General features: G+C 35.8%; 2 protein-coding genes and 2 pseudogenes across 8 annotated transcripts; 2 read left to right on the top strand and 2 right to left on the bottom strand.

The window, feature by feature from the left end:
• Nucleotides 1-16,348: 16,348 nt before the first annotated feature.
• GABPA (GA binding protein transcription factor subunit alpha) lies at nt 16,349-47,225 on the bottom strand. 3 transcript variants are annotated; one of them, XM_037833098.1, is made up of 10 exons: nt 47,175-47,225; nt 40,568-40,669; nt 37,671-37,815; nt 34,581-34,665; nt 31,695-31,940; nt 29,018-29,212; nt 25,199-25,252; nt 24,315-24,455; nt 23,886-24,078; nt 16,349-19,609 (listed from the first exon to the last, which is right to left on the bottom strand). In XM_037833098.1, the coding sequence occupies exons 2-10, from the start codon at nt 40,642-40,644 to the stop codon at nt 19,381-19,383; spliced, it is 1,365 nt and encodes a 454-aa protein (XP_037689026.1). In that variant the 5' UTR covers nt 40,645-40,669; nt 47,175-47,225; the 3' UTR covers nt 16,349-19,380. The 3 variants fall into 3 exon arrangements, with proteins under 3 accessions (XP_037689026.1, XP_037689009.1, XP_037689018.1); XM_037833081.1 differs by lacking the exon at nt 47,175-47,225 and adding an exon at nt 46,646-46,781; XM_037833090.1 differs by lacking the exon at nt 47,175-47,225 and adding an exon at nt 46,175-46,414.
• ATP5PF (ATP synthase peripheral stalk subunit F6) lies at nt 46,573-55,730 on the top strand. Of its 5 annotated transcripts, XM_037833130.1 has the most exons (5): nt 46,573-46,737; nt 47,181-47,220; nt 50,531-50,709; nt 54,893-55,017; nt 55,549-55,730. In XM_037833130.1, the coding sequence occupies exons 3-5, from the start codon at nt 50,546-50,548 to the stop codon at nt 55,584-55,586; spliced, it is 327 nt and encodes a 108-aa protein (XP_037689058.1). In that variant the 5' UTR covers nt 46,573-46,737; nt 47,181-47,220; nt 50,531-50,545; the 3' UTR covers nt 55,587-55,730. The 5 variants fall into 5 exon arrangements, with proteins under 5 accessions (XP_037689058.1, XP_037689076.1, XP_037689039.1 ...); XM_037833148.1 differs by lacking the exon at nt 47,181-47,220; XM_037833111.1 differs by lacking the exon at nt 46,573-46,737 and having other exon boundaries at nt 47,206-47,345.
• Nucleotides 55,731-57,809: 2,079 nt separating this feature from the next.
• Nucleotides 57,810-58,430, top strand: LOC119527227 (annotated as a pseudogene).
• An 8,583-nt stretch (nt 58,431-67,013) lies between these two features.
• LOC119527176 overlaps nt 67,014-67,424 on the bottom strand; it is a 2,230-nt pseudogene continuing 1,819 nt past the window's right edge.

Genomic DNA, 67,424 nt, shown 5'->3' on the forward strand with positions numbered 1-67,424 from the left:
GAACTTCTAGAATGGTGTTGACTAGGAGTGGCGAGAGCACATCTTTACTTTCTTCCTGATCTTAGAGGGAAGTTATCCATTTTCTTGCCATGAAGTAAGATGTTAGCTGCAGGCTTTTCGTAGATGTTCTTCATAATGTTGAGGAAGTTCCCCTCTATTCCTAGTTTGAGGAGAGTTTTTTTTTTTTTTTAATCATTTTATTGAGATATATTCACATACCACGCAGTCATACAAAACAAATTGTACTTTCGATTGTTTACAGTACCATTACATAGTTGTACATTCATCACCTAAATCAATCCCTGACACCTTCATTAGCACACACACAAAAATAACAAGAATAATAATTAGAGTGAAAAAGAGCAATTGAAGTAAAAAAGAACACTGGGTACCTTTGTCTGTTTGTTTCCTTCCCCTACTTTTCTACACATCCATCCATAAACTAGACAAAGTGGAGTGTGGTCCTTATGGCTTTCCCAATCCCATTGTCACCCCTCATAAGCTACATTTTTATACAACTGTCTTCAAGATTCATGGGTTCTGGGTTGTAGTTTAATAGTTTCAGGTATCCACCACCAGCTACCCCAATTCTTTAGAACCTAAAAAAGGTTGTCTAAAGTGTGCGTAAGAGTGCCCACCAGAGTGATCTCTCGGCTCGTTTTGGAATCTCTCTGCCACTGAAGCTTATTTCATTTCCTTTCACATCCCCCTTTTGGTCAAGAAGATGTTCTCCATCCCACGATGCCGGGTCTACATTCCTCCCTGGGAGTCATATTCCACGTTGCCAGGGAGATTCACTTCCCTGGGTGTCTGATCCCACGTAGGGGGGAGAGCAGTGATTTCACCTTTCAAGTTGGCTTAGCCAGAGAGAGAGGGCCACATCTGAGCAACAAAGAGGCATTCAGGAGGAGACTCTTAGGCACAAATACAGGGAGGCCTAGCCTCTCCTTTGCAGCAACCGTCTTCCCAAGGGTAAAACTTATGGTAGAGGGCTCAACCCATCAAACCACCAGTCCCCTATGTCTGTGGTCATGTTAGCAACCATGGAGGTGGGGTAGGCGAATACCCCTGCATTCTCCACAGGCTTGAGGAGAGTTTTTAACATGATTGGATTTAATCAAGTGCTTTTGCTGGATTGATTGCAAAGACCATATGATTTTTCTTCTTTAGTCTGTTCATGTGGTGGATTACATTGTCGAATGTTGAACTAGCCTTCTTCTACACCTGTACTAAATCCCACATAATAGTGGTGTGTAATTCTTTTCATACATTGCTAGGTTTGATTTGCTAATATTTTGTTCAGGACTTTTCCATGTATGTTCATGAGAAATGTTGGTCTGTAGTTTTCCTTTCTTTTGATGTCTTTATCTGGTTTTAATATTAGGGAAAGGCTGGCCTCATAGAATGAGTTAGAAAAGTGTTTCCTCTGCTTCTATTTTCTGAAATAGATTGTGGAAAATTAGCACCATTTCTTTAAATATTTGATAGAATTCACCAGTGAAAACATCTGTGCCTGCTGCTTTCAGAAGGCTATTAATTACTGATTCAACTATTTAAGAGATTCTTCAGATTATCTGTATCTCCTTGTTTGAGCTTTTATAGCTTGTGTGTTTCAAGGAAAAGGTTTATTTCATTGAAGTTATCAAATCTATGGGCACAGATTTGTTTATAGTATTCCTTTATTATTGTTTCAAAGTCCTTGGGATCAGTAATAATGACTCATCTTTCATTTATTAATATTGATAATTTATGTGCTTTCTAATTATTTTTGGTAGCCTAAGCTTATCAATTTTATTGATCTTTTCAATGAATCAGTTTTGGTTTCATTCATTTTTCCCTATTTACTTTCTGTTATTAATTTCAATAATTTCTGCCTTAAATTTGTTACTTTATCTACTTGCTTTAGCCTTAAATCACTGTTTTCCCCCTAGTTTCCTAAAGTGAAAGCTTAGACTATTGATTTTAGATGTTTCTTCTTTTCTAATAAATATATTTACTGCTATAGATTTCTATCTAAGCATTTCTTTCACTACATCCCACAAATTCTATAAGTTGTATTTTCATTTTCATTTAAACATTTTTAATATCTGTTGAGACTTCATCTTTGATCCATGAGTTATTTAGAAGTGTGTTGTTTAATTTCTAAATATTTGGTTATTTTCCAGGTATTTTTCTGTTATCAATTTCTTGTTTAATTCCATTGTCTCTGAGAACATATTTTGTATCATTTCTATTTTCAAAATTTTTTTAAATGTGTTTTATGGACCAGAATATGGTATATCTTGATGAATGTTCCACACGAACTTGAGAATAATATGTATTCTGCTATTGTTGGATGGAGTATTCCATGTGTTGACTGGATTAAGTTGATTGATAGTGCTTTTCAGGTCAACTATATCCTAACTGATTTTCTGCCTTCTTCATCTATCAATTACTCAAAGAGAAGTGTTGAAGTCTCTAATTATAATAGGATTTGTCTATTTCTCCTTGCAGTTCTATCAGTTTTGCCACATATATTTTGACACTCTATTGTTAGGTGTATAAATGTCAAAGATTGTTTTGTATTCCTGGAGAATTGACCCTTTTATTATTTCTTTATCCCTGACAACTTTCATTGTTCTGAAGCTTTTCCTAAAATTAATATAGCTACTCTAGCTTTCCTTTGATGGATGTTAGCAAGATATATTTCTCCATCCCTGTACATTTTACTTATATATGAATCTTAATGTTTAAAATGGGTTTCTTGTAAACATATAATTTGGTCTTGTTTTTTATCAACTTTGACCTTGTCTGTCTTTTAATTGGTGTATTTAGACCAATTAAAGTGCTTTACATTTAAAGTGCTTATTGGTATAGTTGGATTAATATCTACCATGTTTGTAACTGTTTTCTATTTGCTGCATTTGTTCTCTTTTTTCTCCTCTTTTTCTGAATTCTCTGATTTTAGTTAAGTATTTTATATGATTCCATTTTTATCTCCCTTTTTAGCATATGTTGGGGATCAAATCATGTTCCCCACAAAAGACATGTTCAAGTCTTAATCCACATTCCTGTGGTTGTGAACCCATTTGTAAGTAGGACCTTTAAAGATGCTGTTATTAGTTAAGGTGTGCTCTCATTTGTGAACAGTGTCTTTGAAGATCCTATTTTAGATGAAGCCAAACTGAATCAAGGTGGACCTTAATCCAATGACTAGATACCTTATAAAGAGAGAAAATTTGGATGCAGTCAGCCAATAGAAGCCAGACATCAGAGAAGAGAGAGAGATTATCATGTCTCAGCTATCACCAGACTGCTGATCCTGGGAGAAAGCATGGCCTTGATGAGATTTTGGAGCTTTAGCCTTCAAAACTGAGACAATGAATGCTTAATCTTTAAGCAAACCCATTTGTGGTATTTGTCATAGCAGCTCTAGCAAACTAAGACAGCATAAAAATATATACATTTTTAACTAATCTTAGTCCACCTTCAAATAAAACTATACTGCTTCACATGTAGTGTAGTTACCATGTAATAGAGTATTCTGTGTTCCCTCTTTTCATCTCTTATGTCATTGCTGTCGTTCATTTCACTTTTCCACATAAACACCCAATACATCATTACTATTATTACTTTACACAAAATTTATCTTTTGGATCAATTAAGAATAAGAAAAAAATAAAACATTTTATTTTATCTTTATTTATTCCTTTTCTGACCCTCTTCCTCTCTTTGCGTAGATCTGAATTTCTGACCTATAAATTTTCTTTCTTCTGGGAGATTTTCTTTAAATATTCCTTGGAGGACAGGTCTGCTGGTAATGAATTCCCTTAGTTTGTATTTGTCTAAAAGTCTTTGTATTTTTCCCTCACTTTTGAAGGATTATTCAGCTGTATATAGAATTCCAGGTTGGTGAGTTTTATTTTTCCCAACACTTTAAGTATTCCACTCCATGCTCTTCTTGCTTGCACAGATTCTGTGATTCCTATCCTTGTTCCTCTGTGGGTAAGGTGTGCTTTTATCTTCAATCTGATTTCTCTCAAGATTTTCTTTTTCTCTTTGTCTCTGTTTCTCTGCAGTTTGCATATGATATGCAGTTTGTATACATTTAAAAAATATTTATGTAGCTGGTGTTCTCTAAGATTTCGGAATCTGTGGTTTGTTCTCTGCGATTGATTTTGGAAAATTTTCAGCTATAATTCCTTCAAATATTTGTTCTGCTTCACTCTCTCTTTCTTCTTCTGGTGTTCCACTTATGTGTATGTTATACCTTTTAAAGTTATTCTACAGTTGTTAGGTATTCTGTTCCATTTTATACATTCTTTTTTCTCTTTGCATTTCATTTGGGAAGTTTATATGGGATATATTCAAACTCATTGATTCTTTTCTCAATCATTTTCAGTCTAGATAAGCCTGTCAAAGGCATTCTGCATTTCTGTTACAGTGTTTTATTTCTAGCATTTCCTTTTAATTCTTTCTTAGTGTTTCCATCTCTCTGCTTACATTACCCATCTGTTATGGCATGTTGTCTACTTTTTCCATTACAGCCCTTAATATAACAATCATAGTTATTTTAAATTCCCTGTCTGATAATTCCTTATCTGTGTCATATCTGAGTCTGGTTTCAATGCTCATTTGTTTCTTCAGGCTTTGTTTTATCTTGTCTTTTTTCATGTCTTGAAATTTTTTGTTAAACCCTGACATGATGTGTCAGGTAATAGGACCTGAGATAAATAGGGCTTTAGAGGGAGTAGGTATGTTAATCTATGAATCAGGCTGTGTCTAATGTTTGCTGTAGCCATAGGTGCCAGAGGCTTCAAATTTCTCTAGTCCTTGTTTCTGTTTCCTTTGTTGACCTTGGGCTTCCCTAAGAACTCCTCCTCAGATGGAGTCTGTGGCTTGCAGCTCTTTCAGCAGCAACCCACTGTTACTATATTGGAGTCCTATTAGTGTGGTTGTAAACTGTGGGGGAAGGGAAGGATTTTATAAGCTTATGATTAAATCCAAGTCTTAGTGGGACTGGGTCCCTGGGCTATGACCTCACTAGTGTTTCTTACCCTGCACTCCTAGGTAAGAAGGCTCTAGAATGCTGACTGGGGTCAGAGAAATGCCATTCCACCAATTGAGATAAAGCTCTGGTAAAAACTTTTCCACTGGAGATTGGCCTTAGTTATGGAGAATGCTCTGGGCATGTTTCACAAGGGTTACTCTTTCTCTCTCCCTAGAAGAGCCAGGAAAGTATTTTTCTTGGCTCTTCACTGTGAAAACTTGGTAGGGTTCCTGGAGACAAAGGTTATGAACATGTGGCGGCCCCCTAGATGGGGCACCCAAGACTTTTTAACTCTCAAACTAGACCGTACTCACCCTCAGCACCTCATCAAAATAACCATTAAGTGTGCTCACTGGTTCATTTTTCCAGTAGCTTCTGCTCCAAAAAGCATATATCACCTGTGACTCTAGATTCACTTGTCTCTCCAGATTCCTGGTGGCAGTTCACCCTGTACGTCAGGTCTCTGATAGCTCCAAGAAGTCATTGGTTTTTCAGTTTTTTCATCTTTTTCTTGTTTTAAGGACAAGAGTGACAATTTCCATGCTCTTTACATGCCAGGGCTGAGACCATAATTCCCATGGATATTTCATTTTAATTTTTTTGATTTTTCCAATCTCAAGAAGAGACTGCTGCAAACGTGACAATATTCCCATCAGTGATGTTGTATCCTAAATGTTGGTAGAAATATTTTTCAACTTGCCTTGGTACCATATCCAGAAGTAAGCATAAATCTATAACATTAGAATGCAGGACTTTAGGTTAAGAATTTCATGCTGCTAGTGACTTTTGGTGTGATTGTCATATTTAGACCACCTTCCCCACCCCACAGTCTGCAGTTATTCCATTTCTCCTCTCTTCTTTCATCTGCGTCCTGTGCTTAATATCATTTACTGAGAAAGTTTTTATCATTATGCTGACAGCTTTTAGAGTCATAAAATAACTTCTGTGTGTTTTGTTGAGTGTTTTCCTACGTGATATAAAATCATACTGTTACATGTCTTGTTTTATTTTCCATGGAATTGGAGACTTAAAGCTCCTCATCTCACTGCAAAACAGAACCCTGGAATTTTAGAGATGAAAGAATAAGAGCTAGTAATAGGGCACAAAATTTAAGGGGTCACCAAAAAATTCAGTAATCAAAGTAAATAATACCTAAATGCAATATTTTTAAAATATAAAAGGAATGCAAAAATTTCCATGATGAACAAAGTATAAAAGTTTTAAATAAAGTCAGATTCAGGATAGCATTCTGTCCATAAATTGCACATCATTTATACATGGCTCAAACACAGACCCAACTCTTCCTTTAATGCTCATAGTACAGCTGAGACAGGTTGCAGCCTTTAATAAGACTTACTGGTTCAGGAGGTACAGAAAACAATGACAATGCAATAAACAGTTTTGTTTCAGCCATCAAGGAATGCTGCTGCTGTCAGAGCTCATCCACCAAAAGCCACCTTTACATATTGCCTTGGCCCATCCTGCACGATGGTAGGGGACATCTTACCCTCAACCCACAGTACCTTTGAGCTTGTCTCTGAACTTTAGTGCCCCATCCTACCAGCAAAAGATCTACACAGCAGAAAGAGACCCCACCCACCTCCATCTTGTTAAGCCAATTTAAGGACAGAATTATCAGCCCTAATTTCATCTTTTAGTATGTACTCTTCCCAGGATAATTGATGGTGAGAACATCCACTTCCATCAATAAAAAGCTTGCCTGTTACCTACGTGGTTTGGCCTTGCCCTTAGGGCCTCAGTAGGAAATTATATCAGCACAACATCAGGACATTTCTCCAAGTATAGATGATTTTAACAGCCCAACAAACAGGAAATCAACAGCATAGTCCGTGCCGAACTTCACCTTCTTGTGACTTGAACATTGGGCCACACATCATTTCCACCAACTTCTAACACCAGTTCCTGAATCACTTATGAACAACTTCTCAAACAGCAGCAATTTTCCCTTCCTCTCTCTCTCCATAAGAAAGAATAGCAGATTGTAGGCACAGTGTAGTTTAAATCCAGAGAAATATGATAAGCTCTCTATAGGGGCCACCTTCACTCCTTAGCTCCTCTCTCTCTCTCTCTCCTTCTCTCTCTCTCATTTCCAGTTTGAGGTATCTGTGCAATATATGCATAACCAAAGAATCCCTAGTGTGATTTTCCCAGAACTGAGGCCTCAGGATACATTTAGGTCTCCACTTCCTGCAAGTTTTCCACCAGTCTGATTAAGAAAATATTTCGAAAATGTTGGGACTGAGTTTTAGCCAGAGCACCATATTACAATAGTCTTGCCTTCGATTTCAGCAAATCAGCACCAGTCACGAATAAGATCTTAAGATTTCACTGGTCCATAAGAAAACTAAAAATGAGGACAATTTTGTGAGATGCTTATAAGTTCTTAGCATTTCTTTAGTTTAAAGGATGATCTTTATTCCTTGATTATATTCTTATTACTTCTTTTCCTGTTAATAAATGTTTTCTTTTACTAAATTATGGTGATATTATATGCTGTTTTTAAAATTTCTGATTTGGTAAAATAAATTGGAAACATTGTGTCTGTCCACCTAGGGTTGCTGGTTGGAGGTTTTTTTGTTTTTTGCATTGTTTTTGTAATTTTACACTTCTCTGAAATCCCAACATTTTGGGAACCCCATCTCAATTTACCACGAGTCAGTTTGTCTTGCAAATGGTTTTGCCTTGCAGGAGTCCCATGTGCTTCTTTTGTATCTTCCAGCACAAAGTAGATATTCAATCAATAGTTGCTGAAACTTTGGATTACAGAAAAAATTCTCAGAAATATGATTGAGGAAATTCTAGAGTAAGAAAAGGGCTTCAACACATCCCCAACAGACCAACTAGCAACTGTCTACTCTCAATTCTAAAACCAAAATTGAAAAAAAAAGATTCATTTTTACAGAATTTGCTGCACATGGACAATTTTCCTTTATAGTGTCTATTCCATGACCAGGAAACAACGTTCCCTCTCTCTTTTTTCCATTGTCTAGTTCACCTTTGTCTTTATCATTGGTCAGCTGACCCAGGGGATTTTTCTCTTTGCCTCCTCTGTGGGATACTGTCACCTGGCAGACACTTTCTAAGGACCCATTGTGTCTTCTGAGCCACCTAAAGTCAAGGAATCACATTCAAGGTCCATTTGTAATCATTTCATGGCTAACACCATGGAAAATTGGGTCCTCATTGTGCCTTATTAAAGCCTCATATCGTGGCCTCAGTGACTGCTTTAGAAGTATTGGGGAGGGCACTGAGTGACTCGTTTCCTCTCTTCTCATCTCCAGCTCAAGCCTGAGTGCCTTCCCCATAAAACCCCGACTCTGGGTACTCTAAACGCCCCAATATGGTCCTTCAGCATCCAAAGCTACTAATAGAGATGGAGAACTGCTTGCTCCTGGTTCTCTTCCCAGGAGTATTCCAAAAAAATTTTTTATCCACCATATGGATCGTTGTCTTTGGTTCATAGGTATAAAACAGAGAGAGCGCTTCTTAGTTGATGTGTTTAGTACAGACCTTATGAGCACTAGTAACATCTCATGGTTTTGTCTTGAATTTCCACCAACTTTACAAAAACATTTTCTTCACTGGGTCATTCAGTATCTTGAAATAGAAGGTTGAACTTTTCCACAGATGGAATTTTCCTTCTTTTCCACAGGGAGTATAAAAAGCACCAGAATGACCGTTCTTTAACACAAGGTAAAAGTGAAAATTATTATTAACTTAATTAGAAAAATCATCTTTCACATGAAGTGCAACAACAGGAAACGGTGTAAGATAAGATCCTCCTTGAAAATCACGGCCCCGTGGAGGCAGGTTTTATAACAGAAAACATTTGTGTAACCTCAGCTAGAGCATTTTTCACAATATGCTCTGTGGGGAATGTTAATGAATACATCTGTTTGCCTCCTTGCACAGCTGAATAATATCTGAAAACAAATCTGGTTTCCCATTTTAGAAATTTTCCAGCAAATTCTTGTTGAAGACCAATTTTCACTACATAAGTTCTTTTACCTTGTCATTTAAACTAATGCTAAACGATATAGGAGTCCCTAAACAGCTGCTAAAACTCAAGGACGTGTTATTTACTTTGAAGCCGTAAAATCTCCAGGCAGTCATTTTTACTTTTTTATTCCAACTTCTGTTAATTTTGCCTCTGAACCATTGCCACTCCTTCTAATGAACAATATTGTCATTGCTTTGGACTTCCTCTATTATAATCTGTCTTGACTTCCTGCAGGGAGAAAGGCAGTACACCAGCCCACTGCCAGAAATTTAGCTTAAAGGTTTCCATTTACCAGTTTCTGAAGGGCAAAAAAGCAAGACTAAAGACAGTAATCACTGCTACATTGACACATCACTGCAGTTCAGAGCACGGGAAGATTTATCTCCTATCTCACTGCAAAAAGCAACAGTTTCAGCACATCCCTAACTCATTATGTGTTTGTTTTGTTTTCCTTTATTTGGGTTTTGTTTTGTTTTTGCTGACTCATATAAGGTCAGATATATGCATTCACTTTACCACACTGATTCAAAGAATTGAACTTTGATGCTTTGCCCTACTCACCATTTTAGCCGCATCCACCAAAATATCTTTCTTCTAGATTTAGTCGCATTATTAGATTTCTATCTCCCTCCCCCTGCTGCTTTATGCCAGATGTTTGAGATACCATTGCCATAGTGACATCAACTGGAAAAATTTGGAACTGGAATCTCTAAGTCTCACAGAAATCCCCCAAATTTGTACCTTACTACATTACTTAAAAAGTTCCACTCAGCTCCTGTATAAATGCCACAAAAAAAAATCCCTAATTATATGCAAGCTACAGTTGAAAAAGGACTTTTCAAATTCCAGTATAAATAATGCAAATAATTTTTAAAATGTGTACTAATGGCAACAAGAACTGACTACTCCATATTTTTTGGCTCGTATGTTGAAAACACATTGGTAATAATGATATGAGAGTGAATCTTAAATTGGCCATCACATTTTTTTAAAAGTGGATTTCTAAATCAACCTATCATATATATGAATTGCAATTACTACTTAATAAATGGTTTTGGATATTCTGTTTTGGAATAGTCATTAATTTATTAAGCAAATACACATTTTGAAATCAGATTACATGTAAGTCCTCAGCAAAGCAAGAGAGCTGTGAATACACATTTATCCTAGCTGTTCCCTGTCTCATATGGAATCAAAGAGAAATTTCTTTACTTTTGAGTAATTGGGTAGATGGGGTGCTGTTTACTAAGAAGGGAAAACTGGGGAAATCAGGATTGGGTTAGAAAATAAAAAATACTGTTTCAGCCATATTTACCTGGAAACTTCCTGTTAGACATCCTTGTAGAGATGTTGACTAAGCAGTTGGCCAAGGCTGGTCATTAAGACTTACAAGTCACACATACAGTTTGTATGGTTCCAGTCATCTAATGTGAAATTGGAGGGAAGAAGGAATAAGGAAGTAAGGACGAGTGATCAGGTATGTGGAACATCAAAGAAATTTAAAAGAAAAAAAAAAGAGTATGGTTAATTCTGGGATAATAAAGGATAAGATTTTTGAAAGGCACAGAAGTAGGAGGATAAGGAAGAAAAAAGAGGAAAGCCATGTCAATTAGAAAGAACAAAATGAAAGAATACAGTCCCTATTCAGACTTGACCCAATAAAAACCACTGAATTGGTCTAGCCATTAACCTTTGAGAGATGAATAAAATATAGGAAGAGTTATTTCAGGGAGCCAGTATATCTTGTAATTCTTAATTCCCTGTGTCTGAAATAATGATCTCCAAAGCATAACATTCACTTATTTGGACTTTTCAGATACTGGTTAGTATGCTGAGATAATCATGGACCTGCAGAAAGCTTCTGCCAAGTAGCTAATTTACTCTCCATCAGTCCCACAGGATGATTCAACTATTTCTCATTTGAGAGACAGCACTTAGGATCATTTTGTTTCAAAGACATTGCCAACGAATTTGAAAACCAAATAGTCACAGGTAATTCTGGTATTTTCATAAAGCAAAAATGTAGAGAACTATCATACTTTGATTTATCTTCGCAAAGATAAGTGGCATTATTTTTTCTCTCAAAATGGACAAGTAGAGCTAATTTTTTTTACCCAAGAAATAGGGGGGAAAGCCTTTAGTACCCCAAATAAATGAGAAAGAATTTCTTCCAGGTATAAGAAACTTTAGTGGGTATATATCAAGGAACATTTCAGTCCTAAATCCACCCAAGTGAATCATTTCATCTCCGAAAGCTTTCTGACTCCTGTTTGCTAAAATTTTCTAAAGCCTACTTCTCTCCCGTATTTCACTGATTGCTTCAGTGCTGCGAATTTGACAAGAACTTGTCATAAGAATTCTGCTTGGCATCTGCTTTTCTCAGCTTGTGGAACAAGAAAGGTTAGTGTGAATTTTGAGTCCCTGATGGATAATATCTTAGCTGGAGTGTGGTAATCCTGGCAAAACTAGAACTCTGAAACAAAAATCTTTACTTAAAAAAATAAAATTCCACAGATTGTCTGATCCCCTTCACTTTTTCAGACCAAAACCATTGACATCAGTCAATACATTGTTATAATGAGATTTGGGATCAAAGAGTGCAGCAACCTAATTAGGATAAATTTTGTATGATTTCACTGATATGAAATAATTAAGTTAAGCAAAGTCATAGAGTCAGAAACCAGAAGACAAGTTACCATAGGCCAGGGTTGGAGAAGGGAATGGGGAGTTAATGCTTCATTGGAACAGTTTCTCTTTAGGGTGATGGAAAAATTTTGGCCATGGGTGGTGATGATGGTAGCACAACATTGTGAATGTAAATAACACCACCAAATTATATATTTGAGTGTGATTAAAGGGAAATTTTATGTTGTATATATGTTATTAGTATACAATTTTTAAAAATTACAGAACTGTACAAACCAACAGTGAACTGTAACATAAACTATTGACTATACTTATAGCTTATAATAATATTTGTTTCATCAATTGTAATAAAGCTATCATGCTAATGAAAAAAAGTGTTACTAATAGGGAATACTGTGCATTTTAGGGGGGTATATAGGAAATTTGTATTTTCTTGATGATTTTTTTGTAAACCTACAACTTCTACAATTAAAAAATAATAATAAATGAAAAAAAATCAACAAACGGACCTAATTTCCCTTCAAATTGATAAACATATGTGGCCAATAAGATGTTTCTGATATTTTCAATCAATTTATTTTTTATCCATTTCCCTATGCTGTATCAACACTGCCAATAATGTGTTTCAAATATCAAAATTTCAATGGAATTACCTCACAAATAACCTAAGGGGGAAATGAAAGTTCTCTAGTAAATAATTTTTCTTTGTCTGTAAAATAAATGATGTAAGATGCCAGTCTCTCCTAAGGAAGAACACCCATATAAAGCACTTCTCATACATAGAAGCAGTCTATGTTATATTTAACTTCTTTCTCATTTGTGCCTAAGCCTGTGCCTCAATTTTCCATTTATTGAAAGAAGATTCTTCCTTATATTATTGGCTATTATCTTCCATTCTTTTTCTCTCTACCAGCTCCTCCCTCCCCCCACACCTGCCCCAACATACCCATACTGTGGAAGAATTAAAACAAAGACCACTTACAGCAAAGGGAAATAGATCCAGATTAGGAGTGAAGAGATTAGTTCTAGCTCTAGCTCTGCCCTCTGCATTCTGTGCAACCTTCATCAAATCACTTAACATCATTTCTTCCCTTTTAAAGAAATGTCAATCAAAATAATGAAATATAATTTATGATAAGTTATGTGGCAAAGATTTAATGGTTTGATAATACATAGTGTGGGAGGGCATATGGAGAAACAGACCTCATTCCTTGTTTATGGGAATATAAACAAATTCACTCTTTAGGTGAATAGGGGAAGGAGGAGAAAGAGGCTGGAGAGGGAGATTCATGAATTAATTTTGTAGTGCTGTGTAACAAATTAGCACAAATTTAGCAGCTTAAAACAGTGCAAATTTATTATCTCCCAGTTTCCATGGGTCAGGATTCTAGAACATTTTAACTGGATCCTCTGCTCAGGGTCTCATGAGGCTGAAATTAAGGTCTTGACCAACTGTGTCTTTATCTGGAGGCTTACTGTTCTGGTTTGCTGAAGCTGCCATTATGCAAAATACCAGAAATGGATTGGCTTTTATAAAGGGGGTTTATTTGGTGACAAATTTTCAGTAATATGGCCATAAAAGTATCCAAACTAAGGCATCAACAAGAGGATACCTTCACTGAAGAAAGGCTGATGGAGTCCGGAACACCTCTCTCAGCTGAGAAGGCACATGGCCGGCATCTACTGGTCCTTTGTTCCTGCGTTGTTTGAAAACAGCTTTTTCCAAAATGTCTCTGGGCTTCTGACTCTCTTAGCTTCTCTCAGTTCTTTGCTTGGTTTTCCTGGGACGTTTCTCTCTAAGCATCTGGGAGTCCTCTCTTAGTGTCTCTGGGGCTAAATCTGGGCTTCATCTCTTAACTTAGCATCTCTAAACAACTTTTTTTAATCATTTTTTTTTTTATTGTAGAATATACCATATATACATAGAAGTGATAACTTTCCAAGTGCAGTTTAACAAGCAGTTAGAGAGCAAATTTGGGGTTGTTTAAAGACATGTTTCCCACAGATTAGCACCACAAATAAAGAAAGGTGCTTGCATGATATACTTCTAAGGTATGACACTAGCACAGAGAGTTGAAAACAGAAGGGTATATGGGGAAAAATCTATCTATTGCATACTAGGGACTATAATTAATAGGAATACCTTACTGGTATGACACAAATACTAGGGACAAATAATTAAGGGCTGACAAGAGCTATGACATGTTTTGGGATGTGAGAATTGTTTAAAATGTAGAGTGATGAGAATTGAACAACTAAGTGATGATAATGTGAGATATGGATGGATTATCATGGATGTAACATATGCTATGTTAACTTAGGAATCCCCTACTTTACAAGTCAAGCCCTAGATCTTGAGCTTGCTCAGGTGAAACTTCTAGTTGTAAGGGGAGGCTAAGCCCACCTATAATTATGCCTAGGAGTCACCTTGAGAGAAACTCTTCTGTTGCTCAAATGCCAACTTTCTCTTTCTAGGTCTAACTCTGCAAATTAATTCATCACCCTCCCCTTGATGTGGGGCAGGAACCCCCAGATGAATGAGTCTTCCTGGCAATGTGGGCAGATTCCAGGAATGAGCCTGACCCTGGCATCAAGGTACTGAGAATGCCTTTTTGACCAAACATGTCTACATCTCCAAGTGTCTCCAAGTGTCTGGGTCTCAGCTCTCTTAAGGACTACAGTGAACTAAGACCCACCCTGAATGGATGGGGTCACATCTACATGGAAATTACCTCATCGAAAGGTCTCACCCACAATTGGGAGGGTCACATCTCCATGGAAACAATCAAAAGGTCCCACTCACAAGATTGGATTAAAACATCATGGCTCTTCTGGGGTCTGTAACTGCTTCAAAGTGGCACACTTACCTAGGGAAGAAGCCACACCCAAGTTCCCTCAGGTTGTGAGCAGTACTCATTTCCTTCTAATTGTAGGTTTCAGTTAAGAGTTCCTCATGTATTTTTGAAACGAGTTGTCAGATGTGTGTCTTGAGAATATTTCCTCCCAGGCTAAGAATTTTTTCATTTTCTTAATTGTGTCTTTCAAAGAGCAGAGGTTTTTAAAATTTTTGAAGTCCAATTTACTGATTTTATGATTCTGCTTTGTGTCTAAGAATATTTTTCTACCTCTATGATCATGAAAATTTTCTCATTTTATATCTAGATATTTTATAGTTTCAGCTTTTGTGTTTAGGTATATGATCCATTTTGAACTCATTTTTATATGTTATACAGTAAGGGTTGAAGTTCATTTTGTCTCCAGACATATATCCAGTTGTTCTAACATTTGTTGAAAAGATTCTCCTTAACATATTGAATTACCTTGGCACTTTTTTTTTGAAAATCAATTGGCCACATGTGTGGGTTTATTTCAGGATTCTATTAACTTACCTTTATCTATGTCTACCCTCATTCCAATATTACACCTTCATTACTGTAGCTTTATATAATGTAGCTTTATATAGGTAGTGGAAGTCCTACAAATTTTTCTTTTTCAACATCATTTTGGCTATTCTGAGTCCTCTGCATTTCCAAATAAATTCTATAAACAGCTTGCCTACAAAAGACTGCCAGACTTTTGACTACAGTTGCTTTACATTATGCATCAATTTAGGGATAAATAACATTTAAAAAATTTACATTTTCATTAACAGAGGTTGAATTTTACTGTTGGCTTTCCTGCATCTATTGAGATATTGTATTCCCCCCTCCATGTATTCTGTTAACTTGGTGAATTATATTGATTGAATTTTGATTTAAATATTTCTAGCAAGTTTTTACTTTACAAACATTTCAGTCGACAAATTGGAAATAAAAAATTGGTGCTTCACCAAGTTTTAAAAGCAGTGCTCTCAAGCAGTCGTTTATCAGTATAAGCATTTTAAGCATATGCTTGGCTTGCAAATTAAACTTTTATTAAAGTCATACCAAAAAGTCTTGGGAAACATAACTCACCAGTTTCCTAAATGAAAACTAGATAAAATTAGACTGTGTATTATTAAAGCAATTTATTTCATTCAAACTACCACTTCTTATTTAAGTGCGAGTGTCAAAGTTTAACCATTACTTGACTATAAACAAAGGCACAAGTCACCTTTTCTCCAGTCTGTTTCCTCTTCACTCTGGTCCTGGCTGAAACATTCTGTTGCTACTCAGTCAATATGAAAAGGTAATTTTTTTTTAATGGGCAAAGATGGCTTTATTAAAAATTTATAGTTTAACAATCCGCAGCATGCCTTTTGACAAGTACTGTCTTACCACTTCATCTGTTGCTATTCCAAAAGTTTAGCTTTTTGGATGGAACTTCATTTTTTTTTTTTTTTTTTTTTCCTAAGATTTAACTCTACCACCTGACTTGAGTTCAGAATTTATTCTTCCCAAATTGATCATTTTGAAGTAAAAAATATATAGGAACAAAACATCAGATGTGGACTACCAGATTTTCACAAAATCAAATATTCCCAGGAATTTGAGACTATTTGTACCCAAGGAAAAAACCTCAAACATCACAGGTACATATTGTATAATAGTTTTATTTTTCTCATTTTACTATTTTGACATTTTATGCACAAATATTTTTCTGAATAAAAATAGAAAATAACTGTTTTATGTAAAATTATCCCCAAAATGTAAAAACCACAAAGAAATGCATAATTGTTATTATGACAGTATAAGCATCTTTATTTAAAGAGTAAAAATGTATGCAAAAATCCTCCTCCCTTTTACAAAAGATTAAGAATATTTTTTCCTGGCAGCAAGTGAAATGTCATTGAGCTATTAATCTTTTTACATATCTATATCTGAAAACATTAAGTTAGTCACAGGTTCGTTTTGAAAATTATGAATTTTAAAACTTTTTTTTTTGCTATTTAAAAGATACACTTGTTCTTTTTAAAAGGCAGTAGCATAAAATGATGAATATGAAAAATAGCAGGCCCCACCAAAAATATTTTTGGAGGCACAAAACATCTGCTTAATTTGCGTGATTTTATGTTTAGATGCCAATACAATTTTTCAGGCTTCAGGCTAGGAAGGTACTTATGAAAGCTGGCTCAATGAAAACCTCATAAGGAAAACAAGTTTTGAAACAAAAGTGAACATTTTATTATTCTTGTATATGTAACATACAAAAGGTGACTAATAATTTTCTTTGAATATTGTAAATTCTGCTATGAAAAATTTGTTCATAAAAACAGAACAAAGAATGAATAGCATGAATTATATATTCATTTACAAGATGAGTTATCTTTCAATAAAAGAAGACTACCTGGCTTTCCGATAACTGTAACCTCAGTAAGGACAAAGAAAAGACTTTAAAGTTGAGACTACAAAGTAATGAGAGATTTCTTAAATCAACTGGAAAGATTAGTCTCATTCCTTTACCCATGTTCTAGTACACAAAATGACAGTAAAAGAGACGTAAAGAAAAAAGAAACAGCGCCTGATCATGTATGAGGGCTACCTGTTCAAATTACAATGAATAAAACAAAAACTGCCAATGGAAAAAAAAACAGAATGCTGGTTTTAAAAAAAAGGGTCTGGGGAATGCTTAAAGCAAAAAAGGGAAACAATGGTTTGACTCTAGGGATCTAAAAGAAATGTGGGTGTTCCTTGCCTTAAAACACATACATGTATATAAAGAATGTCTGTTATCTTGGTTAGAACTTTAACACAATGTATTCCCAAATGCATACTAAAATCAATAATATACCAGAACAGTATACTTTATTATTATTTTTAAAACTATAAGTGATTTAACTCCCTAGACCAAGAGTATGGTGCAAAGCCGTAGTTTTAGTTGTTTATTTATCTGAAGCTAAAGCTTCTATATATTATTCATATTGTAATCCTACTTAGATATTCTTGCAATCATAGCACTCAAATAGTACTATTAATTTAAGATGTCAGTCTATTCTGTGTTTATAAAAAAATAAAAATGAAAGTTACAAATTTTATTCTTTTTACGTATCTACTGCAGAGTCAAGGACTCAATACAGTAATATAAACGTACTGAAATTAGACATTATGGTCCTATCACAGAGTCCTTATAATTAGAATTTAAGGTTTCCAGAAAAGGTGTTCCCTCCTCTCCTTGTTCTTAAGATCTCTGCCTCCTATGGTTCGTTCCAAACTACTCTTTAGTATTGATAGCAGCAACTGCTAACAATGCCACTGTGCCTGTGTTATCTTGGCCCTTTCCTCCCAATTGGTCAAAAGTATTAACTGAGCTCTTATAAAGTTGTTTTGGGGGACAAGTTTAAAGGAAATGATGACAGAGAAGGTACTCAAGAATCAACCTTCTGCTATAAGAGGATTAAAAGTCATCTAGCTGCCAGTCTCTCGTATTGTGATTTGTGCATAATACCATAAAACACACAGAAGAAAGAAAAAAAGAAAGACATTCTTAGAAGTGTTAGCTTATAATAGTCATGTATTAAAAATCATGTGATTTTATTAAGTTTTAGTTATTTATTATTCTTCCTTTTGAATACCTTATGCCTTCATATATATATGTATACATGTATATCTATATGCATATATATAATGGTCAATTATACATGTATTCAGGTATTTGTATACATGTACATATATAATATTCAAAAGGAAAACATTAAATAAATGGGAATTTTTGTATTAAGAGAGAAGACTGCCTATATAGAAAATCCAATTTTCCTCTTAAAAGTACTTGCAAGTAATATAATATTTTGAAAGAGAAAGTACTGCTTACTGATTTAAAGTCCTCATTTCATCAGAAACACAATGAATACATAAGATGCCTTGTATAATATATCGGCACTATAGGAATTAAAAAAAAAAAAAAAAAAAAAAAGCTGAACCAAACCAAACCAAATTTGTATTTTCTAGGTGAGGTATACCTTTTCAGTTTTTAAAATCTCTGACAGGAAAAACAGAGATCATTTCAGAATTTTTGTAACAGCTGCTTTATTAGAATTAAATTCCTCTCTCAAAATAATTTAAATTCTTGGCCTCACATTATGTATAATCTATACAGCAAATTCTTAAAATTGGCTCGAGTTAAGCCAGATTTAAACCTGGATCTCTTTCTTCAGCACTGCTCTTCTGCCAGATGACTTTTAACTCATCCATTGCTTGCAAATATCTGTTACTTAAATAACTTGATATTTAGTAATTTATTAATATCATTATAATTTTATTTGATATGAATGTTTTAGCTCTGCTTGATTAGATGAAACAAGAACACATGCTTTAGCTGTGAAAAATTCCATTTTCTGGTTCTATGTAAAGCAACATCCAAAGCAGCAGAGAGGCGTAAAAGTTATCTTTTCAAAAACAGTTAAGCCAGACTGTTTCCTGGAGATACTTCATTTATTTTTCATCTTCAGATACTCCTGGCTATTTTTGGTAGGGCTAGACATTAATACTGACCAGTTTAGCTTTCCTGACTGTTAACAAACTACTCCACAATGAACCTGCCTTAACGCTGAAGACATTGTGGTGATCCCTTAACATAACATATATTCTAAAATATATGCTCAAAGTAAAAAGATCCAAATTCACAAGAGTATGAAATATTTATAAAAAAATCATGCATCAGACTGTACAGTCTAGAAACAAAAGAAGATTCAAATTCAGTAATAAAGGTAAGAGCAATACTTGCTCTAAATATTAAAGAAAGACGTTGGACTCCCAGAAGGTCCTGGAGCTCAATTATCCTTCTCTGTTTGCAGAGAAGCAGTAGCCAGGGCAACTGCTGTGACTGGCTGGGCAATTCCATGGAGCTGCATCTTTGCAAGTTTCTTCTGTTCACATTCTGTAACCAAACGGTTCAACTCTGCTGCACTATATCCAATAAGAGTCTTCAAGTCACAGACAAACTTGTACACAAATCTCTTGCCTTGAACTTTACAAATCATGTCCCCATCATAATAATACCTTTAAAAAGAGAAAAACGCATTAGTACTATACAAAATTTAAGAATTCAGGCTTCTTACAATATTTCACAGACTACTCCATAAGCAAAAGTCTAGTAGTATACTGCATCTACCAAAACAGTAATTAATATTAAACTTACACAGAAATATTTAATGTTACTACCCAAAAAAACTTCAAAATATTTAATAAAATGTCAATGCATAGTACTCTAAAACACTAAGAACTTTCAAAGCATATTTTCCACAGTTATGATGAAATAAGTAAGTAAAATTATTAAACACACAAAACAAAACAAACACCTTCAGGAACAGTAGGAGAGCACAGTTCCTAATAAGAAGGGCTTTGGAGTCAAAGTACCAAGATTCAAAACCTAGCATCACAACTCATTAGCTTTGTAACCACAGAAAGTCCCTTTTCTCTAAGCTTTTATTCCTCATCTGTGGAATTAAAAACAGTACTTACCCTCGTAGAATAGTGGAGGATTAAATAAGGTAATCTTTGTAAGGTGCTCAGCACATAATGATGGGCACAGTTAGCTTTCTATAAAATGTAAGCTATGTTAACAGTTAAGAATCCATATAATGTGAAGAAATTATAAGTATATTCTATGCATTACTGGAATGTCCACTTCTTTTCAGTTTTGCATAAATCCCATATTATATGGCCATGCTTTCATGTTTATCTTTTTAATAATCTAAGGGCTTTCCTTTCAGAGAAATTCTCCAAACTCAATAATGAGCTACAAAAATATAAGAGGCATGAAAAAAGAGAGTAGACAGAAAAAGAGGAACAGGACATTATAGAGAAACAATCTTTTTAAACCCACATAGACATATTTGGGGAAATCACTACAAGTCTAGTTTACTACTGCCTTCTGTGGAGAGGCAATAGACAAGAGTTGGATTTATATTCACATGGGAAAAATACTTGTTTAATGAAAAAATTTGGTTAATGTATACAGTTAACAGTTGTGGCTAAACAATCACATGGCAGCATCTTCATACCAGATTCTAGCACATTCCTAACTACCATGCACTGCCATTTACAATAACAGGAAAAAACATGTCAAGGTCTTTCCTGTGATGGCACATTGTGAAACCTTTATTTTAAAATGGCACTGCCCATTTGCACCCATTTGACAAAGAACTGCTGTTTGCAAAAGTACCAGTCATGGAAACTACCACATTTAGCCGAATTTTATTCTAAAAGTCACTCAGCTTAATTAAGAGTCCAATAATGAGAAAACTGACCTGTATGCAGAAAATTACGTCATCTTTCCCTCATTCCAGGACAGCAAAAGTGTAATAGTTATATGTACTTTCCCATTAAGAGATATCATACATTGGACATAGTCTTGTGTTTCCTTTTATGTCAATTACATTAACATAGGATTTGCATCTCAGCCTACAAACCACCAACTGCTTGTCTTCCAGTTTAAAATGCTGTAAGTGTTTCCATTTCTTAAGAAAACTTCTATAACATGTAAGACTAACAAACGGACACTTGGGAAAAAGGGAACATGAAGGAAAATGTTTTTTTATTTCCAGGAGGAAACGGATCTGGTATAATCTTGTTTCTTGGTAAGAGGTGATAGGAAGAAAAATACACACATAAATTTTAATTTTACTTAACACTTCACTTCTTTCATTCTAGCAGATGCATCACAGAACCTGTATATAATAGCATTGTGTTTGCTTCCTTCCTAGAATAAAGGAGAAGGGCACACAATACCTATAATTTTCACGGGTATTTCTTTTTTTTTTTTTAAATCTAGATTATTTTTAACCTTTTATATTGTGCAATATATCACACAAACAGAAAAGGACACAAAAGTGAACAGCTCAAGTGATTTATTACAAAATGAACATTTACCCCTTAACTGTCAGGTCAAGAAACAGAACACTGCCAGCATCCTAGAAATACATCCCATGCCTTCCCCCAATCACCCCTCCTCCACTCTAAAAGGTAACCACAATTCTAGTTTATGACAGTAATTTCCTTGCGTTCTTTATGATCGCATCACCCAAATATGCATCCCTAAATGCCGTAATTTGTTCTTACTATTTTTTGAACTTTACTATATAAATATATTCATGAAGTTTATACTCTATTGACTCTGGATTCTTTAACTGAACATTATGAGATTCAAATTGTTGTTTGCAATAGTTATTCATTTTCATGGCTACACAGTATTCTCTTGTATGAACATACCGTGATTTTTTTTATCCTACTATCGACAGCAAACTGGGTGATTTCTGGTTATTGGCTGCGATAAATAATGCTGCTTTAGCATATGTGTGGACATATGAGTAAATTTTTATTTGGTATATACTTACAAGAAACTGCTAGGTTACAGGTTACAAGTTACACTATTATCAAAAGTGTAAAAACATCCTCATTACTCCTTGTATTTACCAAGACTTGGTATGCAATATGGGTAACCTAACTAAAGTGCCTATTCAAGTTTCTTGTCCATTTTTCCATTTTCCTTACTGATTTGTAAGAATTCTTATATATTCCAGATAACAGTCCTATGTTGGATATGTGCGGCTTGCCTTTTCCTCTCATAATGGTGGCAGTTTGACAACCAGAAGTTCTTAATTTGCATGTTGTCCAATTTTATTGAGCTTTTCCTCTATGGTTAGTACTTTTGGTTCTCTGTTTAATGTCTTTCCCAAACCCAGTCCTGGGGATATCTCTGGATGCTTTCCTATTTTACGTATTTCACTTTGCATTTAGAACTACAAGTTCTAAATGGTATGATATGAGGAAGGGGTCAAATTAACTTTTCCTCATATGGATAGTCAATTGTCCAGCATCACTAACTGAAAAGAAGCTCTTTCCCTTATCAACGACCTTCTCACTGCCGTATCTTTAAATCAAGTGCTCAAACATTCTTGGTTCTATTTGGGCTCTCTACTCTATTCAATGGTCTAATTGTCTATCTTTGAACAAATACCACACTGTCTTACTGTTGTAGCTTTATAGTAAGTCTCAATGTCCTGTAGAGCATGACTTTCCTTAATCTTCTTCAAGTGTCCTGGCTATAGTGGTACTTTACAATCCTATATAAATTTTACAACTATCTTGTCAAGTTCTACAAAAAAGACTTACTGAGATTTTCATGGTTACTGCATTGAAACTTACAGATCAATCTGAGGAGAAACAGCATCTTTATTAATTTGGTCATTTATCTATAATTTGGGGAGAATTTGTATGTATACAATCATAGCAACTGTTTTACTTAACAGTTTTAATTCTGATTATATGCAAAGGATCTTTAGAAAACTGGCAAAGTGTTTGAGACTGAGTAAGTGAAGTCTAACATTCACATATTGAAAGCTAAGCATTAGAGATACTTATGAACTCTAAGGAAAACAAAAGTTCATTGAGGAAAAGAAAATTAATCATGATAAACTATGTGATAGTATTTATATGGCCATAGTACTGTAACAATGAATACTTACATAACCAAAATTTCCACCTAATTATATTGGGAGGATAAGGAGGCTGGAAAAGTATGGGTTGTATGCGTGTGTGCATGCGTGTGTTGTGTGTGTGTGTGTGTGTGTGTGTGTGTGTGTGTGTGTGTGTAGTAGGTAGTGATAAAAAGAGAGCTAAACCATCACCTCTCACAATATGAAATCCACATACAAGGCCCAAAAGTGAACAATGAAATAGCAGTAAAAGCATGTTACTTAGAAATATAGCAGTAAATTACGAATTATTAATTTTAATCTCTTCCAAAAATTCAGACATAATTCCATGATATTCCTACATACTTCTTTCTCAGATACTTAAATGCACATGTTGAATTTTCATCACTGCATAATGGAAAAGCATAATTTCTGATCACAATTTATAGCAAGGATTTCATGTTACTTATGGGAAATAAGACTGTTAAGAATAAACTTATTCTATTTCAATTCTAATGGAAAGATGGGTATTTTGATCTAGGCAGATTTTAGAGAGGAAAAAACAGGGAAGTGGGTCAGTATTTTCATTCAACTGTAAAAACAGAAGGCAATATCTGTATAACTGCTAAAATTTATACTCATTTACATCACCCATGCAAATGACAGCATCGTATCTATTACACAAACGATAGAAACATCTAAGACTAAACATTTTGCTTTTAAGCAAAGAGTACATGGTTTTAAATCAGATAAAAACAATCTTACAATAATCTTAAAAAAAAAAACTGTATGTACCTCAAAATTACTAGTGAATTTTGAGAAAGCTTGTATTTAAAAACAAAAAATAATAACCTGCTTACCTTAATGCACGACTGAGTTTCTCGTAGTTCATTGTAGGTTTATTTTTACGTTGTCCCCATTTCTGTGCAACCAGTTCAGGCTGATTTAGCTTAAACTCGCCTTCATCACCAACCCAAGAAATGCAGTCTCGAGCATCCTTGTCAGTGAGAAGTTCTAGCAAAAACTGCCATAGTTGGATTTGGCCATTGTTTCCTAAATTGACAGGAGAGACAAGCATGGGACATAGTGCTATGGATTAACTCAGTGCAAAAAAGGCAATCAACACCTAAGTACTTGGATTCATACTCGTGTCATGCTAGCAATAAAAATTCTATTTATAAATGCTGTCTCAGTATTGTCAAAGAAATAGTCCATATTCACAATGAAAATATAACAAAATACACTTCATTTGAAAATTTTTATAAATACCAGATGATGATGGGAAATACCTGTCCTGTTCCCAGGTGAACTTCTATCTTCTCCTGAAATCCTTGGAGCTCTTTGTACTTTAGCTGCTTTTGCACTACTGTTTAGAACTTTAATGGTAGATGGTGTAGCAGACTGCACTGATGCTGGGATAATTTGTACAGCTGTAAGGAAAAACAAGAGAAAATCTATTTTTTCCCCCTCCAATATAAGCACTGAAAAAAAATTACTGAAATACACTAAATGCAATCAGTGTAACTAATGTTTATCAAATGTTGGAAAGAATGTGGACAAATGGGAACTCATGGTACATTTCTGATGAAAGAGTACAAACTTATATTACCATTTTGAGGAATGCTTTGGCAATATCTATTGGTTGAAAGGAAAAAACCCTATGATACCATGATAAGAGAATCTTATCCATATTCTTACAAATACTCAAACAATAATGTTCACAACTATTTTTTAATACTCTACAGCAGTGTAAATGAACTAGAGCTGTAAGAATAAACAAGTCTCATAAATGTTAAACAAAAAGCAAGTTATAACAGATATGTACAGTATATTACCATTTTATGCAAAATGTTTAAACATGTACAATGATGCCACAAAACATTTATGATTACATAGTTGGTAAAAATATAAAACATGCATGGACTAATAAACATCAAATTCAAAATAGTTGCCATTTTTCTGGAGGGAGAAAAGAAAACAGCATCCACAAGAGGTAAACTTGATAAAGTTTTATTTCCTGTGGTGTACATGTATTGGCTATAATTATTTCTTTGTATTTCTAAAATAGTTCATTTAAAAAAAAAAACTTGAAAGTTTTTTTTTTTTTTACTACCTTGCAGTACAAATAAAGAAAATGATAATTGGGTCATATATTATGGGTATGAATACTCACGTTGATCAATTGTAACTATCTCATTCATCTGTTGTTCTTGGCTTGCCAACACATCTGAAGAACAAAAGGAAACATTTTGTTTTCATTTAAAACCAGAAATGCAAACCCCAGTCCAGTAAAATTCAATTTAATAAACATGATTCCTTTAAAGAGAATTCCATAATTAAAAACAAAACGAAAAAAGCAAAACATTAAATAATTGAAACTTAATGGCATATTAACCTAAACAATATTTGAAACCTTCTTTCTTTATAAGGAAAAGATAACTTTAAGAGAAGTAACAAGAAAAACTCCAGTTTCAGTGAACTCAGAAAAGTTATTCAGAGAACCATGGATTTATAACCATATCTAAATCTATTTATCCACATAAAGTCATGTACAAATAAGGAAATCTCCAAAATCAGATCAAAGATGCGAATATGTGCCACTCTGAAATTATCTAGACAGATTTCTCCACCAACAGTGCTCCTTCAGGATTCTGAGAGAGCTTCATAATTTACTAACCTGCTATAACATTGACTTTTGAATAAAACTGCTTTAACATTTACAATGTTCCTATTTAAAGATAGCGAAATTAAAACACACACACACAAAATTGTAGCTATGCTAAATGAAATAATCGAAGAGGTTCACAAATACAGCTCTCAACACAAGAGCTACATTAAAAGATCCTAATTTAAATGCTTTACAGAATCATTCATTACTCACCTGTTGCTATTCCTACTCAAATGCTAGTATTTACCTCTCAAAGAGTTGAAGAGTTGCACTTTCCAGTCTCTATTACTTCCTCCTATTTAATCCCCATCATAGACTGCATGCTTCTTTCTTGAAACTGAATTCTATCCACCGTTACTCATTCTGCATACTGGGCCCCCTGGAAGGCTCTATTTGGGGTTTCATGCCAGGACCCAGTTCAAAATACAGAGCCGGAAAGGGCTGGGGAACTAAAAGCAGTCTGAATTTTTCCTGTTCAGACAGCTTGCTTTGGGGGTTCTGAGTTTGGGAATTTAAACAATTATCTGGGACTGGCCTCAGATATTTCTGGATTGGGTTCAAATCATAGCTGTCACTTACTGGCTGCGTGTCTTGGCTAAATTATTCAAAATATTTGAACATCGATTTCCTCATCTATGTTTAAATGTGATATCCCCAATTATCACCTCATGAGGTTGTTGAGGGGATGAAAGAAGTACAGTAGAAAAGTAACCGCTCAGTAAATATAAGATATTACTGTTTTAGCCAGACTACTAATTCTGAGCTTTCTACCTCAGAACTATTGTCTCCCTTGAAGAAAATTCCATACCTTATGTCTGTGGCAAATTTTCACCAGAATTGTACAAAAATACCTTGAAGAGAGAAAGTGCTATCGAAAATGAAATTGCTCCCTTTGTAGCTATAAATGAACAGAGGTGCCCTGGTCTCAAAAGAGACAGAGAGCGTGGGCATCACAACGCACAGGTGACCAAGCTTGTAAAATCAGCTTCCAAGTCCTGATTCCCAGACTAGAGTTTGTTCTGCTTCCTGGGAGCTCGCAGGATAGAAAGAGGGGGGATTTTGAAAGCCAGGCCCAGAACTTTATAGACACTCTAGGGAGCACCCAAATCCTGGTCAACTCATAAAGGAAACAGAGTGCTAAGAAGCAAAGCACCAGGGGTATACGGAGCAATTTTATGATGAAATATTAGACACTAAAGTTTTACGCAATTCTTTCTCCTAAAGAAACTCTTAGTGCCTGAAGTTTGCCTTTGGTGACACAGGCAGATATTTACACCAAGAAGCATACCACAGCTGGCAGTACTGGAGCATAGCCTGATTATCCGCCCTATTTATAGTAGGACCTGCATGAAGTTTCAACATGAGGGAAATCAAAGGAAGGTTTGTGGCTTTGGTGAGTTATCTAAACAAATATTTAAAGGAGCTCTACCTGTTCAATACTGCTTCTCCTTGAGAGATCATTGAGGAGGAAGAAGAAACAGATGCTGGATTAGTAACAGTTCTGTGCCAGGAATCAGTGACTTTCAGAGGTTATTTTGTAGGTGGGGAGAGGGTACTGGACTAGGTTTAAAGGACCTGTTCTGAGAAGTAAGTCTTGAGAATTATAGAAAGTCTGCAAGAAATTGCCTCACACATCTTGCATATCCCCATCTGAACAAAGCATTAGATTTCCGAACCATATGGCGATTTCCTGGCCAGGGCAGAGAGAAGAACTATGCCTGGACAAGCAAGGAATTCCCTGATACGCTTATCTAGGCTGTGAAGCTTTGCTGCTTTTAAAAAACAGCAAAAATTCCAGAGCAGAGCTTTTCTGAGGAAGATACATTCCATTGCACAAAAAATGGAAATATTCACAAGATTCCTTTGGCCTCTACACTAAAAAAAGCTGAAGAACAGTAGGAAAACCAGAAAGAGACCACCACAACTGCCAACTTGGGAGACACAGCGAAAACCATGAATTTGGAAAAACTAAACTGTAGTCTCAGAACTATCCTTGTTCAATTCTTGGGAGTTCCTACTAAAAAATGTTTCAATAAATATGACTCATATGTTAAGAAACTGAAACAACTCAGAATTTATGTTATTTATCTGAAAAGCTCTGTAGAAGAGAAAACTCGTGAAACCAAGGACAAACCTTCAACTAGAACATTCAATTTATTTACCTAATAAGAACCAAGACTGGAAACAAACTCTGTAAATGTAATGAGCATAATAAGTCTTTTGAACTAATACTTTAAAAAATATATATATATTTTATATATTATATATATATATATATATATATATATATATATATAAAAACCAGAATTCATACAAGAGAGAAACTACACATATATATAAACAATGGAGGAAAGGCTCTCACCAGAGCTCATTTCTTTTTCAGCGGCAGTGAGTACACTCTGGATGAAAACCCTAAGAATTAAATTACTATGTAAAATCCCTCCACCAGCTATCTCCCCTTATTAGGTACATAGTAGAATGAAATGCTACCAATTACATTTTCATTCATAACCATTACAAAAACAAGGGAAGAGTTTCCCCTTTACATATTCCTGAAAAATATTTGGGACTGGCTAGCATTTCTGACAGAAGACAGTGCTGGAGAATGGGTTACAGTTAAGATGTCTTAATAGCCACTTACTGTAAAACGGATTAAAATTCAAACAATTTACACTTACTTGAGCTTCTCTGTTAGACAGTTAAGTAGTTTCTAATTTATTTACACACTCAATCATAATAATGATGTCTACAGAGCAACATGGCTACCAGTTCAAGATGGTGGGTTGCACAGCTATACTTCCCTTTTCTGTCTTAAGAGCCCATTCAACTAATAGTAAAGAAATTTTAAAAGATTTAACCTCACTAATAATGAAGAGAATGGGAGGGAGGCCATCTGTGAACAAATGATTTTAAATTTCTAAAAGATGAGCAGTAAATCAAAGAGGTGACTGATGAAACAGATGTCAAAGACTAGAACATGAAGAGGGCTAAGTGTAGGGGATAGCGTCTCATTTAAGAACTTGAACTCCAGTGTTAGCCTGAGTCTAAATTCTGACTCTGCCACTCTCTAGGTATGTGACCTTGGGCAGTTATTTAAAACTCGCAAAGTCCCAGTTCCCTAGCTAAAAAATAAGGAAAGTAATGATTTGTGGCATTACTGTAGGTATTAAATGAGATAATGCAGATAAAGCTTTCAATATGGCCTTAACACAATTAATGTTGATTATTACTATTATCAATGAACAACTGAGAGGAAAACAAAGCTATAAAGAAATAAAATTAAGCTTAAGTTACAATGTAAATAGATAATAACTGATTTTATACATTTTCGAAGAAGTTCCAGATGACTCCAGAGAATTTCTCCCCGAGGGACCCGCTGAAAAAAATCTTCTTGGTTGAGACTACATAATTCTCTTCCCGAAATGTTGAGTGGGGTGAGGTCTATATCAGTCATGCTGAATTCCTTCATTACCCAAACTACCCAATGCAGGACTTGGTCTGTGGACCACTGTATAGGATCTAGGAGGAAAAATATTACCGTTAGTCTAGTTCCATTTTAGATATTACACAACTTTGTAGTTAACTTCTTAATACACACATATACACACTCACAGATAAAATCCAAGCAGAAGCCTTAGTTTTTCCAAGTAAGTGAGGTAAACGAATTACATGAAATAAGCAGATTTTTATGATATACTATCTTTTGGGCTCTTTTTCAATTTTTTAATTTAAATTTCTGATGGATTCATTTGGTTCTAGATCAGTCAACCAGGAATTTTATCAAGAAAACCAAGATGCAAAACCATTCTCCACTGGGCGAAATAGAAGAATAAAATATGTGATCACCCTGGAGAGAATGGAATACATTCTTTCAGGTTTTAAAAATACTTCATGGCAGTGTATGATTTTCTCCATTAAAAGAAAAATTATAAGGGGATTCTAGGGAGCTAGACTTATTCCACAAAATGTGAAGAATGTAGTTTCCTCCCTTTTCCTTCTTGTAAAAAGTTGATTGCTTCTGGATTTATCCTTATGGAGGCACTTACAAAGCAGCACGCTAATTATCTGTTTACTCAGTTGTCTCCCCCACAAGACATTAAGGTCTTGTAAACCATTCTATCTTCAGTGCCTCCCATAGTGCCTTGCTCACACATTTGCTGAATGTATAAATGGTGAACTGCATTTTCCCTTTTTTTACTAATTGATCTCACAAATAGCCAACATGTGCAAATACTTCACCACTGTATGCCTGGCACCTAATAGAGCATTCCAGCCATAGAAGATTAATAAATAATAGTTGAATTAATTTTGGTACTGGTATTTCTGCAAGGAAAAGATGATCCAGTCAAATAGTATTGGTTACATACCAATTACATGCATGACATTCAATAAGCAAACAAGTGGGAAAAATAATGTTTAAGTTATTAGAGTCAATTATAATATAAATGAACAAATGTAAGAATAGAGAATTTATAGCCACAGAATTAATTTTTTTATTTTTCCAAACAATTAATGAGAAATGGCAGAAAAGTTTTTTAAATTTCTCTGAATCCACACATAAAAACAGAAAAATCAACTAGGAGCAAAACCAAAAACTCTAGGACATTGACAATAAAATCCAATGACAAGATCTCCCAAAGCCTGAAAAGATACATGAGCGAACAGAAATCAATGACAGTCACAAGACCTCCATGGTCATCTCTGCAGGAGAAAGCTAAGAAATGTAAAAGACATCCGATCCATTCTGAGCACAGAAAAACCTTAAGGTAGAAAAGAAGTATTCACTGAAAGCACAACTAGACAAGGTGAGAACAGCAGCTAAAAGTAGTTTTGCCTAATTCACTAGTAGCTGAGTATAAGCATCACGGTGAGGTCCAAAAGTGCTAGAGCAGTGTAGCATCTATGAGCTTTTCAAACTGAGCCAAAGATCACATCCAGGAGAGTGACCACAATGAGAAACTGCTGGGAGGGGAATCAAAATTCAACAGCATAGGGACAACAAGGAAAAGGAAAGAGAAGGTCCAGATAAAAGTAAGGGAACAGATAGGAACTGAGAAAGCAAGGTGCCCTATATTTGAACACTTTTTTTGTGGACAGTGCAGGGCTGGACTGAAATGCTATTACATACCATAAATCTACAAAAAAAAAAAAAAAAAAAATCACACCGTCACTAAAATAACATTAAGACAGAAATCCTAAAATCTTTCAGAAGGAAAAAAAGGATGGACAAAGGAATTAAAACAGAATGGCACTGAACTTCTTACACTATAAAGACAATGGAACAGGGTCACCAAAATGTTGAAAACTGGCTTTTTAACTTAATATTCTATACCCAAGCTAACAATCAAAAGAGAGAATAAAATAAAGATATGTTCAGACATATAAAGCTCAAAACAAAAAAAACAAAAAAAAACAAAAAAAACAACATTTCCTAGGAGCCCTTTCTAAGTAATCCACTGGAGGAAGTAAATGAGAGAATAAAACTAAGAAAAAGGAAAATATGAGATCTGGAAAAATGGGGGATCCCAGTATTGGAGGTCTTAGGATGACAGGATTTTCTGTAATATCTTCACTTTTTATCTTGAACTGTAACAGAAATTTAAGCACATAAAATGAACAAGGCCATTATGATCCCTTTCCGATTCTAATAGCATGTTTTCTTTACAGGAGTTATCGACAGCTTTAAAGTATGTTACTTTTTACGGCAAATATATCTTTTCTTTTCATCTGTCCTCTTTTTCTTTAACTATACTATGATCCCCCTGAGAGCAGGAATGTTTTTATACTTCTTCGTATTCTCGGCCCCCCCGACAGTACTTCTCCATTGTATATGCTTAAATTTCTGTTACAGTTCAAGGCAAAAAGTTAGGATATTAAAGAAAATCAGTATTCTTCCTAAAAATTCGACATTTAAAACAGATTATAACTTACTCACCCTAGTGTCTTCTATGTCAACTTAATTCTTAATGTCTACTTAACATGTAATTATGTATTTTATTACCATAGGGTATCCCAAGACGTTCTTGCTCTTTTCTATAACCTTCCAGTGCAGCAGCCCATCTTGTCACTTGTTCTGACGTTTCATCTGAAATGGTTGTGATGTGTTTTGTGCCATCAAGGGTTATCACTTGAGCTTCCTCAACAAGATGTGCTTCAGCTTCAGCATGGTGGGCATCTGGATCAATAACTACTTCAACAGTTTCTGCAGGCTTAACAATTTCAAGGATGTTTAACTTCGGCTCAATTCCTTAATAGTGAATAAGAAAAACATTGTAAATCTAAATGGAAACACACAAGTCACTAAAAAAAAATGTATGGTTTGGTTTACATGTTCCCTAATGGTACAGAAAATACGCATTTTAAATATTTAGCAACATGTCTACAGAATTTAATAGATCCTATTAACAATAAACACAACAATCTAACAGAACTACTGTTGATAACAGTATTGTGTCAATATTAGTTTCCTGATTTTGATAACCATTCTGTGTTTTAAGGAAACACACACACTGATGTATTTTGGGATAGAGGGGCATCATGTCTGCAACCTATTCTTAAACAATTCAAAAAAGTAATGTGGGGGGGGGAAGAGAGAGAATAAAGAAATGTAATAAAAGTTAACATTTGGAGAATCTGGATGAAGGGTATCCAGGAATTCTTTTACTATTCTTGCAACATCTCTATAAGTCTAAAATAATTACACACACACCCCCCTACACACACAACCCTACCTACAAACATTACTAGGGGAGAAAAAAGTACCACTATTGAATAGGAAATAAAAACTAGACTAGGGAAAGTATAAATGAGTAGCTACACACACTCAGAATTTTAAAAAATCCTTCTAAGCACAAATGAAAATTATTTACCAATTCTGCTTTTTCTTTTTAAAAGACAAAGTACATGTTTTCAAAATGAGTAAAATGTTAAGTTTGTTAAATTAAATTCTGATTTTCATTTTTAATTGAAAACCCAAATCCTTAAGATATTCAAACCCTAGTACAAAAGGGTTAAGAACTATTAATTCCTACGGAAAAATATAAATGATGCATTAATAGACTCCTAAATGCATATTCACCCAAAACAAAAACATTTATACCTATGTGCTTCAGAAATTATGATTAAGCTAAAAAAGTATTCTGTAAAAGCAGTTATTTTATTTATGCATGTCTATACAACTCTTTGAAGATACACTATCATTTACTAGTCAAAACAGAATAAACTAGTCCTTTATGAAACACTCCCAGACATTTCTGTTAATTGCTTTAAGCTGTACATCAAAAATTAACACCTTTCTGTATGTATATTTTATAATAATGGAAACAGTTGAAGTTTGGAACTGTGACCCATGACATTCTTTGAAATTTGCTAACTACTTGTTGGATCATGCTTTGAAAGTTATCACTATTACGTATATATGTTGAAGTTCACAATAAAAAAATGCATTAAAAAATTACAGCTCTAAGAAACTATATTACTTAACAGCAACTGTTTGCTCATTTGAATGTTATAACCTATATCAAAATTTAATAGAATAAAGTGTATTTCAAAGAAAAAACAGATCATAACTATCACAAAAAAATGTACTGCTTTCATTCATTGGGTTGTGTAGAAAAGTCACTTTTATCAAATATACATAATAAAAATATTCAAAAAAAAAAAACCTTTCCTAAAATTTATTCTCCAATCCTTCATTCAAATTCCATCAAGGCAATTCTTCTTAAACACATTTGCATGGACATGTCATTAGGTTTTAAAGGAAAGCAACGAAATTCTTTCTTATTGTCAACAGCAGTTAATCATGGGGGAATTAAGGACCAGAAGTAGATAACATTATTTTCATAGCTTAAGGAAAACTTTGGTTCATGAAATTGTGAGCAATATAACAGAGATTAAAATTATTCTAAAATGCTCATTAGAAATCCCAACGAGCCACATTTTTGAAAACCGAAATTCAACCTATCGAAAACGGTTTCCTAATTTTCTTTCCAACTTGTGTACTTTCACGATTAATTTAATACTATGATGGACACTAAAGCTCTAGAAGCACTGGCATAAGCTTTCTATTTTGAAATGAGTTAAGAGGGGACAAACAGGCCCACAATATCCAATTTTTGTTCAGTGTGGATGACTGTAGAGGCAGCATGGTTCCATGTTGATAGTTGTAGTAGTGGCTACCAGATTTGGCATATTCCAGATCATGGCATGGAGCAGCTTCCTTGGCAGTTCAGTTCTGCAGAACTGCTGAAGCATTCTTGGAAAGTCAGCTTGGGCCTATTCCTCCAGTTTTCTTCCTGATTCTGCTACTTCATATCTCTCCAATATATCCTTTTCTGATTAAATTATCTAGAATATATTATACTATCTGCTTTACCCTGACAGATACAGTCACTAACCAAAACCATGAATATTTGGTTATAAGAACTCATTAAATAATTGAGACACCTAAAACTTGCCAAATCAAGTTACCACTATTTTTTTTATTCTTTATTAGAGAAGTTGTGGGTTTATAGATAATTGCGCATAAAATACAGGATTCCCATATACCACCCTACTATTAACACCTTGTATTGGTGTGGAATATTTGTTACAACTGATGGTAGCACACTTTAATAACTGTACTATTAACCATAGTCCATGGTTTAACTTAGGGTTCACTGTGGTATGCAGTTTCATGGATCTTCTTTTTATTCTGTTACCATATATACAACCTAACATTCCCCCATTTTAACATTCAGATAGATATTTCAGCATGGTTAATAACATTCAGTGTTGTGCTGCCATAGTCACCATCCATTAGCAAGACATTTCCATTGTTTCAAATAGGAACTTTTAAATATCACTATTAAATATTACTTTTAAATAGCCATCACTAAAAGTAACTTACCTTGGTAAGAAATTACCTGTACACTGAGTTGTACAGTTCCATCTGTCTTTACTCCTTGGTCAAACAAACTTCGTTCAGGATCCAGCTAAATAAGGGTAAAATGAATACGATTATTTTATCTCCATCATTAGTTTAAGACCTCTCCCTCTGGTTTATTATAAACGGATTTATCAAACAGGATTCAATTACTAAGGCATACTCATTAAACTGTAAGAACACATTTAATATCCAAATTGTCATATCATTTAATTCTTTGCCAAAATTGAAAACATTTAACTAAATCTATTAACATGTTCTTGCCGTATCTCCCTTATAACTAGTGCCCACACGTTTAAGATCAGAATTAACTAAATCTCTGACACAAAGTTAATAAAAGTTAAGGGACTTATTTTACTACCTGACCTACCTATGAATAGCTTTAATCATAATTCTAAATCCTTTCAGTATCAGTGTTTTTTTCCCTTTATATCTCCTTACAGTTAATGCATTTACCACAATAGCAAATTGATTACATAAAGAAAGTAATTCTCACTTCCTAATTCTCACTTTCAGACATTCTCTGTCACCAGCTTAAAAATAGGCTTCCATTAATTATCTTGAAAACTGTAGATGTGTGCACATCAGTGTATCATGCAACTGAAGATACAAAGCTCCTTCTACTCTCATTTCCAGGAATTCAATCAATACAGCAGACGTGGTACAAGCAAGTTTTCTAATATTAAAAATGTCATATACAGAAGAACTAAAATCATAAGTGACTATGTGCCTAACCTGAACAGAGGGACAAACAGGTCAAACATAGTAGTTTCGTTTCTTAATATCAGTCTCTGCCTGACACTTTGTTAAAATTCTCTTGATATTAAATTTTGCCCCACCTAACATTAGATACTGGCATTATGCATTAGAAGCTATGGCATGTATAACTCTGAAAATGAGTGCTCAGGCACTGAATATACTAGCTAGTTCACTAAGAGCTGGTACAAGGACAAAATCTCAAGTATGATCTTCTGTTATAATCTGCAAAGAAGTGCAACTCAGCTGCCTTTGCATCAGCTTTCAAGACAGCATACATCTGAAAATACAAAAGCATTATCATCAGCAAGCATCCTGGCTACAAATGTTTATTTGGATTAACTGACATGAAGAGAGCCCAAGTTGCCATCCTCATGTTCTTTTTTGTGGGGGACAAGAAGGATGCAGAGTGGGAAGGGGAGAGCGGACACAGAGGAATGCAAAATGCCCTTAGACCCAAGGTTAGTTGTGAATTCTATGACTAGAATTGATGCATATATCCTTTTATTCAACCAGTATTTATTGAGAACCTATGATAGCTTGAGTACTTGGAAGGCCATATTTTCATTTCGGTTAGGTCAGTATTAAAAAAGAAGCAACAAATGTTAAAGCTGAAAGACAATCAAGGGATCAAATACAGACTACCCTTTATTTTATATATGAGGAAAAAATAGGTAAAGTTCAGTGACATTAGGCAAGTTATTCAGTACAAACCCTCATAAAATCTGCCTCAAACAAGTAAAAGAGGGTTTCTGAGTCACAAAGGCCTAAGTTCAAATTCTAATATACCCCTTTTCTAAAAAAGGTACACAAAGGGCAAATTATTTAACCTCTTTAAGTTTCAGTTCCTACAGTCACAGAATGTGTTTAAGAGTATGTTGACTGATTTTAAAGGACTGATGTGAAGATGAAAGGAGGTAATTTAGGAATGCAATTTTGTTCACTCCAGGTAACCTGTCCATACAGATCTAGTTCACCAATTTTAAACAGCTGCCTTGAATTCAAATTTCTGGAATTCATTTATCTAATCCCATTTAAAGTACATTTGAGTTGTTTTCAGTTTTTTCACAATTATACAGTGAACCTCAAAGATACACACACACACACACACACACACACACACACACACTTTGCCCACCCAGGTGAGCATTTCTATCGGAACAATTTGTTGAAGTGGAATTGCTAGGTATTTTACATTCAACATTAATAGACAATGAATGCCAGGTTGCCTTCCAAAAAGATTTTGCTAATTTATTGTCTGAGAAGGAAAGTCTTAAATCCTATAATTATACCATTATTAGACCACGTATATTCCCTAGTTTTAAAAGAGCAAACTATGCGTCCCACCCCCAACATTTACTAGACTTATACTGAAAGGAAAAGATAACAGTATGGTTAAAGAGCAACTAAAATATACAATTTTCATTCAAACATTTCAACTTATTCTACATCAAAATCTTAGAACAGCAATAAATGGTGATACTTAATTTTTTAAAAACTAAGGCCAAAGAGTTCTAGAAGAAATGAAATAGCCATGTCACAAGGCAGGGGAGGGAGAGGAGTAAAGAATATAACAAACCAAACAATTCAAAAGAAGATACAATATCCGTTAGTACAAGTTAGTATTAAAGAAAAAAGTATAAAAATGCTAGCCCTTATTTTTATGTTTAAGGAAGGTCATAGAGAAATCATTTGAGCAATCCTATTTACACTAATACCTTGCATACATAAAAATATCTTTCTTGAAATAATTTCATAAATATGACCATGACTATGCCAAACATAATATGTTGTTATACTACTACCACAGGTAAAATCTTATCACAATAAATTCCTAGACAGATCAAAATTTACTGCCAAAGCTAATAAAGAGGGAAGAGAATATAAAAATTATTTAGTCAAATTACCTCTTTTTAAAGATGAGGAAACTGAAGCACAAAAGAGATTAAAAGTTAGCTAGAAATAGGGTATGAGTAGGATACAATTTTCAGCTTCCAAGGTTAACGTGTTTCTCACTACTCTATGCTTGAGCTTTGATTCAAATTTATTTAGTTCTCATTTTGCAATTGCAAAAGAAAGTAAAATATGAACGTTTAATTTGGTACTCAATCTTTTAGATATAATTTTAAATGGAGAAAATTTTGATGAAAGAATTCTTTTTATTTCTAAATGTTTAAATTTTATAATATAGATCAAGTGTAGTTATGAGATAAAGGCTATAGCTATAGAGATAAAAGGCTAACAAAAAATATTTCCATGAAGATTTAACTACTAAAATACAAACCTCAAAAAAATTACCTGGATGTCTTGCAGGCAAATTTCATGAGCATCCAATGAACACTGTAGTCTTGGTTCTAGTAGTTTCTTTAAATTGCCTATTGGCTCATTGATATCTATGGCTTGGCTTACACATTCAGCTGGGGTGTAGGTCTGTTCTACAATGCTAAAGGTAAAAAAATATAATGGTTAACAATTATATTTTTCCCTGGATATTAACAACATGCTTGAAACAAAACTCAAGACCAAACACATTTCTGGACTTTTAAAACTCATTTCTATTTAGACTGTTTACAGTGGTAGGTTCATCACCTACTGATTTTGCCAAACTCAATACTGAATTGCACAAAGAAATGCTAGCTCGAAATTGAAAGCATCATCGAAAAGATGCCTCATTATATATATACACATATATGTATACACACATATACAATATTTAAGGAGAAATAGATGCATTTATATTATTTTCAAGTTATTGTGAAGAATTTTAGGCCCAGAAAGGAGGATAAAATGTGTCCTCAAAATCTGTAAGTCATCTCCACTAATTTCCTTTTCCAACATAAATAAATGCAAGTTGCTATAACATGAAAATGTAAGTTATATAAAAACTTTCCATTTAACATAATTTGAAAATTATTGGTTACAATTAGCATAGCTTCACATTAAAAACAAAAACAAATTTACCTCCTTCCTTTAAAACTCTCTTAGAACTTTTTTGTGTTGTTATTTCATACCCTGATGCCTACAGAACCATAAATTCCTTGAGGGTAAATCTATGTTGAATGATTCCACATATCTCTTACGAATCCTCACACAGGGCCAAAAAGAAGATAGGCACCAATAAGTATTTGCTGAATCAGTGAACTTGGAATTCAATTAAGATTAATAATGTGTTTAATTTAAATACAGTTTAAATTTCATTTGCAGTTGTCAAACACAATACAGACTCAAAAGTTCGCCAAGTTCCATTTTCAGGTAAATTCCAAGTACTTATCCAATAAATAAATATATTCAATGAATGCATATAGCTTTATGCATGATATTCAATGAATGTTCACAGCTATGATTTCTTCTCAAGTTTTAAAAATTTATAAAATAAACTACTTCATGAATAAAAACATAAGATTATTTTAAAAGACTATAACCTATTATTATTTGTTAAGGTATAAAAACTAGGTATTTTGATTAAGCAAGCATAATTACCAAGCTGTGGCACAGTAGGCATACTATTTTATTTTCTAATAATGATTTTTAAAGTATTCAGATGTCACTTTAAGACAGATTTTTAAAAAGATATTTTATACAGGCTTAACATTTTAAACATTTTAAAGTTTTTTGCTGCCACCATTTAAATCCTGGGAGATTTCATACAAAAATCTGAATCTCCAACTTCTTCTGAAAAAATGTGGACGATGTCACATCACTGGGCCTAAATTTCACACAGCAACTATCTTCTGTGCTAGACAGGAATCACCTGCTTCCTTTACACAGCTACTCTCCAGGTCAACATAGTAACTACCCATCTCTTATACCAGGGATCTGCAAAAGTTTTCTGTATAGGATCAAATAGTAAATAGTTTAGGATTTGTGGGTCATTTGTGTGTGTGTGTGTGTAAAAATAAATTATGCATGTCAGGTTCCGAGATGGCCCCCAGTGATCCCCACCTCCTAATCACTTCTGAGATTAGGTAAAAACACTGTAACTTCTTCTGTCTTGGTCAGCCTCTCACTCAGACTACTTGCTTTGGAGGAAGCCAGTTGCTATGTCATGAGCAGCCCTACAGAGAGACTCATGCGGTGAGGAACTAAGGCTGTTCTTGCTAACAGCATCATGAGTGATCCTGGAAAAAGGCAATCTCACCCAATCAAGTAGTTAGATGACTGCAGCCCAGACAACAGCTAAACTGCAATCTCATGAAATACTGAGGAAGACCCATCCAGCTAAGCTGCTTCCAGGTTCCTAAGACTAAGAAAATAAGTGTGATAATAAATGATTGCTGTTTAAGCTAATAATTTTGGGGATAATTTACTATACTACAATATATATCTCCAAAAATCAAGAGAAGCATAAATTCTCTCTTCTTTCTTTTTTCTGCTGGAGAAAACTAATAAAATTGAACATATTGAAAAGGTCTATTAAAAATTTAAAGTTTTTAATCTTAGCTGCACTCTCAGTACTCAGCATCCTACTGAGTGGATGTAATCTCCTTGTCCATTCCCACTGTAGTTGTTCTAAAACTTATTATTCTCTGAAATACTCTATCACTCTTTAATCCCTTTTACTTTCAAGCATATTGATTCAGCTCCTGCTTTACAGAATAAACTAAAGACCATTAGCTATTATCTTCCTCAATAGTCTTCTTGACTCCCAAATCTCTATTTCCTTGGATTTCACCACTGCCCTCGTTCCTAAATGGAATAGGTACCAGCAGAACTAACATCTTTCACTTTACTATATGCTTAGCACTGTGTACATAATTACCCATGTACCTGTATGTCTCCTAAAATACAATGTGGCTGCTACAAGGGCAGGTATTATCTCATTTATTCGTATATTCTTGGAAATTACTAGCTCATGGCAGCCACTTATAGATATTTGTTAAATTAATTCAGCATTAAACTCTTTAAAAGAATCATATAGTGCCCTAGGGGAAAACACTATTCAATCAAATGCTGGATCATTATCAGCTATACTTATTAGTATTATCTTTAAAAACTAAAAAAAAAAAAAAAAAATTCCCAGCTAAAAATCCATTAAGTCAGAGAAAAATAAATAAATAAATAACATTAACATTATCCCCTAAAATGGTGCAGTAGATTTAAAAAACAAACACAACTATGGCTTGGTTGATACCTGACAGTAAATAGGTATATTAATAACAGAAAGTGATAAATCAAAAAAATAACAAAACACCAACCTTTCTTCTGTACATTCTTGTTTCTCTGTTCCATCAATCTCAATTTCTATCAGCTCTTCTGCTTCTCTTTTAGTCATGGTCGACGTATTTCAAAGATCAATTCTGCAAGGATTAAATTTTAAGACATTCTTCAATTTTCTGCATCAACAGAAATGCTACATAAGAAGTAGAGACCCAATTCAAATAAAAGCAGATGGTAAATGGGAATAAAAGGGAATCCACAGATGACATCTATAAACTAGCTTTTGTTTAACTGTTGTTTATTAGCCTGACATGACTTCATCATGGATGTTTTTAGGCCCAATCTCAATCAACAAGTTAATCGAAATTATTTCAAAATCAAATGAAAGGATATGTTAACTATAAAAAAGCAACTCATAGTCTTAATAATGGATTCAAATCTGCAGCTCAAAAATCAACAGAGATGAACAATGTTCAGCTAAAATTTGTACCATATTAGCAGAATTTATTGCAAAAAATTGCACTGATAGAGTGATATAAATTTAAGGTTAATCGTGGTTAGGATTTGGGTTACAAGTTGCGTATCTTATAAATTCAAGTCCACTATTTTACAACAGCAATCTAGAGTAACAAAATAAGCATAGAGATGCATATCATTGTTCTTCTTATACACTAGAATTTTTTTAAGATTTATTTTTTCAGATGTGGTTTTATAAATTTTAAACTACACAGTTTTTAATTATCTCATGTAAAATTATTACCTACTGCTGTGACCATTGATATAAAAACAAATGTTGTAATTTTAAAATGCTCAATAATGCATAAAATTGTTACATATATTGTTATTTCTTTGTGGCCACTTCTGAGGAGTTATTGCTGTAAGTTCCAGGTTCTGTTAGTAACCACCTCGCTGTGAGTAAATCAATTTGTCTTTGGACTCCACATAACACTCCTCAGTCCATAGCACCTTTAGAGCAGATTTTTCTAACATCACTACAACATCTAAAAGACCATATCTTTGACATGTCCCCGGTATTTGCTATTCCAACATTTGGCAAAGGAGTTTGTTTCTACTTTCAAGATTCAACAAAATGAAGAATCAAATATTCATTCATTCATTATTTATTGAGTGCCACCAATGCATCGAAAGCTTTACACATAACTATCTAATTTTGAGCCCACCCTTATATGAAAACTATCTACAGGATAGTGAGGCTAAACTGTATATGGCTTCATAATGTCACTCTAGGTCTACGAACCTAAGTACACATTGTTCCAGGTGGAGCTGAACCATGATTTGTTCAAAGATAGGTTCCATATTATATACAGCAGTACAAGAGCCACCACCCTTCTCCTACCCAGAACACTCCAATAGCCTCATAACAGGTTTACCTATGTCCATCCTTGCCCATGAAGTAGGCTGTGAATTATGTACCCCAGAAAAAAACATTTTAATCCCATTCCTGCGGGTTTGAACCCATTGTAAATAGGACCCTTGGAAGATGTTATTTTATTCAAGGTATGTGCAACGGAATCAGGATGGGTCTTAGTGCTCTTACTAGAGACTATACAAAAAGGGAAAGCCACAGGGAGAAATTGGAAGAAAATCTGGAAGAGAAAGGGGAGGGCATCGCCATGTGATGCCAAGGATTGCCGGACAGCCAGAATGCTACAGACCCCAAAAGGAAGCAAGCCTTCTAGCCTCTCAAAACATGAGCCAGTAAATTCCTGTTGTTAAGCCATCCCATTGGGTGGTATATGTCATAACAGCTGGGAAACTAAGGCATCCCCCTACAGTCTATCCTCAGCCAATGCAACTGCCAGAGTATGATTCTTTTTAAAACTGAATCAGATCATAGCACTCAGTTAATCAAAACCAGTCACAGATCATAAAATCCAAAGACTTCACAACAGCCAACAAGGCCCTACAAGAAGTACGCCTCAACCCGCTCCTGCTCTGATGCCCTCTCCTACAATTCTCAGTCTCCCATTTCAGCCTCCTAGCTTGATCTCTCATCTTCCTGCCCTAAGGCTTTTGCTTTCTGAGTCCACCTGGAATGTACTTTCCTAGACGTCCTTTTGGCTAAATCCCTCACCCTTTTCATATCTCTCAACAAATCACATCTTCTCAGTGAGTTATACTCCTGACAATCCCCATTTAATTCTACAGTCTGCTCCTCTTACTCCTTTAATTTTTCTACTTCTCAGTACCATGTTTCCTAACATACTAAATTATTAATTTATTATATTTATTGTCATTCTTCTCCTGTTGGCTCACCATCAAAAAGACCAAAATTTTCCAAAAGTGACCCCAGGCTTAACTTAAATTGGTTTGTCTGGACCAGGGACTTTCCCTCACTTCTTGAAGTGGGAGGGGCTTCACCAGGTCTCAATTTCTCATGGGACCAAAGTCTCTGTGGTAGGCAGAATGACCCAGAACCTGTGAATATATTAGGTTACAGGGCAGATGGATTTAAGGCTAGAATTAAGATGGAATCCGCTGACCTTAAAATAGGGATATTATCCTGGATTAACTGGATGCGCCCAATGACATTATAAGAGCCTTTAAAAGTAGAAGAGGGAACTGGAGAGCCAGAATGATTCATTGTGAGAAGGATTCAACTGGCCAGCTATGACTGGCTTTGGAGACCGAGAACTGTGCCATGAGTCAAGGAATGGGGGGCAGTCTCCAACAAGTGGAAAAGGCAAGGAAATGGACAGTCCAATGAGACCCATTTCAGACTTCTGACTTCCAAAACTGTAAGATAATAAATTGGTAGTGTTTTTAAGCCTCTAAATTTGTGGTGATTTACTACAGTAGCACTAGGAAACGAATATAGAGTCTTTCCTCACTTTAGAGGGGGTTGCAACTTCCCTCAGATTTCAACATCTCCAACTGCTGGGTAGCTGATTTTCTGACAACTTAGTCTATGAACAGTTAGCACCCAAATCCAGACAGTCTATTAGCTGGTACAGAATGGTCTGATTTTTCCCACATTAAGGTTGCTCTCATACTTGCCCTATAATAAGGTAGAAAAACAGGGGGTGGGGTTCTCCACTAGAATAGACACACACAGTGCATGTCTAGCAGACTGCCTAGGCCCCAGCAGGCTTCTCTTTGGGATGATGAAAGGATGAGTAACTTCTGTCTTCTTTTCTTGCTGATCTTGGCCTCATAAGTATTTCCTTTCTCCAACAAATCTTACTCATTAACTTATGTTATGTGTAAATTTGTGGAATTCATCCTGAGCATTATCCTGAGATGGTAACCCAGAAGGGACCTACATTGAAAGGCAAAACATAAACTCCACAGAGAAGGCATACTTGTTTGTTCACTAATGTGTATCAAGGACCTTGAACAGCAGCTCGTCCTTAGTGGCCACACTGTTAATATGTGTTGAATAAATGAATATTACAAGGACTTTTTCACACAATATAAAAGTGACACCAAGTACCTTAAAGACCTAAATGTCAAAGGTAAAACTATAAAGCCAGAAGAAGAAAATAGCAGATTTTTTGTGGTCTAATGGTAGAAAAGGATTTCTTACATAAAATCCTAAGAAGCAAAAACCATAAGAACTGCCAGATATGATTACGGAAAAATTTAAATTTCTGTTCAATAGACAGGCTAGCGTGGGAAATCTAAATCTCCCAAAAATCAATCTTCCAATATCTAAAAGTGACAAGGGACTAATAATTAAAATCTTGCTCCTAGAAAAGCACTACAGAAAATTCTCATACTGATCTCACATTGATAACAGGATGGTCAGGACAGCTTTATTAGTGATACCTGGAACCAGGAGGCAACCTGTAAGAAAAAAATCCACAAAAAAAAAATGTGGAAGAACACACACTATGGGATTCCAGTAGCAGTAAAACAACAAAATAATGTACATGCAAAAAAAAATAAACCAAAAAACTGTTCTGTATGTTAAAAACTTAAGAAACAGACCAAGGCTTAGAGCGGAATAGCACTTAAAAAGAACATTTACGCTTTATTTTTTGGACTTACCACTTTCATTCCCATAAGCAATTTTTTAAAAAGAATAGAAAACAATTAGATTTTCTGGGAACTTTGGAAAAATAGAAAAGTATATGAGGAAGTAACTAGAGGATAACAAATATCCCTAATGATTTATCAGCAGGGCTTCCTTCATCATAAGCACTGTGAACACAGGGAGTTGCTGGAAATGAATTTATCCTATGGTCTGCCAAAAAGTTATGTATCAGTCCCTAGAAGGTGCCAAATAGAGAAAAATGAACCCCAACTCTTGGAAAAATAGAGATTTGGGAAACTGACTAAATCATTGATAACAGAGCTTGAGAGGGTCTTAGTTCTTTTCCAGTTCCCCAGGATTCCATGTTAATACTTCAGAAAATGGAGACCAGAGTATTACTTGGGGCTCTTCACCTCAAGGCTACACCTTGTGATAACTCCACAGAAACACCTCATATACTTTCACTGACACCCTGGTCTCCTATATTAAATTTACCTCGGATTCAGAACATTTCACAAAATGAATACAAACTACATGTGAATCTAACTAGAAATTCCAGGAAAGATTAATATCTTATAAAATACAGATGATTAACATTCCCTTTTGGAACCACAGATAAATTCGTCGTTCTTCAGTGGAAAGCACTAGTAGCTCATGAAGCTAAGGACAAATTTTATCAATGTAGAATAACAATATAAATAAATGTAAGTGCCGTTTCAGAGAACCAACATGATCAATAGCACATTTCCCAAGCTAACAAATTCTTTTAAATGCCTGAGGAAAGAGTTTTTATTTTCAAAAATAAAACGAACGGTTGAGCAAAAGTAAAGACATATATCTATGTGGGAGAGAGTGTTTATGTATGCATGTACATGCAAAGAAAGAGAAAGCAGATATAACAAAAAGTTAACAATTGGTGACTCCAGGAGAAACGTATTTGGGTGCTCATTGTATTACTTTTTTTCTTCTCTTCAATTTTTTTGTAGGCTTGAAGAGTTATAAAATAAAAAACTGAGGAGTGTGTGTGAAAGTAAACCGTTTTCATTAAGTAACCAGACTCCTTGGACTCTTACGATTCGTCTGCATTTAAACATCTAGCTCATTATTTGTTAATTCATGACTACATACTCCTCATGATATGTTCTTGCATATATAATCCAAGAAAAGTAACTCAAGTTCATTCAGTGTCAGGTATGTTTAAAAATAAAAGAAAACTGGAGAGCCTGGATCAAACCAAAGAGTTAGAGAGAGTAGTCGCTAAAGAGTTGACCAATTTTTTTTCTGAAGTTTAAGACGACCCACTATCCGTCTCTGAATTTCATCACTGCCCCATGCTCTACTTGGCTCAAGTGTATTCTTCTGAATCTTGGTCCTGCCCATACGTCAGACCTATGCCTGTTATTTACGGAACCTACTTATAATGTGTACTTTATTTATAAATTACTACTCATCATCTCACAATGCAGTATTAGTTTGGCACAGTTCAGCCCTTAGCCTAAGCAATCTAGGATTTCTAAACACAAACATGTACATACGGGTGACTTTCTAGAACAAATAACCCACAAGGCTGGCAAACTGCATTAACCCATTGTTATCCCATTATCTAACTTCCTTGTTTTTAAAAGGAAAGTCAAAGGACACTACATACATTAATCAGTGGCTTTGGCACAACTAGAAGACAATTAAAAAGTGAGGGTGAATCCCTGAGCCTGGCGATGAGACTTTTTCACACATTCCTCCGGAAGCCCCGGGGTGTCAGAACCAGCCAGATCGCTAGGACTGCAAACTACCAAGAGCAGCAAGGAGAGGACAGGGAGCGGTGAAATCGAACAGCCGAGGTCCTCAGGGCGCGGCGATGAGGCTCCCGGGAGCGCGGCCTCCCAGGTTCCCGCGCCGCGCGCCCCCCGCCCCTCCCCTCCGCTCCCGGCTCAACCTCTCCTGCCCCTCCCCACCCTGCTCCCTCAAGTCTCTACGAACGGAAATGGGAGTCACGGTGCCGGGGACCAGCGGAAACAAAACACAGAGTTGGCCGCGGGGGGGCCGCTGTGGGGGAGAAGGCCCCGGAACGAGGCCGGTCCGCGCGGGCCTGCGCGCCTTCTTCCCTCGCGGCCGTACTCACCCGCTCCAGAATCGGCCCTGTCGCCCTCGCCCGTATTTCTCAGCCGGCTGAGACCGGTAGCAGCCCCGGCTCCACGTGCAGCGTCTCTCTGGGTAAGACTTGCAGGTCCCGCGACTCGAGCGTGAGGCCCCGGGCCCTTCCCGCGGAATGGGCGCTGAGGAATCCCAACCCCGCCTCCCAGGCGCCCCCGGGTAGAGGACTACAATTCCCAGCAGGTTGCGCGACACAAACGCCCGAGGCAACGGGGGCTCACGAGGCACAACGCCCCAAATCCGTTTAGTATTACACTCTCTTGCTTTTCCAGTATTCATACACCTCAATAACCCCAAAGAACAGGACACTGACTCGCACGGGGGTGTTCCGCTGGTGGGGGGGGGGGAGGCCAAAGTGCGCATGCGTACAGAATGAGGTTTCCAGGAGGAAAAAGAGAGCGGGTCAACTTAGGCGAAGGAAAGATGGCGGAGGCTTCGCCAGTAGACCCGGAAGCACTTGTCCTCCACTTCCTCCTCCTGTTTGGCTTCTGTCTCACCTGCAGCCGACCGGTCGTAGACAGTCTCCGAGACGCTTCCTGTCCGGTGAGCGTCGACCGACTTAAAGCGGTATCCCATAATGCATTGCGGTGGCGTGGGGGCGGAGCTAGAGCCGGAAGTAGAACGGTGGCGACGGCGGAGGCTCTGGCAGCTCAGCACTGAAGTGCAAGGTGACTGGGAGGATAGCTAGGACAGATTGGCGTCTTGGGACTTGGATTGTGGGTTTCTTCCCCGGGCCTGGACTGCCTATCATCTTTTCCTTGCAAGAGGAGAGAGCAGTTGTAAGTCCCGGGCAGCTTCACGGCCTGGCCCGGGGTCACTGCTGACCTCAGCGCTTGTAGGCCCTGAAGCTCCCCTAGACTCAAGAAATAATCCTGGTAATACTCGCTTGTGGGGAAAATGGAGGGGGTTTTGCGAGAAGCAGGTGTTCGAGGGGTCATGGGCTTGCAGTCCGTCTGGGGCAGCCCAAGGTCAGTCACTCGGGGCAGGTCTGCGGCAAGGCCTGCTCAACTGTGGCGCTCGGGAGACGCCTCTTCCAAACTGTGTAAGCAGGACTTGCATCCCATCCCAATTAAAAATGTTGATGGGACTTAAACTTTGTTAGGCAGCTTAAAGTATGCAGTGAACAGACCAACTGACCTTTGGTTGGTCATTCATTGCTGTAAGTGGTAGCCATGGTGCCTCCCACCAGGAGACCTCTCCGCATGCTGTTCCCTATTCTTGCAGTTCTCTCCCCTAGACTGTTACCTTCCCATCCTTAGGAAGAATTCAGTCTTCCTCACCGTGTCTAATCCCTATCATAGATTCATTACAGTTGATACTTTACAGTTATTTGTGTAAAACGTGTCTTCTGAGTGGACAGCACACTCAATATGTATTTGTTCGACGAAAAAAATGAAAAGGAATAAAGGAAAAGGAACAGGTTTTGATACTGAAAGATGCATTAATTTGTTGGAGAAGTTGAGTTTGGGGTGCCTGCAGGACATGTGAGAGGATGAGACCTTTTAAATATATAGGTTTGGAGATCAAGAAAAAGACCAAAATTATAGATGCAATTTGAGAATCATTAGTCCTTAGTTAATGGATGATCAAACAATGAAAATAGATTTCATCCATGTTATGGAAATAGCATGATCTTTGCAATCAGCTTTAGAACAAATTAACTGTGGGGATATGAACAATTTAATGATCTTTATTATACATAGTTTTATTATATGTAAAGGAGGGATAAAAACACTTTCCTCTATTATCAATATTACTGCAAGAGTACAAGTAGGGAATATACATATATGGAAGTACTTTGCAAAATATCTAGGGTTGAACAAATACTAGGTGACCTTATTGCTGAGTGTTAAGCCTTTCTTTAGGCTGCAATAAGGGAAAATGCGCATTGAGTTAAACATTTTTTTTTTTTAATTTACATTTGTCCTATTCTACCACAGTGTAATCTTGGACCAGGTACTTAATCTATAAGCCTAGGTTTCTGTATATGTGAAATGAAAATGATAATCAATGACACCTTACAGGACCATTTGTTGTTTGCTTGGAGTCTTCTCAAGTATTTTCTTCTTTAGTTAATAAGAGTTTCTTCAAATAGTTTGCTTTCAATGTGGGTAAAGGATATCTTGTTGATTGTAGGATTTCTTTTGGTAGGTTTTTATATGTTATTCCAGGGTTTCTCAGCCTTGATACTGTTGACGTTTTGTGCATTGTAGAATGTTTTGCAGCATTGCTGGCTCCTGCATCCTACATGCCAGTCACAAAAACCAAAACTGCCTACACATATTGCCAAATATTCCCTTGAATGTAAAGTTTTCCCTTCTTCTAACTGCCCACCCCTGCCCCCATTTATGAATCATTATGCTGTTCTACTGCCTTCTAGATTAGTGTGTCCTAAACTCTCAGTGGAGAAGGGCCGGTTTTTTGTTTTTTTTTTTTTCCCAAACATTATGGAAGGATGCTTATGAAGAATACAGTAAAAATGAATTACTAGAAAAACAAAATTAAAAAAACAAAACAATAAAAAGTTTCTTAAGTGCTTATTCCCAATTTCTGTATTACCATAGATCAGTAACACTGTTTGTATACTACCACTGATCCATGGACCACACTTTGAGCAGCACTGTTATGACTTAACAGAAGTACTATGTCAGTATGATGATGATTGTCATTGTTATTATTAGATAATTTTGAGGGGTAGGACCAAGGGAAGCATGTTAACATGTCTGGCTTTCACTCTGTCTTTGAGATTCAGAAATTTTCTCAGGCTATATTGAGATGTGACTTTTATATCACCATTCCAACATAAGATTTGGCAAACCCTTTCAGTTTATAGACTGACTTTCATCATTTGAGGGAAATTTTCTTCTAATTATTTTTCGCTCGTAACCAATCATTTTTTTTTTTTCCTGAAATTCCTGTTTGCGTATGTTTGTTATAATTTGAAGTTATTTTTGCATTTGCTCTTTTAGGCCATTAAATGAGATATCACTAGAGATAGTCCTCCTTTATCCACTGAATTGTTTTAATTAGAAAATCATGTTCTTTAGTTTCAGGAAGTCTAAAGACTTGGAAGCTTTTGAGTCCTTGTTTTTAAGATTCAGTCTTCCGTATTTTCCTTCGCTGGGTGTTCTCCTTAGGTTGTACTGCTTGATCCTCTCCTCCATTATTGCTGGGCTCTCTTGAGCTGGTTGCTGTTTTTCTTTGGTAGTTCTTCTGACTTAGGTTTTGTTGTTACAGTATCCTTGAATGGCTGTAATCCTGCAGTTGTAGGATGCAGATGGAGCATCCTCTCCCCTTGTGGATCTTCGAAGTAGGTACTGCCAGTCTGTCCTTTCTGGCTGAGGTACCTGTCTCCAGTCTTCCTGCCTAGCTCCCTTTTGGCATTTTGAGGAAGTCAGAGAAACCAGGCACATGAATGTGGGAGTCAGTGTTCTTTTCCTGCTGGAGTGGGCAGTATACCTAACAGCCTAGCTCTACTATCACTACTAGCTGTTGTCCAAAACCAACTTTATAGAAGAAGAAACACCCTATACCAGATCCTGTGCTTTCTTTTGTTCCTTTATTCCTAACCCCAGTGAAGCCGTAAGCTGAGTTTTTCCCCTTGCTCCTAGGTCCTCATGGGTTTTTGGTTAAGAAGAAGTAAAAGACTTCTATGAGGAGTAAAGAAAGGAAGGGAGCTATGGTCAGATGACTATGTTACCAATATTCTACTTTTCTCTAGACTGAATTCTGGTATAGTTCATTCTGTAGACTTAGAATTAGAATCCTACTTTATGATATATGTAGAGTTATTTTACAATTATATATATATGTATGTATTAAAGAATATTAACATTGTGGTTCTTGTTTTCAGTAACACAGAATCACCATGATTCTTCAAACGCTGTTCAAGTTTTCCTCTGTCATTCGGTCAGCAGTCTCAGTCCATTTACGGAGGAACATTGGTGTTACAGCAGTGGCATTTAACAAGGAACTCGATCCTGTACAGAAACTCTTTGTGGACAAGATTAGAGAATACAGATCTAAGCGACAGTAAGTGGGTAGATAGTCAACCATGGTATAAATATAAATATTCAAAGTATATAAATTTCAAGATGGTAATAAAAAAGTTGCTTGGTGTTTGAAAGTGTCTAAGACTTTCACTGAGCTGATCTGTGGCTAGACGATCATTAGATACCCCCAAAAGAAGAATTTGTTTTAAATCCTACACTTTATCTTTCTTATATGAGTTCTTAGGGAAAGAACTATAAAATCTATTGTCACTTTAGATACATCCTTGTAATGTAATTTATCATAAACTATAGTAAATTCATATAAGCACATAGGATCTTGGAAATCATCTAGCAACATATCTGAGAAAACTAAACCTCTTAGACATTGATTAGCCTAAGGTCATAAAACTAATTGGGGAAAAGCATATAATTGTAGTATTCCAATTCCCAGTTTAGTACCCTTTCTCTGACATCATGATTTTGGAGAAGTGTATAAATGCATTAGTTTTCAGTTTTTCTTTAAAGCTGTTTCTATAGTTGTAGGTCTCTGGGAATGTCAAAGGACATAAGACTGAATTGGTATGAAGCAAGTCCAGGAAAAACATCATTACATAACCAGACAATTTTGCTGTTGGATGGCAACCTTACCCATTAAGTCCAGTCCCCTCATCTTAGGAAAAGTGGTATATACATTCATCCAGACCATCCATAGTTCCATTTTCTTGGCACTATCCACTGTCTACTGTGTACAAAGTACTGGCTTATTAACTGGTGGGCCACAAAGGAGGAGGCCACAACTGCATTTCCGCAATATTCCTAAATTCTGATCAGTGTAGAAAGCTTGTGAGCAGGTAACTATAATATAAGGAAAAATGGGTTTGGGGTTAAGGTAGTGATACATTCATTCAGTGTTTGGGAAATTCATAGGAAGGAATGCTCCTTTCTAGTCAGAGGCATTTTATAAGGCTTTTTGAACTAGTTAAAATTTTATCTCAGCTTTGAAGGCAGTGTTTGGGGTCATTCATCCCTCTTGAGAATCTCGTAGACAGCTATAGATCCTCTTCCCAGTTTTAAAAAAAAAAAAAAAGTGATGAATTTACCCATACAGTTTTGCTTATAGCTTGAAAGAATTCTTAACCTCCCCTGTCCCCCCACCCCCACCCCAGAAGGCCATCAGTAGACATCTACCCCCAGGGGTCTACCCAGTGGTACCCTCTACCATTGGTATAGAGGTTGGACAGAAAAATGATGGTGAGAGGAGGTTATCTTTTAGGAGGAAAGAATTGTGTAAGCAAAGGTATGAAAACTAGAAAGCACAAAATGTATTTGGGAAATTGTGTGGTTCTGTTTCCCTAGAGTGTAGGGTATATGAGGAGTCTAATAAGCAGTTAGAGTGAAGGATTATGGAAGGCCTTGATTGTAGATAGACCAAGTAAGATATTATGTGATAGACATTTGTGAGAAATTAAAGATTTCTGAGCAGGAAGATGGGATATTAGAATAAAATTACTCTGTATTGGAAAGATAATTTTAATCACAGTGAATAGGAAGAATTGGAATGAGAAGAGAACATAGACAGACATATTAGAGAAATGTAATAATCTGAGCATTAGTTAAGAAGAGCCCGGACTTGACAATGGTGGGAATATAGAAGTGAAAGAGAGTCAAAATATTGAAAGACTGAGAACTATCTTGGTGACCTGTCTTTGTAGAAAGGCAGAGAAGAGGGAGGAATCAGAGAAAGCAGAGACTTGAGACTGGGTAACTAATAAAAAGGTGATGCCATTACCAAAAATAAAAAGAGAGTGAAGGGATGTATTAAAATGTTTTAAGGTACATTGATAGATGTTGTTTTGAAACTTAGAAAAACTTTATAGATATCTCTTTTATATATGACTAAACCAAGGATGAAAGTTAGAATTTGCTTAAAATCACTAAAAATACTAGTATTGTAAGCCAGATCTGTTTTAATTCCAGACCAAATTCTTTGACCACAAGCCACTTTACAGAAAAAGGTAATACACTCAGTTTTAAACAAGTTGAAAACTGTAATATCCTTAGGACTTTGAGAGTCTTGTTATGTGTTTGTTACTAGAAATTTAATGGATTTGCTGCCTGGAAACTGCCAAAGATGTGGGAGATTAAGCAGGTGTGCATGACTAGTCAGGGAATTTGATTGTGGCATCTTAGCATTGATGCTGTTTGCACTTTTAAGTGACCTAAAAGTCTGTCCAACAGAAGTCAATTCTTAGTTGTATCATGAATTAAAGAAGTCTTTGGTTCATTCATTCATATGTGCAATAAGCAACATGGAGAAGTATTCTCAGCATGGACTCTGGGCTAGAATCCAGTTCTACCACTTACTAGCTCTGTAACCTCAGGCCTCACTTTCCTCATGTATAAAATGGGGATGATAGCAGCAGTACCTGCTTTATTGGGCGTTAGAAAAATTAAATGATCCAGTAAATTAGCCCTAGTGTTTAAGTAAGGTAGACATCTCTTTTGAGTGTTTGCTTTGTCCCAGTTGCCATGCTGGAGCCTGGGATATAGAAGTAAACCAGATGGATAGAGAGACTTACTGAGTTGAGGAGACAGATGATTTCTTGCCCCTTTTTATCATGACAGTGTACATTAAAGGTATAATAGCCATCATCTATCAGTAACCAATATATCAATGAGACTGGTTAGATCTTAAAGGAGTTTCTAAAGCTTCCAGGCTGGAAGACAATCATCAGAGTATCTGGTTGAAGGGTCTGTGTAAAACTGTACTGTCCATTTTGGTGACCATTATCCACATGTAACTATTTAAATTTAAATTAATTACAGTTAAATAAAAATTAAATTCTTTAGTCACCTTAACCACCCTTTCATGTGCTCAAAAGCCAGATACAGCTAGTGGATTGGGTGGCACAGGTATAGAGCATTTCTAGCGAAACAAAAGGTTCTAATGAACATTGCTGATCTAGAATAAAATTTGAGTCCATGAAAAGGAACGTATTTAGCAAGTTCTTTAGTTGGAGCTGTCTGTTTCTGTATTTTTTTGTGAAAATTCTTTAACGTAAGTAAGACCCTGTGCTTTTATCGTAGGACTTAATGGAATTCTCACTTGTGAATTTTTTTAACATTTAAAATATTGTTCATCGTTAGGCAGTAAAATTTACAACAGAATAATTTGTGCAAAAAATTAATTAGATCTAATTAATTGCTCCTCGTCCATGATGCTATGTTTATGTTCCCAAGGTGCAACTATAATTTTGTATTTTGTTGCTTACAAATAAAACAACAGACTCCCAGTTTAGCATTTTAGGCCTTCTATGATCTGGGTCCTGCTATCTTTTCCTCGTAGACTACTCAGTATTCCCCACATGCAGCCAATACGTGACCACCTACCTCCATGTCTTGGCTTTTTCAGTCTTAGAATGCCTCAAATTAAAATTTGACCCCCAAAATTCCACCTTTTTAAAAAGAAGTGTTCACTGATTAGCTCAGCAAAAAGTGATCTCTTCACAACTTGAATAGCTTTTTTTAAAAATCAGGTCTTCAAAGGCTATCACATAATTACCCTCCATCACAAGTGTTTTTAAATATGCTGTTCTGTCTTCTAAATTGCAAAGTCTCTGAGGGTAACAGAAAATTATGCATCTTTAGTAAGCCCCTGTGGTTGAGATTTACATTTATTTGAATCTCTTAAAAGACTTATAACGCATTTAGTGATGACTGATAAAAGTGGATAGTAACAGGCAACAGTTACTGAGTGCTCACTGCATGCCAGTACTGTGCTAAGTGGTAAATGCACATTGCCTCTTTAATTGTCTCAACATCCCATTACGTAGGGCCTTCATGTTTAGACGTGGGAACTAAAGTTTAGAGTGTTTCGTGACTTGCTCCAGTTTATGCAATTACAAAATCATACTGTTGTCGTTCAGCCAGAGGTAGTCTGACTCCAGAGCCCACAGACTTAACCATTATACCTTATTGCAGCTTAGACTCTGAGAGATTCTTACTTAATAAGTATCCTTGACACTAAACAAACCTTGAATTTCAGTTATTTGAAGTTGGCTCATTTATGTCAAACCGCATCATATTAAAATAGCTAGATTTGAAATCCAAGTGTAAATATTTATTTTCTTTCTGAAAAGCCTATTTTCCCTACATGAATACCTTTAAAAGATCTTTTGAAACCCGTGCATAAAATGAGTTTTATTTGCTCATTTACATAACAGGGCTACTGGAGGACCTGTTGATGTTGGCCCAGAGTATCAGCAAGATCTAGATAGAGAGCTTTTTAAGCTTAAGCAAATGTATGGTAAAGCAGATATGAATACGTTCCCCAATTTCACATTTGAAGGTAAGTCTCTTTAATCACAGATTAATTCTTGTAGGAAATGAGTTTAAGTGGAGAATATTTATTCTCAGTGATTTGTTCGAATTGTTTAGAAAAGTAAATGACAAACGTGTGCACTTATTAGGACAGTGAGGTATGCATGCATAGGAAGCTCTCAGATAAATGTTTTCTGTAGTGTAGACCACATAACATAGAGGCTAAATGGTGGGGATTTGGACTCAAACTCCCTGATTGTGAATCCTGACAATATCACTTAGGAACTGTGTGATCTTAGTAAGTAAACTGGTGTCAGTTTTTTCATCTGACATTTGGGGAGAATTACAGCATCTTCCTCACATAGTTGTAGTTTAATTAATAGAGAACCTGGCTCACAGTAAGTACGGAATAAATGTTTAGCAATTGTTGTATTTCTACGTAGATGTTTAAAAACAATAGATATTTACTAAAATAAAATTAGAAGATTGATGATAATGCATTTTATTTCAGTATGGCCAAGCTTAAACCTGTTTTTTTTTTTCTTTTTTTTCTCCTTAGATCCCAAATTTGAGACATTTGAAAAACCCCAGTCCTGAAGACATAATGTAAAATCACTTTGGTAATTTGTCATAGATTAGTTCTACAATTATGTCAATTAGTATCAAAATAAACTTTTATTCCACAATTGTTGAACATTCTTTTGTTAATTCTGATTCCAAATAAATTATTTGGTAATGTTGGGTGCATGCCTGAGTGAACTGAAATCTGTGCTTTACGATTGTTTTAAATCCTTTAGGTTATAATGAAGGAGATAGAAACCTTGGATAAATTGGGCAGAACTTGCCCATAACCCTACCAGATTGCTCATTTAGGGGGAATATCCATTTAGAAGGTACCCACTACCAGGGGAGACTTAGTGCGCCACCCTTAACCAAGGGAGGGTTTTCTCAGGAGGGGTGGTACACATTCTCCCAGAACATAAAAAAGCAGTTTACAAATCTTTGTCATACCTTTTTTTTAGGAAACTCAACTAATTTTGAATATGTATAGGGACATCTATTAGATTTTATCTTCCATCCCCTCAAATGCTAAATGCAAATACTTTTCTCCCAATAATGCAGGTCCCTATTCTTCCCTTGTAGTGTATGATCACAGAGTTTATTACAGTTCTGTACAGACAAAGGGAAAGCGGGAGTGGGAGGTGGGGATGGGGGACTTCTTCAAAGGAACTGCCTTTAAAAGATTAAGCTGCAAGCTTCAAGATCAAGGCCTTGACTTATAAAGTAGGGGGTTCCTAAATTCACATAGCATATTTTATGTCCACAATCATCCGTCCATGTCACATGATCATCTCTTAATTGTACAGACCCTGGCATCGAGGGATTGAGAATGCCTTTTTGACCAAAAAGGGGGAAAAGGCAACAAAATAAGGTTTCAGTAGCTAAGAGAATTCAAATAGAGTCAAGAGGCTATCCTGGAGGTTACTCCTATGTAAACTTTGCCTACATGTGCCAATTGACCACAGTATGATAAGCCCGAGTCAACAATAGTCCTGAAAACAGAGAATACCCGGATCCCTATCTGAGACTATAAAAAGTTTCACTCAATAAGTTTATTCTTCAGAAACTTAAATCCTTCAGAGAACTGCTATGCCAGCCAAGTCCCAAAACCCAGAGGCAGTAGCCTCTTCAAGAACATCAATCTGATGTGTCCCCTTTTCTCATTAAGTCGACACCCCTTTTCAAGATGAACAAGGTAGGGTGCCTAGACATCCCTGAAGAGTGGGAGAGTAATTAAACTAGAGGATGGAATAGCAACAGACAAGTTGGAATTTGACAAAGGATTATGAATCTCTATATAATTTTCTTTTTCCTAGTTGCTAGGGCATTAGAATGGCTAGAAGGTAAGAATTGAAATGGTAGGACTAACCCACAGCATCTTTTGAAATTTGTTCTATAGCTACTTGTTAAATTATAAGTTGAAAGCTATCATCTTTTTGTATGTATGTTATACTTCACGATAAGGAAATAAGTGAAACTATGGTACTTATAACAACAACTTTGGAAATTTCCTTAACTACTTGTTAAATTATACTTTGAAAGATACTATCTTTTTGTATATAGGTCATATTTTCACAATAAGAAAATAGCTGAAACAGTGGAATTGTAATCCATAATATTCTTTGAAATTTGCTCTCAAACTGCTTGTTAAATTGCACTTGGAAAGTTACCACTTCTATGTATATATGTTATATTCTACAATAAAAAAATATGATTTAAAATAAAAAGATTAAGCTGCATACTGCTGTTTTGCCCAAGTAATGGATGATATGCTGATAAATGACATTAGGCCTTATCAGAATTTCTGGAGCTATAGATGGCTCTCAAGGAGATCAAATTAAAAATAGGAAAACAGCCATGCTTTTTTTTTTCTTTATTGCAAAAGATTGTTTACAGAATCTTTATGTACAGGATTCCCATATACCCCCACCCTGTTATTAATATCTTGTATTGATGTGGAACATTTGTTACAATTGTTGACAGCATATTTTTATAATTATACTATTAGCTGTAGTCCATGGTTTTAACTTAGGGTAAAATGATTATGTAGTATAGTTCCATGGATTTTTTTTTTTTAATTCTGTTAACCCTGTGTAAAATCTAGCATTCCCTCTTTTACTCACTTTCAGATATATCTTTCCTTGCTGTTAATTACATTCACAATGGTGTGCTACCATCACCACCATCCATTACCAAAACATTTCCAGCTGCTGTACCGCTAACCGTGGAACGGGAGACAGGTAAAATAATTCGGTTACAATGGGGAATGTTTTTGAAAAGCTGTGTAAAAGTCTATTTGGGAAAAAAGAGATGCGGATTCTTACAGTGAGTTTGGATGCAGCTGGAAAAACCACCATCCTGTACAAATTGAAGCTGGGAGAGATCGTGACTACCATCCCTACAATAGGGTTCAACGTGGAAATGGTAGAATATAAAAATATCAGCTTCACAGTCTGGGATGTTGGTGGCCAGGACAAAATCAGACCTTTGTGGTGACATTATTTCCAGGACACCCAAAGTCTGATTTTTGTGTTGGACAGTAATGACAGCAGGTCAATGAGGCCTGAGAAGAACTAACCAGAATGTTAGCAGAAGATGAGCTTAGAGATGCAGTTTTATTGGTGTTTGTAAATAAACAGGATCTTCCTAATGCTATGAATGCAGCTGAGATAACAGACAAGCTTGGCTTTCATTCCCTGCTCCAGAGAAACTGGTACATTCAGGCTACTTGTGCCACCAGTGGAGATGGGCTTTATGAAGGCCTGGACTGGCTCTCCAACCAGCTCAAAAACCAGAAGTGATCCATTCCCTGTGCATTGTGGCAAAATCTGCTGGCCTCTTCTGTGTGCATGTGTGCATGTGAGGAGCCAAGTGTGGGTGTAGGGCTGGAAGTGCGAGCAGCTTTCTCACACCATGCCTTATAAACGTAAGAAAACCAGTGTTACATTTTAAGAAAATCCAGTGTTACATTTTAAATCCTACTTTCCATTTCAATAGCTTTGATCATTTTGCAGTCGCTGGAGAAAGCTGGAGGGCTTACTGTTCTGGAGCACGATAGCTAGAGGGGTCTTCAAGGTGGAAGGAGGATGAAAGTTGGAGCGTGGATGGAGTTCACTTGTTGCAATCCTATGTCTTGTATCTCTGCACACCTGGAGTCCTTTTAGACTTTGGTGTCTTTTTTCAAAGAGGAAGAAATTGTCATTCTTGTCCATCACTGCCAGAGCTAGCACCTCTCTTTTCAGTGCTTTAAAGCAAATGATTCTCAAAAAAGAAAATACACCTGCTTGCTGCAGGTGTGAAGAGGTTCAGATTTTGAATGTTCCCCTTAAGTTATATTTTAGCCCAGACTTCCGGGTTTAACATGCTTTATTTAAAGGAATCAAAGTTATCAAGACTCCATAACACTAGAAAAGTATCCAATCCTTCCCTATGCTGGTTCCTTCCCTTATTTGCCTCTCTTGGGTGGAGACCGTTGGAGGAGTAACCTGGAAGAGGCTGAGCCTCTTTAACCGAGCACCACAGTCAAGCAGACGGTCCTGCTAAGGAAGTGAGTGATGGGTCATGTGTGTGTCCTTGCATCACCATGTCCGGTTTCGGGCTTCTGAGACTCCTGCTTCCATTTCTCTGCTCTGTGCTGAATGTTCTACTCTCAAAGCAAGAGGTTCACTCCTGGGATAGGATCTCACTGTGTACAGTTATCTTGTCCACCTTAAGGTTTTGGTTGGTTTCTGTTTCCAGAACCACACACTTGTGAGTTCTGAGAGTTTGTGAGATAATCAAGAGGTTAATTCAGAGGACAAAACTCCTGGCAACTCCTGGTATTGCCCCCAAGTTGGTGCTAAATCTATGAAAAATGCTTCTCTAGTGTAGACCACTCTGTGGCACTGACTCCCCCTCCTGGATGGCAATAATATCTTAGGAACCTTTGGAAGCATGCTTTATGTTGTCCTCAAAACATTAGCAAAAATGGCCTGGGGTTGAGCTAGTTCATTCAGTAGTTTAGAGCTCTTTTACCCAGACAACTGTTGGCCAGATTTGTACCCTAAGCACTTCCACTGTTTAACCTTTTTAAATTCCTTTTTCAAAAAATCTTTATTCGGACTACAGAGGAAGGGAATATGAAGGATGGATTTTAACAAAAGTAAACATTTATTGATAACAATAAAGTTGATATTTCTAGGAAAAAGTTTCTTACCATGATAAATGTGGAGTGTAGTGCTTTTCTTGAAAATACTGGCTTGAAACAATGTTCATTGCAATAGTACTGGCAACTAAGTCTGGGTTTGATTTTAACCATGGAGTAATTCCTGAGAAACATTTAGATTATACACCTCAAATTGGCAGTGGCTGTGTCTTATACTTTTTATTACGTTTAGTACAATGTACCAAGTACTGTGCTAGGCCTCATTAAACACTTGTTGATAGGCTGGACAATAAAGAACTTGCTTGGGAAGGAAAAAAAATTTTCCATCATTCTAACTAGAAATCTTGTACATTTTAAGCCTTAAATTCCCATTCCCTATCATCACACCCTCTCCTGATAACCTGTGTTCTAGATTCTGACTCTCTTTAAGTTTGCTTATTCTAATTGTTTCAAATAAGTGAGATTATAATATTTATCCTTCTGTGTCTGGCTTATTGCACTCTTCAAGATTCATCCATGTTTTCACATGTATCAGAATTTCATTTCTTTTTACAGCTGAATAATATTCCCTTGTACGTATGTACCACATTTTATTTATCCACTCATCAGTTGAAGGACACTTGGGCTGCTTCCATCTTTTGGGAATTGTGAATAGCTGTGAACATCATGCAAATATCTGTCTGAGTCCCTGCTTTGAATTCTTTGTGTATGTACCTAGTAGTGGGATTGCCAGGGCATATGGTAGTTCTATATATAGCTTCTAAGAAACCGCCAAACTCTTCCACAATGACCGCACCATTTTATATTGCCAGCAGCAATGAATGAGTGTTCCTGTTTCTCCACATCCTCTCCAACACTTGTTTTCCATTTTTTTAGTAGCAGCCATTCTAATGGGTGTGAAATGGTATCTCATGGTTTAGATAACCGTTTCCCTGATGGCTAATGATGTTGGACATCTTTGCTTGTGCTTGTTGGCCATTTGTATATCTTCTTTGGGGAGATGTCTTTTCAGGTGTATTACCCATTTTTAATTGGATTGTTTGTCTTTTTGTTCTTGAGTTGAAGGATTTCTTTTATATGTTCTAGACATTAAACCTTTATTGGATTTGTGATTTCCAAATATTTTCTCCCGTTGTGTAGGTTGTCTTTATTTTCATGATAAGAGTCTTTTGAAGTGCAAAAGTTCTCAATTTTGATGAGGCCCCATTTATCTACTTTTTCTTTCATTGTTTATGCTTTGGGTGTAAAGCCTGAGAAACCATTGCCTAACACAAGGTCCTGAAGATTCTTCCCTACATTTTCTTCTAGAAGTTTGATAGTTCTAGCTCATATATGTAGGTCTTTGATCCATTTTGAGTTGGTTTTTGTATAACATGAGGTAGGGATCTTCCTCTTTTTTGCAAATGGAGATCCAGTTTTTCCAGCACCATTTGTTACAGAGAATATTCTTTCCCAGCTGGGAGGTCTTTGCCCCCTTTCAAAAATCAGTTGGCCATAGATATGAGGATTGATTTCTGAGCTCTCAATCTGTTCCATTCTTCTGTTCCATGTCTGTCCTTGTGCCAATTCCATGCTGTTTTGATTACTGTAACTTTGTAATAAGTTTTTTAAAATATCTTTATTGTGAAATACATACATAAAAGTGATAATTTTCCAAGTACAATTTAACAAGTTGTTATAGAGCAAATTACAAAGAATGTTATGGGCTACAATTTCAGTTATTTCCTTATTTTGAAATGTAACATATATGCAGAAAAGTGATAACTTTCAAAATACAATTTAACAAGTAGTTATAGAGCAAATTTCGGAGAATATTACAGGTTAGAGTTCCACCATTTCAGTTATTTCCTTCTAGTTATTCTAAAACCCTAGAGACTAATACATATATGTATATATTTATTTATATAAAGATTAAGTATTCATATGTAATAAGTTTTAAAATCAGGAATTATGAGTCCTCCATAAAAGTCCTTCTTTTTCAAGATGCCATTGCTATTCGGGGCCTCTGCTGATTTGGATATATTATGTCCCTCACAAAAGCCATGTTCTTTAATGCAATCTTGTGGGGACAGACTTATTAGTCTTTTAATTAGGGTGGGACATTTGATTAGGTTGTTTCCATGGAGATGTGACCCACCTAACTGTAGGTGAGAACTTTTGATTAGATTGTTTCCATAGAGGTGTGGACCTCTCCTCCCCATTCAGGGTGGGTCTTAATTAGATCACTCCAGTACTTTAAGAGAGTTCATGGAGAGGAGAAGCTCAAAGAAGATACAAGAGACATTTTGGAGAGAAGCTAAGAGCTGACACAGACACTGGGAGATGCTTTGAGATGCAGACAGAAAGATGTTTGGAGACGCTAAGCTAAGAGACAAAGCCCAGAGTTTGTCCTGGAGAAGCTAAGTGAGGACCACCAGACACTTAAAGAGAAATGCCCTGGGAGAACAGGCAAGAATGCACAGAAGCTGAGAGAGAGAAGCTAAGGAAGACAGAAGCCCAAAGACATTCTGGAGAAAGCCATTTTAAATCAGAATTGGGAGCAAAGGACCAATAGATGCCAGCCTTGTGCCTTCCCAACTAACAGAGGTGTGCCAGATGCCTTTTTTTAGTGAAGGTATCCTCTTGTTGATGCCTTAGTTTGGACACTTTTATGACCTTAGAACTGTAAATTTGTAACCTGATAAATTCCCTTGTAAAAGCCAATCCTTTTCTGGTATTTTGCATAATGGTGACTTCAGCAAACCAGAGCAGGGCCCTTTACCCTTCTGTATATGTTTGATGATTAGCTTTTCCATTTCTGCAAAGGAGGTTGTTGGAATTTTGATTGGGATTGCAATTGCTTTGGGTATGATTGGCTTGTTAGTTTTCCAACCCATGAACATAGAGTGTCCTTCCATTAATTTAGATCTTTGATTTCTTTTACCAATATTTTATAGTTTCTGTCTACAAGTCCTTTATATCCTTGGTTAGTTTTATTCCTAGATATTTGAATCTTTTAGTTGCTATTGTGAGTGGAATTTTTTTCTTGATTTCTTCTGATTGTTCATCACTTGTGTATAAAACACTGCTAATTTCTGGGTGTTGATCTTGTTATTAGCTCTAAGAGCTTTGTTGTGGATTCTTTAGGATTTTGTATATATGGGATCATATCATCTAAAAATAGGGAAAGGTTTACTTCCTTTCTAATTTGCTTGCCTTTTATTTCCTTTTTCTTGCCTCATTGCTCTGGCTAGAACTTCCAATACAATGTTGAATAACAGTGATGACAGTGGGTATCCTTATCTTGTTCCTGGTCTTAGAGGGAAAGCTTTCAGTCTTTCACCATTAAGTAGGATGTTAGCTGTGGGCTTTTCGTATATGCCCTTTATCATGTTGAGGAAATTTCCTTCTGTTCCTCGTGTTCTGAGTGTTTTTATCAAGAATGGGTGCTGGATTTTGTCAAATGCCTTTTCTGCATCAATTGAGATGATCATCTGGTTTTTTTCCTCATGTTAATATGATATATTACATTAATTAATTTTCATATATTGAATCAACCTTGCGTACAAGGGATAAATCTGACTTGATCATGGTGTATAATTCTTTTAATATGCTGTTGGATTTGGTTCAGTTTGCTAGTATTTTGTTGAGGATTTTTGCATCTATATTTATAAGGATTATTGGTCTGTAGTTTTCTTTTCTTGTGGTATCTATATTTAGCTTTGGTATAAGAGTGATGTTGACCTCATAGAATGAAGTTCAGAGTGTTCTGTCCTTTTCAATTTTTAGGAAGACTTTGAGCAGAATTAGAATTAAGGCTTCTTGGAATGTTTGGTAGAATAACCTTTTGAAGCCATCTGATCCTCAGCTTTTCTTTTTGGGAGGTTTTTGACTTTGTATTTAATCTCTTTATTAGTAATTGGTTTGTTGAGATCTTCTATTTCTTCTTGAGTCAGTGTAGATAGTTTGTGTGTTTCTGAGACTTTGTCCATGTGATCTATATTATTTAATATATTGGCATGTGGTTCATAGTCTCCTCTTTTAGTCCCTTTTATTTCAGTGAAGTAGGTGGTAATGTCCTGCTTTTCATTTCTGATTTTAGTTTTTTGTATGTTCACTCTTTTTTTCTTTGTCAGTCTAGCTAAAGGTTTGCCAATTTTGTCAATCTTTTCAAAGAACCAACTTTGGGTTTTGTTGATTCTCTTTTTTTGTTTGTTTGGTTGTTTTCTATTTCATTTATCTCCACTCTAATCTTTGCTTTTTCCTTCCTTCTGTTAGCTTTGGGTATAGTTTGCTCTTCTTTTTCTAGTTCTTTCAGTTTTGAGGTTAGGTCTCTGATTCTTTTTTAATGTAAGCATTTAGAGCTATAAATTTCCCACTCAGCACTGCCTTTATTTCATCCCATAAGTTTTGGCATGTTGTATTTTCATTTTCATTCACCTCAAGAGACTTCCTAATGTCACTTCCAATTTCCTCTTTAACCCATTGGTTGTTTAGGAATATGTTGTTTAACTTCCATGTATTTATGAATTTTCCTTTGCTCCCTCTGTTTTTGATTTCTAGCTTCATTCCATTGTGGTCAGAGAATATACATTGTATGATTTCAATATTTTTTTAACTTATTGAGACTTGTTTTGTGAACTAATATATGTTCTATCCTAGAGAATGATCCATGTGCACTCAAGAAGATTGTGTACTCTGTTTTTGTTGGGTAAAGTGTTCTATAGGTGTCTGTTAGTTCTAATTGCTTTAAAGTATTATTGAAGTCTTATATTTCCTTACCGATCTACTGAGTAAATGGTCTATCCATTATTGAAAGTGGTGTTATTAAAGTTTCCTACTATTAATGTAGAGCTGTCAGTTTCTCACTTCAAATCTGTATTTGCTTTATATATTTTGAGGCTCTGCTGTTAGGTGCATATATTTATTTATAATTGCTACATCTTGTTGAATTGTCCCCTTTTCAGTATATAATGACCATCTTTGTCCCTCGTAAGTGTTTTTGATTTAAAGGCTATTTTATCTGATATTGATATAGCTACCCCAGCTTTCTTTGATTACTACTTGCATGGTATATTTTTTCTATCCTTTCACTTTTGACCTAATGGTCTCTTTGAATTTATGATGAGTCTATTGCAGGCAGCATATAATTGGTTTATCGTTTTTTATCCTTCTGCCAATATCTGCATTTTGACTGGAGAGTTTAATCCAATTACATTTAAAGTCACTACTGATAATATAGGACTTTCTTCTGCTATTTTGCTGTTCAGCATTTGTAAGTCTTATACCTTCTTTGTCCCTCAATCCTGTTAATGCTTACTTTTATATTTATCAGATTTTTTTGTGTCATTTCACAATGAGTTCCTTCTCATTTCTATCTGGAAATATTTTTCATCTATTTTCCTTGTGGTTACCAATGGGTTAAAATTTAACATCCTAAATATATAACAGTTATATTTGGTTTACTTAACTTCAATAGCATACACATATACTTTTCCTATACCCCTCTGTTCCCCCACTTGGCTTTTGAACTTGTTACCACTCATATCTTTGAACATTGTATGTCCAAAACCATAGATTTATCATTATTTTTTATGCATTTGCATTTTAGCACTTGTAGAATGTAAGAAGTGGAGTTACATACCAAAAAATATACTGCAGTAATACAGGCGTTTATAATTACCAATGGATACCTTTATCACAGGTCTTTATTTCTCTATGCCACTTTGAACCACTGTCTGGTGTCCTTTCCTTTCAGTCTGAAGAAGAACTCCCTTAGCATTACTTGTAGGGCAGGTCTAGTGATGAACTCTCTCAGTTTTTGTTTATCTGAGAATGAATCTCTCCCTCATTTCTTTAAAGCATTTTTATTGTGAAATATAACATGTATACAGAAACATGATAACTTTCAAAGTACAGTTTAACAAGTAGTTGTAGAGCAAATTTCAAAGTATGTTATGGGTTATAGTTCCACAATTTCAGTTTTTTCCTTCTAGCTGTTCTAATACACTAGAGACTAAAAAAAGTCTATATGATGATTTGGTAGTCATAATCCTTTGTTAAATCCTCTCCCTCTCTTTTGATCACTGTCTCAATCTTCAGGGATATCTGGGCAGTGACCACTCTAACTTGTTCTTATTGAAAAGTCTCCCTCATTTTTGAAAGAAACTCTTGCCTGATATAAAATTCTTGGCTGGCAGTTGTTTTTTTTTTTCAGCACTTTAAATATTTCAACCCACTGCCTTCTTGCCTACATGGTTTCTGATGAGAAATTGGTGATCAGTCTAATTGGTACTCCCTTGTACATAACACATTGTTTTTCTCTTTCAGCTTTCAGAACTCTGTCCTTGTCCTTTGCATTCAATTAGTGTGGTCAATATATGGCAGGGTATGTTTTCTTCATGGTTATTCTACTTGGTATTCTCTGGGCTTCTTGGATGCACATATTCATGCCTTTTGCTAAGTTTGGGATGTTCTCTGTCATCATTTCTTTGAATATTCCTTCTGCCTGCTCTAATCTGCTTTTGAAAGTGTCCTGAGAATTTTTCATTCCAGTAACCATGGTCTCCAACTCTAGTAGTTCTCATGTTGTTCATACATTGTTTTCCTGAGATCCTTTAGTTCTTTCTCTGTATTTTCTTTCATCTCCTTGAGCATTTTTTTTTTCTTTTTTTAAGATTGAGAGTCAATGTATGACCATTTCTGGTGCATTTTTTTCTTGCCCAAAATGAGGATAAAACAAAAGATGAAAAATAATAAAACTGAGAGTTGAAATACATAATGCAAGACATATATAAATCTAAATCTAATGTATTGAGAGATCTTCTTTATGAAAAAGGGTTTCATTCCAAGTTGCTGCCAGTTTTGAGGCAAAATATGGCAGTATATGCCACAGCCATTGAGTCTGTGGTTTCAAGCAGCTGAAATGCAATCAGAAGTTATTCATTGTTAAGATTTCTATTTTCAAGTCAGGTGTGCCTTGGTGGCAATAATGGTTATACTTAGGGCAGTTAATCCAAACCAAGGAGAACGCACTATGGAAAAATACAAAATATTTACCCAGTCTAGCAACTCTGACTGAACAACATGTGCTCAGCATATTTATGAGTTATAGCTCATAGTTGTGGGAAATTCACTACAGTATAAAAACAAACATCATGTGTTACATTTAGTATACAGCATGCCTTTTCTGCTCAGTACAAGAAAAAATCTACTATCCCACATACAATGAGGGTATGGTAGCAGCAATGTGACAGCATGTAATTGTTTTCTTTTCTTGCTCAAAAATTAAAAATAATCTAATAACACCATTGAGTGTCCCAACCAAATCCCAGTCCAATTCAAAATTTGTCTTCAGAGCTGTCAGCTAAGAGCATTATTCAATCTTGCATGCTGTTGAATTCTCCTCTGCTTTCTTTTATGCCTTTTGAAGCCATTTCTCCTTTGGCTTTTCGTAACCTTAATGCTGTAGAGTGCTCCCAGGATGAACAAGTCCCCAGCTATTCCAACTCCTATAGGCACAAGCATCCTAGACATATAGCCAACCTTGTCTTTTAGTTTTTCCATCCAACTTCTCACTAGACCCTGACTCTGCTGCTCCCACTCAATAGCATCTGGCACCTGGTTGGTGGCCCCCTCCAGTGGGCCCAGGTTTCCCTGCTCTAAGTCAGGTTCCTGTGATGTGAGACCAGGGAGAGTAACTCCAGGCAGCTCAGTGTCACCATCCAAGCTGTGCAGGGAATCTGCAGTTT

Source organism: Choloepus didactylus, chromosome 1 (assembly GCF_015220235.1).
Source record: "Choloepus didactylus isolate mChoDid1 chromosome 1, mChoDid1.pri, whole genome shotgun sequence".
Lineage (NCBI taxonomy): Eukaryota > Metazoa > Chordata > Mammalia > Pilosa > Megalonychidae > Choloepus > Choloepus didactylus.

Coding starts and splice junctions, on each gene's coding strand:
- ATP5PF (XM_037833130.1), top strand. CDS start 50,546: ATGATTCTTCAAACGCTGTTCAAGTTTTCCTCTGTCATTCGGTCAGCA. Junction 50,710..54,892: donor GAATACAGATCTAAGCGACA/GTAAGTGGGTAG, acceptor TTTACATAACAG/GGCTACTGGAGGACCTGTTG. Junction 55,018..55,548: donor CCCCAATTTCACATTTGAAG/GTAAGTCTCTTT, acceptor TTTTCTCCTTAG/ATCCCAAATTTGAGACATTT.
- GABPA (XM_037833098.1), bottom strand. CDS start 40,644: ATGACTAAAAGAGAAGCAGAAGAGCTGATAGAAATTGAGATTGATGGA. Junction 37,816..40,567: donor CAAGAATGTACAGAAGAAAG/GTTGGTGTTTTG, acceptor TTTTACCTTTAG/CATTGTAGAACAGACCTACA. Junction 31,941..34,580: donor ACAGGTAATTTCTTACCAAG/GTAAGTTACTTT, acceptor TTCACTATTAAG/GAATTGAGCCGAAGTTAAAC.